General features: G+C 42.7%; 1 protein-coding gene and 1 pseudogene across 1 annotated transcript; one reads left to right on the top strand and one right to left on the bottom strand.

Moving 5' to 3' along the window:
• Positions 1-3,169: 3,169 nt before the first annotated feature.
• LOC138997314 (sal-like protein 4 pseudogene) lies at positions 3,170-8,039 on the top strand (annotated as a pseudogene).
• ZNF527 (zinc finger protein 527) lies at positions 7,518-48,716 on the bottom strand. The gene is made up of 5 exons (XM_070398430.1): positions 48,519-48,716; positions 45,138-45,206; positions 39,727-39,853; positions 39,052-39,147; positions 7,518-13,095 (listed from the first exon to the last, which is right to left on the bottom strand). Exons 2-5 carry the CDS (start codon positions 45,162-45,164, stop codon positions 11,606-11,608), a joined length of 1,740 nt encoding a protein of 579 aa, XP_070254531.1. The 5' UTR covers positions 45,165-45,206; positions 48,519-48,716; the 3' UTR covers positions 7,518-11,605.
• Between the last annotated feature and the right edge of the window lie 12,232 nt (positions 48,717-60,948).

The raw sequence follows: 60,948 nt of genomic DNA, 5'->3' as shown, positions 1-60,948 counted from the left end.
TTCATCAATTGATATGACTATGTGGTTTTTCCCTCTCAATTTGTTTATGTGATGTATCACGTTTATTGATTTGTGGATATTGTACCATCCTTGCATCCCTGGGATAAATCCTACTTGGTCATGGTGTATGATCTTTCTGATATAGTATTGGATCCTATTTGCTAAGGTTTTCGTGAGGATTTTGGCATCTATGTTCATGAAGAATACTGGCCTGTAATTCTCTTTCATTGTGTTGTCTTTATCTGATTTTGGTATTAGGGTGATGCTGGCTTCATAGAATGAGCTTGGAAGTGTTCCTTCCTCTTGAATTTTTTTGAAAAGTCTGAGGAGGATAGGTTTTAGGTCTTCCTTGAATGTTTGGTAAAACTCCCCTGTGAAGCCATCTGGCCCTGGGCTTTTGTTTGCTGGAAGCTTTTTGATGACTGCTTCAATTTCTTCCATAGTTATTGGCCTATTGAGATTTTTAGATTCTTCCTGATTGAGTTTTGGAAGGTTGTATTCTTCTAGGAATATGTCCATTTCCTCCAGGTAGTCTAGTTTGTTGGAGTAGAGTTGTTCATAGTATTTTTTAACAATCATTTGTATTTCTGTGGGGTCTGTTGTTATTTCGCCTCTATCATTTCTGATTTTGCTTATTTGGGTCCTCTCTCTTTGCTTCTTGGTGAGCCTGGCTAGAGGTTCATCAATCTTGTTTATCCTTTCAAAGAACCAGCTCTTGGTTTCATTGATATTATGTATTGTTTTTTGGGTTTTTTTGGTCTCTATGTCATTTATTTTTGCTCTGATCTTTATTATCTCCTTTCTTCTGCTCACTCTGGGCTTTTCTTGTTGCTCTCTTTCTAATTCTTTGAGTTGTAGAGTTAGATGATTTACTATCATTTTTTCTTATTTTTTGAGGTAGGCCTGTAGAGCCATAAACTTCCCTCTCAGGACTGCTTTCATTGTGTCCCATAGGTTTTGGATTGTTGTGCTTTCATTGTTATTAGTTTCCAGGATTTTTAAGATTTCTTCTTTGATCTCATTGGTAACCCAATCAATATTTAATAACATGCTCTTCAGCTTCCAAGTGAAGCTGAAGTGTTTGGGATTGTTTTTATTGTAGTTTATTTCTAATATTATGCCATTGTGGTCTGAGAAGATACTTCGTATGATTCAATCTTCTTGAATTTGGGGATACTTTGCTTGTGACCCAATATGTGGTCTATTTTTGAAAATGTCCCATGTGCACTTGAGAAGAACCTATATTCTGTGGCTTTGGGGTGAAATGTTGTGAAGATGTCAATTAGTCCATCTGATCTAGTGAGTCATTTAGGATTGCTGTTTCTTTGCTGATTTTGTCTAGAGGATTTATCCAGTGATGTCAGTGGTGCATTAAAGTCCTCTACTATGATTGTATTGTTGTCAATCTCTCCATTGATATCTTTCAGGAGTATTTTTCTATATTTGGGTGCAGATATGTTTATCAGGGTTATATTCTCTTGTTGTATTGATCCCTTTAGTATGATGAAGTGGCCTTCCCTATCTCTTGTTATGGCCTTCACTTTGAGTCTATTTTATCAGATATAAGTATTACTACCCCAGCTTTTTTTCATTTCCATTTGCCTGAAAGATATTTTTCCATCCCTTCACTTTCAATCTGTGTGAGTCCCTTATTCTGAGGTGGGTCTCTTGTAGACAGCAAAATATGGGTATTTTTTTTTATCCATTCAGTCACTCGTCCTTTGATTGGAGCATTTAGTCCATTTACGTTTAAAGTTATTATTGAGAGGTACTTGTTTGTAGCCATTTTTATTTTTTGTGCCTGTTTTCTTCCTTAGCTTTTTATTTCTTTTTTTTACACCAGTCTCTTTAGCACTTCTTGCATTGCTGGCTTGGTGGTGATAAACTCCCTTAGCCTTTTTTTTTTTGTCTGTGAGGCTTCTTATTTCCCCTTCAATTTTGAATGATAGCCTTGCTGGATAGAGTATTCTTGGATTCAGTCTCTTGCTTTGCATCACTTTGTAAATTTCCATCCATTCTTTTCTGGCCTGATGTGTTTCTGTTGAGAAATCATTTGATAATCTAATGGGAGATCCCTTGTATATAACTTTCCGATTCTCTCTTGCAGCCTTTAAGATTCTCTCTTTGTCTTGAACATTTGTCATGGTAATTATGATCTGTTTTGGCGTGGGTCTTTTTGGTTTCATCTTGTTTGGGACTCTCTGTGCTTGTGTGACTTTTTTTATCCCCACTGCAGGGAAGTTTTCTGACATTATTTCTTCAAATAGATTTTCTAGCCCTTGTTCCTCTTCCTGTTGTTCTGGCTCCTCTATTATTTGTATGTTGCTTTGTTTCATGTTATCTCATAGCTCCCTTATGTCTACTCCTGTCTTTTAATTTTTTTCTCCAATTGCCATTCAGTTTGGTTGTGTTTTGCTTCCCTGTCTTCTAATTCGCTAATTCGGTCCTCCACTTCTCCTAGTCTACTATTGAAACTTTCCATGGTGTTTTTTATTGTAGCTATGTCACTCTTCATTTCTTCTTCATTCTTACATAAGTTGTTGATTTTTTCCCTCCATCCAGTTTATGCACTCTAGGACCCTTATTCTGAATTCTTTTTCTAACATATTGCATGCCTCTGTTTCACTTAGCAGCTTTTCTGGCGCTTCTCTTTTTCTTTCCTTTGGGGGTTTCTTTGTCTACCCATGTTTGGTTTCACCGACTGTTCTAGATGTTGATTCGTGCAGGGGCTGCTCCTTGGGTGGCAGTGGTTCCTCAGGCTGCAGTTGCTCCTCAAGTGGTCGCAGTAGTGGCTGCTCCTCAGTTGGCAGCGGCTCCTCTGGTGGGTGCTGTTCACAGCAGTGGTGTCTCCTCTGGCTGGTAGGTGAGGCAGCTTGCACAGCTGCTGTTCCTTGGACAGGGGTGGGCTGTTCACATGGCTTCTGCTCCTCAGATGGGCGTGGGCTGCTCACATGGTTGCTGCTCCTTGGATCAGGGCTGGCTGCACGCTGCTGCTGTTCCTCAGATGGGATGGGCTGCTCGTGAGGCTGCCACTCTTTGGACAGGGGCAGGTTGCTTACATGGCTACTGCTTCTCATATGGTTGTGGGCTGTTTGTGCAGCTGCTGCTCCTCAGATGGGGGGCGGGATGTTTGTGTGGCTGCTGCTCCTCAGGCCAGAGTGAACTGCCCATGCGGCTGCTGTTCCTCAGATTTGGGCAGGATGCTCACCCAGCTGCTGCTTGTCAGACAGGTGCAGACTGCGTGTGGCTGCTGCTCCTTGGACCAGTGTGGGTGGTGCAGGGCTGCTGCTCCTCAGATATGGTACATCTGTCTGTTCATGTGGCTGCTACTCCTCGAACAGGGGCGAGCTGCTCAGGGGGCTTCTGCTCCTCAGGCTGAAGTGAGCTGCACGTGAGGCTGCTGCTCCTTGTACGGGGGCTGTCTGCTCACATGGCTGCTGCTCCTCAAATGGGGGATGGGCTGCTTGTGTGGCTGCTTCTCTTCAGGTGGGAACGAGCCACACGTGTGTCTGCTGCTCCTAGGATGGGGGCAGGCCACTTACCCAGCTGCTGCTTGTCAGACCGGTGCAGGCTGCGAGTGTCTGCTGCTCCTCGGACCAGTGTGAACTGCACAGGGCTGCCGTTCCTCAGACATAGATGCTCTGCTTGTGTGGCTGCTGCTCCTTGGACTGGGGGAGGCTGCTTGGGTGGCTACTGCTCCTTGAATGAGAGCGGGCTGCTTGTGGCGATGCTGTTCCTCATATGGGTATGGGCTGCTCACACCACTGCTGCTCCTCATATGGGGGCAGGCTGCTCATGCAGCTGCTGCTTCTTGGATGGGGGCAGGTTTCTCACACACCTACTGCTCCTCAGACAGGAGGAGGGTGTGGGCTGCGCAGATGCTGCTCCTCGGATGGGGGTGGGCTGCGTGGGGCTGCTGCTCCTCAGATGGGGCAGGCTGCTCACGTGGTTGCTGCTCCTTGGACAAGGGAGCAGGCCACTCACACAGCTGACAGCTGCTGCTCCTTGGACAGGGGAAGGCCACGTGATGCTTCTGCTTTTAGGCCTGGGGTAGGCTGCTCACAGGGCTGCTGCTCCTTGGACAGGAGAGGGCTGCTCACGTGTCTGCTGCTTGTGTGGTTGCAGTGCCCCAGGCTAAGGCATTGGTCCGGTCAGAGGGGAACACGCTTCAGAACTCACAGGAGCCTGCACCCAGGGTGGCTGGATACTTGTTGACCGTGGGACCACAGCCAAGGTAGCAGGTCCCTGACAGGGGTGTCTGTAGAGTCCCAGGTGTTATCTGAGGGCACCCTGGGTGGGGGTGAGGCCTGGCTCCCAGTTACAGCAGCTCTCCCCTTAAAAACGCTAGGCTTCTGAGGACAAGCCGACCTCCTGGAACTGCTTACATGATAGCAGAGGCTGCCTAGTTAGGCGAGCCCATTTAGCCTGACCCCGAAGGTCCTGCGGGATCTATATGTGCCTCACTTATATACACACACACACATCCCACATGACCACACACTCCTCTTTTGGTCCCTCACTGACTCATGCTCTCTCCCTCACTGCCGCCTTCTTCCTGCCTCTGTAGTTAGGTCTGGAGTGTTATTGACCCATTTGTGGATGGAGTTTCCTCTCCAGGTGTCTGGTTATGAGGCTCACTCTCTAGCACCTGGCCAGACAGGATAAAATTCACCTCGACAAGACACAACACAAAGGGACCAAAGCACGAATGTACTCACGACAATAATAACCCCACTATAAGTGACCACTTGAGAAAAAAGACTTAGGGGCGAGAAGAGAGTATAAATGATATTGAAGAGAGCAAAAAAGATAAGAGAGAGATAGAAAAAGGGAGAAAAGGAGATTATATATATAGGGCTGGAAACACCACAGAACCGATACATAAACAAATAAACAAAACAAACAAACAAACAATAATAAATAAATAAATAAATAAAAATAGAAATAAAATACAAACACCAAACCCCCAGCAAAGAGGTTGGGGGCAGAATCTGTAGATGCTGAGCTTATATATAGAAGATAAGGTTAAGAGTTGGATGAATATGGGAGGACCTCAGTTCAGTATAGAGGAAGTAGAAAGGGGATGGGTGGATAAGAGGAAAGAGAACGAGAAAAAAAATAATAAATATACAAAAAATTGATTTCAAAAATGGTATAAAATAGCAAATAAAAATAAAATAGAGTGATGGAAAAATAATGTGAAAAGAAATAGAAAATAAAGCAACAAGCAAAAACAGAAAAACAAAGAAAAAAGAAAAAAAAAGATAACAAAGTAATAAAAAAAATTTTCAAAAATAAAAATGAAAAAGTGAAGTGTTCCTTTGTCTGGCTTAAGATCCCAGTCTTCTGTACTGCAGTGTTTCTCAGGTTTCGATTGCTGGGACTCTATAAATTTCTTAAAGGAAGTTTACAACCCACTCATAAAAGACTTCATTTGCAATTCTGTCTTATTATACTCTATCACAAAATAGGTTTAAACCCACACTGAAAGCAGAATATCAAATAATTCCTATAAGATGAAGAGTCATTCATTAGAGGGGGGTAAATTTCCCCACGCCGGGAACTGGCGGTGGAGCGGGAGAGTCGCTGTGGCGCTGCCGGCGCCCCCATGCTCTCACCAAGTCGAGGCGCAAGCAGGCGAAGCCCCAGCACATCCACCCGGAGGACCATGGCGCACAGCCGCCGCCCCAGCCAGCCCCTGGGTTCGTGGCCGCAGCGGCGCCGGCGGTGGGGGAGCCGGGTGCTTCAGTGAACTACCCCGGGACTGGTGATGACATGAATGGGGACCTAGCAGCAGTAGAGGCCTCGTCAGGAGGAGACTCACATCTGTGAGAAATGCTCCGGAGAGTTCTTCAGCGTCTCTGAGTTCTTAGAACTTAAGAAAAATTGCACTAAACACCCACCTGTCCTCATCATGAACGACAGTGAGGGGCCGATGCCTTCCGAAGACGTCTCCGGGGTTGGGCTGAGCCACCAGCCATGCAGTCCAAGCATTAAGGACAGTCACAGGGAGAATGGCAGCAGCTCAGGGGACATGAAGGAGAAGCCAGGGGCGGAGTCTGTCCTGTACTTAAAGACAGAGCCCGCCCAGACACCCACAGCCCAGGACTTAAGCTATTTACCCAAAGGCAAAGTGGCCAACACTAACGTCACTCTTCAAGCACTATGGGGCACCAAGGTGGCAGTGAATCAGCAGAGCGCGGACGCGCTGCCCGCCCCCCTGCCCAGTGCTAACAGCATCCCGTGGGTCCTGGAGCAGATCTTGTGTCTGCAGCAGCAGCAGCTACAGCAGATCCAGCTCACCAAGCAGATCCGAGTCCAGGTGAACATGTGGACCGCCCATGCCCTCCACTCCAGTGCAGCGGGAGCTGACACCCTGAAGACCTTAGGCAGCCACATGTCCCAGCAGGTCTCTGCAGCTGTGGCTTTGCTCAGCCAGAAAGCTGAAAGCCAAGGTTTGTCCCTGGACACCTTGAAACAAGCCAAGCTACCTCACACAAGCATCCCTTCCACCACCAGCTCGGTGTCCCCCGGGGCTGCTGTCTTTCGCCCTGTGGCCGGATGGGACAAGGGTGCTCCCAAACCGCATCCCCGGTGCTTTGCTACCCCCGACCCCAAGCTCTGTGCTCTTCCAGAGCCCTTTCTCCACGGTGGCGTTAGACCCGTCTAAGAAAGGGAAAGGGAAGCCACCCAACGTGTCCCCGGTGGATGTCAAACCCAAAGACGAGGCCACCCTCTACAGGCACAAGTGTCGGAGCAGCATTTGTCCGAGCCCAGCCAACCTATGTCAAAGTGGAAGTTCCTGGTGCATTTGGACGCGCGACCATGTCCCCAGGCATGACACCTTTGCTGGCGGCCTAGCCAGGCCGCCAGGACAAGCAGCACACCTGCACGCGGTGCAGGAAGAACTTCTCGCAGCCAGCGCCCTCCAGATTCATGAGCGGACTCACACTGGGGAGAAGCCTTTCCTTGAAGTATGGTACCTATTTGCTTTGTTTAACAATGGACAGGTTATTTTGATTTTTTGAATTGTATAAATCATCCCATTCGATTGAATGCCTCATTGATTTTAATGTGACTATCCCATTGATTGTGATCTTACTGGTTTTAGAAAGCAAATTCCTCTGTACCTGGGAACCAGGACAGCACAATTATCCCAAGACCTGAGGGTTCCTGATAATGTTTCCCTGTCAACTCAGTGGCCCCAAGACCCGAGGGCTCTAGATAATGTGTTTCTGTCAACTCAGTGGTCCCAAGACCCGAGGGCTCTAAATAATGTGTTTCTATCAACTCAGTGGTCCAAAGACCCAAAACTATAAATATTCTTTGTAGATAACTAATCAGCTCAATCTCGCTTCTGTAACTGCTTTGTGCAAACCAGGGTCCTCATTCCAAACCCTGGGATGTAATCAATACCTTTGTGATTTTTGCCTATATAAGTCTGGTTTTGCCACCATCATATTACTATGATATTTGGGAATGACCCCTCATAGTCCTGGATTGCAATAAACGTGACTCTTTAATTTGACTTCTTGAGGCGTCCTTCTGTGATTCGTGGGGTACATTACAACATCGTGTGTAACATATGTGGGCGAGCTTTCACCACCAAAGGCAACTTGAAGGTTCACTATATGACGCATGGTGCCAATAACAGCTCCGGGCGCCGCGGGAGGAAGCTGGCCATGGAGAACACCATGGCTCTTCTAGGAACAGACACAAAGAGGGTCCCAGAGGTGTTTCCCAAGGAAATCATGGCCCCTTCAGTGAACATGGACCCTGTTGTGTGGAACCAGTACACCACCATGCTCAATGGTGGTCTGGCCATGAAGACCAACGAGATCTCGGTGATTCAGAGCGGAGGCACCCCAACTCTCCCGGTGTCCTTGGGTGCCAGCTCCGTTGTCAGCAATACCATCGTCTCCAAGATCGATGGCTCCCAGTCAGTTAGCAGCGACGTGGAAAAGCTGGGTGCTGCTGACAGCGTCCCCAAACACCAGTTCCCTCACTTCCTGGAGGAAAACAAGATTGCGGTCAGCTAAGCGATGGGAGAGCCCGTGTGAAGGAGAAATGCAAAGTGACCGCTTGAACTGGATCTTTTGTTTTTGTCGTTGTTGTTGTTTAAAAACCAATATCCTCCTGTTTGTTTTTTCACTGATGTGCAAATGTTTACAGTTGTGACCACAATCTCAGGCACGTCCAACAATCACAATGTTGCTATGCTGCTTTGCTAAAAAACAAAACCACACACATACTAAAACAAATACAGACTAGTATATATTTTTTTAATTTTGGAAGAAGCGGGTCTTGCAAAGTGGCTTTGTTACTTGAGACAAACTGTATATATGAAGACTTTGTACAAGCTAGAGGAACTATTTCCAAAGATTGTCCCCTGTTTCAAGTTGGAACTTACTAAACCATGATGGGAAAGAAACTGCTTAGCCTAACTGGGGAGGGGGAGGTGCATACTTCTGGGACTGTGTGCGGGTAAACGGACTGGGTCTGTCGTCCTTGCTGACCTGCTCTGTATGTCCCTCAACCCTGCACCCATCTTTTGTTTTGTTTCCTTTTTGAATGTACTTTCCTTTTTATTATTAACTAAGGTGTGGAATTACAAAATTCCTTCCACCTTGGGACCGTGAGTAGGATGCCCTCCAATGGATGATCTTAGTCCCTAGGGAGTCAATGTGTGTGTTGCTGCTTGTTGAAATACAGTTCAGTTGGAGCCCTAAGAATGCCAATGTCTTCCCTGCTTCCAGATGCCGCCTTCCTGAACACCAGGACAAGTGAGCACCTGAGCAGGGGACCTCAGGTGACTTGATTTAGTTCACCAGTGCCTACTCTAGCTAAGAAATGAGTCTTTCATTATTGAAGAAACTCATGGAGGGCATGTTTCTGATAAGAGGTTCACATACTAATTTTTATAAAAATTTTGATGTGACTCATGCCAAGTAATTGTGAAGATTCTTTTCTCCCATGAGTACTGCATGGAGGTTACAACGTTGGAACAGATGAGTCCTGGGTATGAAAGCTTTATCTACCGCATTTATTTCTTATTTTTGTAGCTTTAGTCTCTCTTTTCCTATTTTATGACCGCTGAAAGTGTTCCCAGTCCCTGTCTTAAACCTAAGAGTTGATGTATTGGTGGGAGCGGCTGGACCTTCAAGATGTTTTGTGATTTTTTTAATCCGTTTCTTGCATATGTAATAAGCAAATGCTGAAACTTTGCTCTGATGGTTTAATGAGGAAGAAGAAGGAAAGACCCTGGTTTCTGAGTCTTGCCCCTCAATGTGGAAATGTACATCAAAACATGTATCAAAAGATGGTCTCTGAGTTATTGCACCTGACTTCAGGATAAAAAATATATATATTATTTTGACAAGTTGTTCCTTTCCTTCTGAAATTGTAAATGAACACAATACTAGAACCTGTTTACACTGTGAAGTGGATATTGTTACAGAGGACATGCCAGAGGCTTTCTCACTGTTATGCCTTGTGAATGTATGATATACGGAGAAAACCTTGTAGTTTTACCTGCTGATGCTGACTGTTGGAAAACAAATTTTGGTATTTTTCCCCTCAAAAAAAAAAAAAGTCATTCATTAAACCAATGGATCCATTATTCTCTTAGCTAGTCATTCTTTCTTTGAAGGCCCATGGTGAGTCACTGTCACAAATGTTTTTAATTCCTTATACAAAAGCCTAATAAAGAGTGTCACTAGGTGAATTTTTTGCCTTTTCAATAATTTCCCCTAAATGAAACCATAGTGCAGGCAATCTTTGTATTTGACTTCTTTCATTTAGCATAATGAGATTTTCCATGTTGTTGTGTGTATTGACATTGTATTACTTTATTTAAAAAAAAATAGTTTCCTTGCATCAGCTTTGCCTTAAGAAAAGTAATTCTACAACATTATAAGTAAATTTAACTGAGAAGTATCCTGTTATAATCCTTTGCCTGTAAATATAAAAATAAACAAACTGCACTGGTAAAAAAAAAATTCATCCCTATTTTGAAACAGAATAATACAAAATTAATTTTTATCAACTAATAAAATGAAGTAATTCTCTCAGTTTTATGAATGCTGTGTATTCAACTTTGATATATTTGTTATATCAGAGTTTCTCCTTAGGATAAATAATTATGCAATATAAAAAAATCAAACCCAGCCAGTGTGACTCAGTGGTTGAGCACCAATCTATGAACCGGGAGCTCACAGTTTGATTCCCAGTCAGAGCACATGCCCAGGTTGCAGGCTTGATCCCCAGTAGGGGGCGTGCAGGAGGCAGCTGATCAATGATTCTCTCTCATCATTGATATTTCTATCTCTCTCTCCCCTTCTCCCTTTCTCTCTGAAATCAATAAAAAAATATATATTTTTTTTAAATCAAGGCTTTCTTACATAAGTAGCAAACATACAATATATAAGTCAGGACTCTAATACCAAAAAGCCAAAAATCCAATTCAAATTAAGTAAAGAAAAAAAAAAAGGAAAAAAATGTATTGGATCACAAAAATGAAAAAGTGAAAGATGGCGTAGACTTCAGACATGACTGGATCCAAGAGATCAAACAATGTCATCACATTGCTGTCTCTCCTCTCCACTTTCTCTGTGTTGTTTGTCTTGGAAAAGCTTTTCTCATGTAATGGCAAAGAAAACTGCTGATGAGTTTGTAACCTTACTAAATCCTTGAAACTTTGCAATTTCTTTTACTACCCATAATAATACTTACCCTCTGGCTCTATTGATCTAGACAGGGCTATTTGCCAATCCCTTAATTGCTAGGTTGAGGAAAATAATAACTGGTCAGCTTATGACCAATACACTGCTCTCACTGATTAATAATGGCACCAGAATCATATGCATTTATGGGGAGGAAAGTCTCAAGGCATAGTAATATATCACAAAATAACATATCTACTACTCAGGCTATTTCAAATAAAGGATGCTCTTGAGCTGAAACTTTTCCATATGTACTACATTCATAGAATTACCAACCAAATAACTTACTGATATTTGTTTAATAAGGACTTAGTGGTGACTAATGGTTCTCTTTCTTATCCTTTATAATAAAAGCCTAATATGCTACATGTCTGGCCGTGATCGGGCGTTCAACCAATCAAAGCATAATATGCTGATGATATGCTAAGGCCACTCTATCACTTGCTATGACATGCACTGACCACCAGGGGGCAGTCGACTGGTCGACCAATTGCGATGGCGTGCACTGACCACCAGGGGGCAGACACTCTGACACATAGGTTAGCCTGCTGCTGGGGTCCATCTGATCGGGACTGAATGAGACAGGCCAGACATGCCCTGGAGCCCTCCCGCGGTCCCTCCCTGGCTGGCCAACCTCCCGCATCTCTCCCTGGCCCTGATCGTGCATTGGTGGGGTCCCTTGGCTTGGCCTGAACCCTCTCGCAATCCGGGACCCCTCGACGGGTGTCGGAGAGCTGGTTTCAGCCCAGGCCAGGCTGAGGGACCCGCTGGTGCACAAATTCATGCACCACGCCTCTACTATTTGTTATAATCAGAGAGTTTAATTATGAATTTATTGATGCTGTCTAAGGGCTAAGGCACAGCTAAAATCATTCCCACATTCATTAACAGATATAGGGTTTTTCTCCAACATGAATCCTCTGGTGTAGCCTAAGGGACAAGATCTGATGGAAAGCTTTCCCACATTCATTGCATTCAAAAGGTTTCTCCCCAGTATGAACTCTCTGATGTTGATTAAGGTATGAGCCACAGCTGAAGGCCTTCCCACATTTGTTACATTTATAGGGTTTCTCTCCTGCATGACTTCTCTTATGATGAATTAGAACTAAAGCATCACTAAAGGCTTTCCCACATTTACTGCATTCAAAAGGTCTCTCTCCAGTATGAATTCTATGATGTCGATTAAGTTGTGAATCAGTTCGGAAAAACTTCCCACAGTTGATGCACTCATAGGGCTTCTCTCCAGTATGAATTCTATGATGTTGATTAAGGTGTGAGCGATAGCCAAAGGTCTTCCCACATTCATTACATTTAAAGGGTTTCTCTCCTGTATGAATTCTTTGATGCAGAGTAAGGGCTATGCGTCTGCTGAAGGCTTTTCCACACTGATTACATTCATAGGGTTTCTCTCCAGTGTGAATTCTCTGATGTTGATTAAGATGTGCACTCTGTCTGAAGGCTTTGTTACATTCCTTACATTCATATGGTTTCTCTCCTGTGTGAATTCTTTGATGTTCAACAAGGAAGGCAAAACGACTAAAGGCCTTTCCACATTCATTGCATGTAAAGGGTTTTTCTCCAGTGTGGATTCTCTGATGTTGAGCAAGATGTGCACTCTGTCTAAAGGCTTTGTTACATTCCTTACATTCATATGTTTTCTCTCCAATATCAGTTCTCTGATGTTCACTGAGAAAGAAGTCATGGTTAAAGGCTTTTCCACAGTCATTGCATGCATGAGGTTTCTCTGCACTGCGAATTATCTGAGGTTGAGTAAAGAATGAGTAACAGCTAAAGGCATCACCACATTCATTGGGTAATTTTCCAAAATGTGTTGTTTGACGTTGAGTAAATAATGAGTGGAAACTTAAGAGATTTGAAAAATCATTACTTTCATAATGTTTTTCCCCAGGAGGAATTCCTCTAGCTTTACTAAGGTATGAGCTCTGGTTAAATTTTTCATATTCATTACCTATTAAAGATTCCTTCTCAGCACGTCTTTTGTGCTCCATTGGGACTGAATTTTGGGGGAACATTTGATCATAAATATCAAATTGATGTACTGGCTGTACTGTGGGAACTCTTTGTTGCGTTAAAAGTACTGACTTCAAGATAACACTTCTTTCAGAATTATTATAGTCATTGTCTCTTTTCATAGCATAGATTTCCTTAAGACTTGCCACTTGCCTGAAATGCCTCTCCTGATTTCCATGCCGCTTCTCAAATTCACACTTATATTTCCAAGTTTTTCTGAAACCGGAGCATTCAATGTCATGACTTATAAGTCTCTCCATTACTATGCTCTGAGATATTTCCTCTTCATCATCAATGTACCATTTTGGAGATAATTCCTTAATCTCATACCAAGACTCCCAGTCTGAAAAATATAAAGAAAGCAAATTTATCTTTTATCCTTTGCAAGGAGAAAGTAAACTATTATAGAAGAAATTGAAGAATTAATTGGAGGAATAAGGAAAGAAAGCACATGGTTCTGACATCTCTCAAATTAGGTTATGCAATATAAACAAAATACAAAGAAAGAACAAAGAATGAAGAGAGCTGCTAGAGGAAGGTATATGTGCTGGTAATGAGGAGGAGGTGACTGGGGAAACAGGTTAAATACAGGACATCAAGAAGTAGACAAAATTAAATGCCAAAAAGATAAATATTTGGAGACAACTGTGTAGATCATAATCACAGTTTCCCTGCCTCTAGTCTTTAAAGTCTCCAGTCCATCCTGCACTATCCAGTCCTATTCATAAGATGAAAATATCCACAAGGATAGGGATTGCTTACTTCTTTTTCTCCTTACTGTTGCATCCGGTACCTAGGGCAATGGCAGCATTTTGTTTAATCTATGAATCCTGACAAAATGCTCAACAACTTCTAAAATTTTATCAGACCAGAGGGGGAAATTTTTTTCCCCCTCAGTGTCTAGAAGGAATCTAGAAGTCAGCATTTATCAATATTGAGAGAAAAATGATGCTTCAGAGTACATACTTGATATTTTCAGGAGAGGATACTGGTTGATATAAAAGAGAAAGAAAACTATTGTTTAAAAAATGATCTCAAAAAGAGTAAAATGAGAAAGTCCTTTTACTGACACACCACAATAATCAAATTATATATTCACCTATTTAGAATCTACTACTAGATCACCTAATAGAGGAGAAAAAAGTCTGAGACACAGGTCCTTCTTTTTAAAAACTCTATTGAGAAAGATAAAATTCTGTGCATAAAAATTCAATATGCCACATAAAGAATTAGTTAGAATGATACTGATTATGAGTAGTATAAATGTCAGAAAATCAGAGATCAAAACTCTCTATCTTAGTTAAGTATAGTCTGCAAACAGCTATCAAAGCTCATAATTCCCAGGGATTAAGAGCTTGATTTTCATATTCAAGCTCCATCAACAAAATGATTTTCAAGGCTTTGATAAAGTTTCCAAAATATAATAGTTATTTCCATGATGGAGTCATTTTCATGTTTTGAAGTACTTAGTGATCATTTTAGAACTACACATATTAATATTTTTGGGTTAATTAGATACAGTCTTTTCCATTAACTGTTTACCATCTGCTGAAAATAAAGCTGCCTCCATACTAGGTCAGTACAAAATTGGAACACAAGAACATATTGTTCATCTGTACCTTTATACTCTCTTCTTCAAACAAAGCCCCTACACCCACCAGTTAGTTCTTCCTAAGTACAGCCATGGATATTATCCTACTTGGACCCCTATCTCAACCCAGGCCTGAGAGGGCTTCGTTCACTGATCCTATGTTAGGTCCACACTGTTGATCTTTCTTTCTACAGAAGTACAACTATTTCTGTTTCCTCATCCATTCTCCTAAACCTCTTCTCCTGTATCTATCTCTCATGAACACTACAGTCCCTCTTACTAAGAATAAATCTCTACTCCAGGAAAATAGCAGTTTTATACAACACCTAATAGTCCCTGCTAGCTGCACCCAACCGGAACTTGTGGTGTACTTTTTACCAAAGATAACTAGTTGGAGATTTGGACAAACACTGAATTATGTGGCTCTGAAACAGGTGTCATTCCCTCACAATGCTGAGTAAAAGAAGCCTGATGGGAGGATACTACAGACATTTCTGGTATAGGAGATTCTGAGGATCCTGGAGCTCCAACCATCCTCTTAAAAAAAAGAATATTCTTGACTTAGGCAGCAAAATGCTATAGCAAAAATGTCAAGGTATGATCAAACTGGAATTCATTCAGAACTACATAGTAAGTAGGCTTATGTATACTGTTGGAAGAGGAAAAGGTCGTATTAGATGTGAATCTAGTTCAAAACCCAGGAGATTCTATTGGCATATAGATCAATGGAATAGAACAGAGCCTCCAGAAATCGACCCAATCCATTATGCTCAATTAATATTTGACAAAGGAGGCAAGAACATACAATGGAGTCAAGGCAGTCCCTTTAATAACTGGTGCTGGGAAAACTGGACAGATACATGCAAAAAAATAAAACTAGTTCATCAATTCACAACATACACAATAATAAACTCAAAATGGATAAAAGACTTAAATGTAAGGCATGAAACCATAAAAATCCTAGAATAAACCAAAGGCAGCAAAATCTCAGACATTTCTCGCAGCAATATGTTTACAGATGCATCTCCTAGAACAAAAGAAACTAAGGAGAAAATAAACAAATTAGACTACATTAAAATAAAAAGCTTCTGCACAGCAAAAGAAACCATCAACAAAATGAAAAGGGAGCCTACTATATGGGAGAACATATCTGTCAATGGAACATCTGATAAAGGTTTAATATCCAAAATCTATAAGGAATCCATACAACTTAACAAAAGGAAGACAAACAATCAATTACAAAATGTGCAAAGGACCTAAATAGACACTTCTCCAAAGCGGACATACAGATGGCCAAGAGACTATGAAAAAATACTCAATGTCACTGATCATCAGAGAGATACAAATTAAAATTATAATGAGGTATCTCACACTGTTAGAATGGCTACCATCAAAAAACAAATGACAAGCGCTGGCAAGGATGTGGAGAAAAGCCAAACATGGCTAGTGTGTTGGGAAACACACTTCCATCATCACAGAATCTTCTATTAGACAGCACTGGATAGAGAACCAGATTAATATAACAAAGATCTTACAGTTGAATGAAGAAAAGACAGGAAAATAGGACACTGTTGGTGGGAATGCAGACTGGTGCAACCATTATGGAAAAACAGCATGGAGTTTCCTGAAAAAAAAAAAAATGGAACTGCCATTTGACTCAGTGATCCCTCTTCTAGGAATTTACCCAAAGAGACCCAATTCATCAATGAGAAAGAATATATGCATCCCTATGTTCATAGCATCCCAATTTACAATAGCTAAGACCTGGAAACAGCCCAAGTACTCATCAGTAGATGAGTAAATAAAAAAGCTGTGATACAGCAGTAAAAAAGAAGAGTCTCTTACTCTTTGAGTCAGTCTGGAAGAACCTGGAGAGTATCATGCTAAGTCAGCCGTGGGCAAACTACGGCCCACGGGCCCCGTTTGAAATGAATAAAACTAAAAAAAAAAAAAAAAAAAAAAAAAAAAAGACCATACCCTTTTATGTAATGATGTTTACTTTGAATTTATATTAGTTCACACAAACACTCCATCCATGCTTTTGTTCCGGCCCTCCGGTCCAGTTTAAGAACCCATTGTACCCCACAGAAATACAAATGATTGTTAAACAATACTACGAGCAACTCTACTCCAACAAACTGGACAACCTGGAGGAAATGGACAAATTCCTAGAAAAATACAACATTCCAAAACTCAATCAGGAAGAATCTAAAAACCTCAATAGGCCAATAACTATGGAAGAAATTGAAGCAGTCATCAGAAAGCTTCCAGCAAACAAAAGCCCAGGGCCAGACGGCTTCACAGGGGAGTTCTACCAAACATTCAAGGAAGAACTAAAACCTACCCTCCTCAGACTACTACAAAAAATTCAAGAGGAAGGAACGCTTCCAAGCTCATTCTATGAAGCCAGCATCACCCTAATACCAAAACCAGGTAAAGACATCACAATGAAAGAGAATTACAGGCCAATATCCCTCATGAACATAGATGCCAAAATCCTCAACAAAATCTTAGCAAATCGGATCCAGCAGTACATCAGAAGGATCATACACCATGACCAAGTAGGATTCATCCCAGAGATGCAAGGATGGTACAACATCCGTAAATCAATAAATGTGATACATCACATAAACAAATTGAAAGAAAAAAACCACATGGTCATATCAATTGATGCAGAAAAAGCATTCGACAAAATCCAACACCCATTTTTGATAAAAACTCTCAGAAAGGTGGGAATAGAAGGATCATACCTCAACATAATAAAAGCCATATATGACAGGCCCACTGCCAACATCATACTCAATGGACAAAAACTAACACCATTTCCCCTAAGAACAGGAACAAGACAGGGATGCCCACTCTCACCACTCCTGTTCAACATAGTACTGGAAGTATTAGCCATTGCAATTAGGCAAGAAGAAGGAATAAAAGGCATCCAAATTGGAAAAGAGGAAGTAAAACTGTCCTTATTTGCAGATGACATGATATTATACATACAAAACCCTAGAGACTCCATCAAAAAGCTACTAGACTTAATACATGAATTTGGCAATGTAGCAGGATACAAAATTAACCCCAAGAAATCTGAGGCATTTCTATACACCAACAGTGAACTTTCAGAAAGGGAGATCAGAAAAACAATCCCATTTACCATCGCACCAAAAAAATTAAGATACCTAGGAATAAACTTAACTAAAGAGGTTAAAGACCTCTACTCAGAAAACTACAGGACGTTGAAAAAAGAGATAGAGGAAGACATAAACAGATGGAAGAACATACCATGTTCTTGGATTGGTAGAATCAACATCATTAAAATGTCCATACTACCCAAAGCAATCTATACATTCAACGCACTTCCCATTAAAATACCAATGGCCTTCTTCAAAGATCTAGAACGAACTCTCCAAAAATTCATCTGGAATAAAAAAAGACCCCGAATAGCTGCAACGATCCTGAGAAAGAACAAAGTAGGTGGGATCTCAATGCCAGATATCAAGCTGTATTACAAAGCCACTGTTCTCAAAACTGCCTGGTACTGGCACAAGAACAGACATATAGATCAGTGGAATAGAATAGAGAGTCCAGAAATTAGCCCGAACCAATATGCTCAATTAATTTTTGACAAAGGAGGCATGAACATACAATGGAGCCAAGATAGTCTCTTCAATAAATGGTGTTGGGAAAATTGGACAGACATATGCAAGAAAATGAAACTAGACCACCAACTTACACCATACACAAGAATAAACTCAAAATGGATAAAGGACTTAAATGTACGACAGGAAACCATAAAAATTCTAGAAGAATACAAAGGCAACAAAATCTCAGACATATGCCAAAACAATTTCTTCACTGATACAGCTCCTAGGGCAGTTGAAACTAAAGAGAAACTGAACAAATGGGACTACATCAAAATAAAAAGCTTCTGCACAGCAAAAGAAACCATCAACAAAACAACAAGAAAACCCACCTCTTGGGAAAACATATTTGCCAACGTCATATCGGATAAGGGCTTAATCTCCAAAATTTATAGGGAACTCATACAACTTAACAAAAAGAAGATAAACAATCCAATCAAAAAATGGGCAAAGGATCTAAATAGACACCTTTCAAAAGAGGACATTCAGAAAGCCAAGAGACATATGAAAACATGCTCAAAGTCACTAATCATCCGAGAGATGCAAATCAAAACAACAATGAGGTACCATCTCACACCTGTCAGAATGGCCATCATCAACAAATCAACAAACGACAAGTGCTGGAGAGGATGTGGAGAAAAAGGAACACTTGTGCACTGCTGGTGGGAATGCAGACTGGTGCAGCCACTATGGAAGGCAGTATGGAGGTTCCTCAAAAAATTGGAAATGGAACTCCCATTTGACCCTGTGATCCCACTACTAGGAATATATCCCAAGAAACCAGAAACACCTATCAGAAAGGATATATGCACCCAGATGTTCATAGCAGCACAATTCACCATAGCTAAGATCTGGAAACAGCCTAAGTGCCCATCAGTAGATGAATGGATTAGAAAACTGTGGTACATCTACACGATGGAATACTATGCTGCTGTTAAAAAGAAGGAACTCCTACCATTTGCAACATCATGGATGGAACTGGAGAGCATTATGCTAAGTGAAACAAGCCAGTCAATGAAGGAAAAATACCACATGATCTCACTCATTCATGGATAATAAAGACCATTACAAACTTTTGAACAATAATAGATACAGAGGCAGAGCTGCCTCAAACTGATTGTCAAACTGCAGTGGGAAGGCCAGAGAGAGTTGGGGGGCAGGAGGGAGGGGAGTAAGAGATCAACCGAAGGACTTGTATGCATGCATATAAGCATAACTAATGGACATAAGACACTGGGGGGTAAGGGAGGGTAGTGGTTTGTCAAGGGCGGGGGGGGGGAAAAAGGATACTTATGTAATACCCTTTGTAATACTTTAAGAGGAAAATAAAAAAAAAAAAAAAAAAAAAAAAAAAAAAAAAAAGAACCCATTGTGGCCCTCAAGTCAAAAAGTTTGCCCACCCCTGTGCTAAGTGAAATAAGCCAGTCAGAAAAAGACAAGTATCCACTCATATGTGGAATCTAATGAACAAAATAAAATATTGAACAAAATAGAGCCAGAGTCATAGAAGCATGGAACAGACCGTCGAATCTCAGAGGGAAGGTGGGAGTGGGAGGATGAAAGGAAAGAGATCAACCAAAGAACTTGTAGGCATATATGCACAACCCATGGACACAGACAATAGGGTGGAGGAAGCCTATGTTGGGGGACAGGGGCGGGCTATAAGGAGTCAAAGGGGGGAAAAAGAGGACATATGTAATACTTTCAACAATAAAGATTTTAATAAACAAACTCTGGAGACATGCACCTTATGGGGAAATCTTAAGAAGGAGGGAGTTTGCTGCTAATGTCCCAAATATGTTCCAGTGAATAAACTAATGGCACACAGACTTACAGATGGGATCTCCTTCTGTAAAAGACTAGATAAAGTTATGCTGTCCAATACGGTAGTCCCTAACACAGGGGTGGGCAAACTTTTTGACTCGAGGGCCACAATGGGTTCTTAAACTGGACCAGAGGGCCGGAACAAAAGCATGGATGGAGTGTTTGTGTGAACTAATATAAATTCAAAGTAAACATCATTACATAAAAGGGTACGGTCTTTTTTTTATTTCAATAGTTTTATTCATTTCAAACATTTTAACAAGAAGAATGTAAACACTAATTATTATAATTTGAAACTTCAAAAACATGGGTAACCAGAAGTTACCACTAGCACTTCCGTTACTGGCAAAAAACAGCCGCAGTGCACATAGTGTGAAAGAGCCCATTATCAATGTCAGATTGCATCCACTGGACTCTATAAAAACAACCAAATGCCACTTTTAAATGCCCATTGCAACAGTTTTTCTTATTAAAAGCTGGAAATGGCAGGATATCTACACTAATAAAAGAGAAACATGGTAATTGGCGTACGACCGCTACCCTTCCCATTGGCTAATCAGCATATCCTTATGCAAATTAACTGTCAGCCAAGATGGCGGCCGGCAGCCAGGCAGCTGGAAGCGAACATGAGGCTTGCTTGCTCCAGTGACTGCAGACTCCAATGTTCCCCGCCTGCCTTGCTGGCCTCTGAGCTGGCAGTTTGAAACATTCTAACAAATGTAGGCCAGGATCTCAGAGCTGAAGTTATACATTGTTTCGATTATAGAACCGAAACAAACCAGATACCTGCTCTCAGAACTAGAGCCAGAGCTAAAGCTGGCCCAGAATAAAATAAAAAAAAAGGAGCCGTTGGGAGCTTCAATCAACAACCGCCAGCCTGAAAGCAGCCCTCAGCCCCTCACCCAGACTCGCCAGGCACCCCAGTGGGGACCCCCACCCTGAAGGGTGTGTGACCAGCTGCAAACAGCCATCATCCCTTCATCCAGGCTGGCCAGGCACCCCAGGGGGGACCTCCACCCTGACCCAGGACACCCTTCAGGGCAAACCAGCCAGCCTCCAGGCCTCTATCCTATATAGTAAAAGGGTAATATGCCTCCCAGCACCGGGATCAGCGGAGCCGCGAGGCCTCCTGGCACCGGATCAGTGTGACAGGGGGCAGCGCCCAAACCCCCTGATCGGCCCTGCTCTGTGTGTGACAGGGTGTGGCGCCCCAACCCCCCCCCCACCACCACCACCACCACCACAGGCCCTGTTCTGCGTGTGACGGTAGAGCCATAACCTCCCCATCGGCCCTGCCCTGAGTGTGACAGTGGCTGCGCCCCAACCCCCTGATCGGCCCTGCTCTGTGTGTGACAGGGGCCGGTGCCCCAACTCCCCTATCGGCCCTACTCTGTGAGTGACAGAGGGGAGCTCCTCAACCCCCTGATGGTCCCTGCTCTGTGTGTGACAGGGGGGAGCTCCCCAACCCCCTGATGGGCCCTGCTCTGTGGGTGATAGGGTACGGAGCCCCAACCCCCCTGATGGGCCCTGCTCTGTGCATGACAGGGGGCAGCGCCCCAACCCTCTGATCCGCCCTGCTCTGTGTGTGACAGGTGGCGGTGCCCCAACTCCCCTATTGGCCCTACTCTGTGAGTGAGAGGGGGGAGCTCCTCAACCCCCTGTTGGGCCCTGCTCTGTGTGTGACAGGGGGCGGCGCCCCAACTCCCCAATTGGCCCTGCTCTGAGCCCGACCAGGGGCTGCACCCAGGGATTGGGCCTGCCCTCTGCCACCCGGGAGCAGGCCTAAGCCAGCAGGTCATTATCTCCCGAGGGGTCCCAGACTGGGAGAGGGCACAGGCCGGGCTGAGGGACCCCCCCTTCCCCCCCCCCCCCCCCCCGAGTGCACAAATTTTTGTGCACCGGGCCTCTAGTTTATATATATACCTCTACTGTGACAGTCTGGCAGAGCATTACAAAGGAGAAAACCCAGCATCTGGTGATGTCCATAAGTACAAGACTTCAGGCTGTCATTACCAGGAAAGGGTTTCATCCAAGTATTAGATACGAACATTTGATTTTCAGTTTTTCATTTGTCCAATTACTTCTGAGACTCTGAAATTAAGCGATTTTGTAATAAAATCTTTAGTTCATCACATTTCTATACAATCTTTTTGTTCAATCCACTGAATTAGGGTTTGTTCACACTAGCCGTGCTGCCATTGCAGTGTGAGTGGTGCATGTTAACACAAATGCCCTGTAGCACGCATTTTTACAGGTGCAAGGGGAGAAGCAAACGCAGCGCAAAATGCATTTGTTTTGCCGCTAACACATGTGGTTAGTGGCCACGGTAGCGTTACTGATACCGCATCCGTATCAGCAAAAAAATGCAGGTGCAGCATGGCTAGTGTGACATGTCCTCTGTGTGTCTTTTTCCCTGCTGCGCGCGTCCGCAGTGGGAAAAAAAACTGCATGGATACAAGCCCTAAAAGCTGAAAGTCTTTGTTGTTTTATTAACAAGTCATTGTGATGTACAGAATGTGGGAACAGGAAAAAATTGTGTTTGAGTAGAGCTCTTAATCTTACCTCAGAAAGGCTCTGATGCTGTGCTCTCCAGGGCCGTGTCTCCCTACATCACCACGATAACGTGTCTACGCATTCCCAGGGTGATGTTGGGAGACGCGTCCGCAGGCATTACAAGGAGCCTCTGGAAGATTGAGAGGTTGTTCCTTCTACTGAATGGGCAGATATAAATCCGCCCACTCAGAAGAAGGAGCTGCGGCCATGTTTCCTGACGTTGCTATGTTAACACTGCTGCTAGTGAAGGAGCGGAGGGGAGAGCAAGAGAACCTTCCGCTCTTTTGGCTCCACGGGCCGGACAGAATAGCCCACGGCTGTCCTAACCACATATGAACAATTTAAATTAATTAAAAAATATTTTAAATTCAGATTCTCAGTTATACCTAGCCATATTTTAAGTGTTCAATAGCCAAACATGGCTAGTGTGTTGGGAAACACACTTCCATCATCACAGAATGTTCTATTAGACAGCACTGGATAGAGAACCAGATTAATATAACAAAGATCTTACAGTTAAATGAAGAAAAGACAGGAAAATTAGGAACAGGAGCCACTTAAAGGAAAAGAGAAACCGAATACAGATTTGGACAGAGGATAAGAATCATGGGCAGAATTATTTTATATATTTCATTAAGCTGAGTAATATAAAAATGAAGAAAGGCACCTGGATTTAGCAAACTAAAGGGTTATAGAAGTCAGATTGCAAGTGGCAAGACAATGGAAGAAAATTTGAAGTGAAGCCAATGAATAAAGATTACAATTGGTATATAATTAATTGGAAGAGAGAGGGAATGTGGTATATAGAAATTCTTAAAAGCTCCTATAAAAATATTTTAAAGGAGATTTAAATAAAAATATAAGATATAACTGCACCAAATGAAAAAATATAAATATATGCTTGTTCACTCCAAGTTCATTTACATTAAGTCAATTTTAATTAGAAGTCTATGAAGATTTTATTTCTGAACTTATAAAATTACGTTGAAGGAATCATGGAAAAAAGATAAATAATATAAAAGAAGTTTCTAAGACCTTGCATAAAATGAACTAATAAAATGAACTAAGCCTTGCATTTTAGACTTTCCTTCCATTAAAATCCATGTGAAAAAACTGAACTACTGTGATTTGTAAATTCTCTATTACTTGAAGAATAAGAAAACTTATAGGATGCAGAGAAGAACACAGCAAAGAGAAGCATGAATCCCCCATCCAGACCATAGCTGGTTGAAGGGAATATACTGGGAAAAACACATAGAAGGATTTTTATATCAATTTGGATCTGTGTGGGAGCTACAGCTGAGCTCTATAACATTTTTCCTTTTCTCTTTTAAATAGGTATGGTATTTCTTATGAAATATCCAAGCAATTAAGAAGTGTATAAAGCAGGGGAATCCAGGATGACTGCAGTGTAGGTGGAAGCTATACTCATCTCTTCCCAGGGCCAAACCGAATTTGCAACTGAATTATAGATCAATCAACCTGAATAATCAACTGAAGGCTAGCTGAACAGAAGTGTTATAATCAAGGATTTACAGAAGAAGCTACACAGCGACTGGTAAGAAAGGCTGAAATGCTGAAAGGGCTGGCCCTGCACCCACATGTGGTGGTTGATTATCCCAAGGGATCTCTCAATAGCAGTTTCCCTCTGAGGAGTGTGGGGTCTCAACCCATGCCATGTTTCTCAGCCTGGAGCACCAGACCCAGGAAGAGGAGCCTATATAACATCAGACTGAAAACCAGTGGGGATTCTGCCCACCAGGGAGAGATAGGAGTCTGCTAAAATCCCAGGTGCTTTCTTAAAAGTCCAGTGCACAAAATCTCATTCTCAGCCACCCATCCAAAGCTCTGATTGGGGGAGGTGATTCAGAGCAAACTGGAGTCATACAGAGAACTGGGTTACATGGCCCCAAAGAGAGATCTGGAGTATCAGCCCCCAAGTGTGCTGAGTCCTTAACCCACACCACACTGAGATGCCATCTTCCCTGGGTCAAACACTCATATCCATATAGCACCAGCATGGGAGAATGCACTAACCCTGTCCTTCTGATTCCTGATAGTCCTACCCTGCAGAGCTCATGCCCATTGGTGCACTTTTGTCCTTGGGGAGGTCTTGTCAGAGATTCAGACAATGAGTTGTGTGGCTCCAAAGTGGGGGACATTTTCTGCCCTGTGTGCCACTGGTGCACATCCCAGTGGGGCCCACTAGTCCCGGATCCTTCCAACTACTGATTGCCCTGCTCTACCAAGCTCATGCCCTGCAGAGGCATCTGCTAGCTGCACACAGCCAGGACTTGTGTACTTTTTACTGAAGAGCTCTTGTTGGAGATTTGGACAGATGCTGAATTGTGTGGTTCTGAAACAGGTGCCATTCCCCCATCAAGTGCCTGATGAGTGCCATGCCCCAAACAGGAGACCCATTAGCCCCAACATTCCAACTCTCAGTGGCCCCACCCTGCCAAGCTCATGCCCTGCAGAAAAGTCTGCTGGCTGTACCCAGCCTGGACCTGTGCAGCACTCTTTCTTAGAGAGTTAAGGCTGCAGACTAGGACAGAGATTGAGTGGTATAGCTCTTGAGTAGGGGCCACTATTCCTACCCTTAAGTGCCTGACTGGTACCATCCCCAAAGAGGAGATCTACTAGCCCCATCCTCTGAATCTGCTGTTGCTCCACCCTGCTGAGCTTGCACATTGTGGAGTAGATTGTAGGCTGTGGCCAGCCTGGGCATACTCTACAGACTTTGATCAGAAGGCTCTGGAGGAAGTCCAGGCAGCCTCAGGTGGTAGCAGAGTAGTCAACAGGTGGAGGCGGATATCGGATGGCTTGGGCCTTTTGCTTAGGCTTTGGACCAGCCCCTAGGCTATGATCTGATGGAAGCTGAACTTGGTACACAGCTTGACCCTGCCAACCCAAAGCCAGGCCTAGCAGAAACAGTCACAAATTGCAGATCACCTGGTAACTCCAGACAGGTAGCCCAGGATTGGTTATAGGCAGCATCTGACATTGACCTGCACCAGAGTCCCTCTCAAGAGGCCCCAGAACCAACGCACCTGGTAGTGGACTTCACACCACATCAGAGTAGAACCCAATAAGTTCCACTAGTGACACATCCGAAGGGAAATCTTGGCATCACCAGACAGTGCTTGGGTGAATTGTGCTTTGGGTGTTTAGCACCCACACAGCAGCTCAGGGTCTATCCTCACAGTCAGCCAACCTGAGGGTTGAACCACTTCACAAAGGGGCCAAGACCAATAAGGACTCAACTATAACAGGAGGGATCACATTACCCACACAAAGGATATTCCTGGAGTACCTTGCTTGGCTGATAAGGGAAACTGCACTAATGAGCCCTACACAACACAAACTACATAAGGCTACCATACAAAGACTGGGAGACATAGAAGATCTATTTAATACACAAAAACAAATACAGAGAGGCAATCAAAATAAGGACACAAAGAAATATGCCCCTTGAAAGAAAAGGAGAAGTCACCAGAAAAAGAACTAAATGAAATAGAGGCAAGCAATCTACAAAATACAGAGTTCATAACAGTAGTTGTAAGGATGCTCAAAGAACTTAGGAGAATGGATGAGCTCAGTGAGAACTTAAACAAAGAAATAGAAAGCATAAAAGAGGACATAGAAATCATAAAAAAAAACCCCTACCCAGTTTGGCTCAGTGAACAGAGTGTTGGTCTGCGGACTGAAAGGTCCCGGGTTCGATTCTGGTCAAGGACACATGCCCGGATTGTGGATTCAATCCCAGTAGGGGGTATGCAGGAGGCAGCCAATCAATGATTCTCTCTCATCATTGATGTTTCTATCCCTCTCTCCTTCTCCCTTCATCTATGAAATCAATAAAAATATATTTTTTAAAAAAGAAACCATAAAAAACCCCAGTCAGTAATGAAGAATACAATATCTGAAATGAAGACTGCATTACAATGAATCAACAGTAGGTTAAATAAATCAGAAGACTGCATAGCAATTCACAGGACAAGGTAACAGAAAATACCCAAGCAGAGCAGTAAAAATAAAAATATAATTTAAAGAATTGAGGAAAGTCTAAGAGACCTCTAGAACATCAAGCATGACAACATCTGCATCATAGGGGTACTAGAAAGAGAAGAGAGAGAAAGCAAGGGATTTAGAACCTATTTGAAGAAATAATGGCTGAAAACTTCCCTAACCTGCTGAAGAAAAAAGACACACATGTCCAGGAAGCACAGAGAGCCCCAAACAAAATGAATCCCAAAAGGCCCACACCAAGACACAATATAATAGATAGGCAAAGAAAAAATATTAAAGGCAGCAAGAGAAAGAGAGTTACTACAAGGGAGCTCCATTATATTGTCAGCTTATTCTCATTGGAAACACTTCAGGCCAGAAGGAACTGGCACAAAATATTGAAAGTGATGAAAAGCAAAGGCCTACAACCAAAACTATTCTACAGAGCAAGGCTTTCATTTAAAATTGAAAGTGAAATGAAGAATTTACCAGACAAGAAGAAGCTAAATGAGTTTATCACCAATTAACCAGCATTACAAGAAATGTTAAAGGGTCTTCTTTAAGAAGAAAAAAAAAAGAAAAAGAGGAACAAAGTTATAAAGAATAAAATGACAATAAATATATACCTATCAATAATCACTTCAAATATAAATGGCTTAAATGCTCCAATCAAAACACACAAGGTCCAAAATATATGCTGTCTGCAGGAAACCCACCTCAGAAGGAAAGACACATAGACTTAAAATAAAGGGATGGAAAATGATAATTCATGCAAATGGAAATTTAAAAAGCCAGGGTAGTAATACTTATATCAGACAAAAGAGACTTTAAAACAAAGCTATAAGAGACAACGAAGGACACTACATAATGATAAAGGGGTCAATTCAACAAGAGGATATAAACCTTGTACCTTTTATGCACCCAACATAAGATCACCTAAATATATAAAGCAAATCTTTTTTGTGTGTGTGTGTGTTTTATTTTATTATTATTTTTTTTATTGCTAAAAGTATTACAAAGGGTATTACATATGTGTCCTTCCCCCCACCCCCCCCGCCCTTGACAATCCCCTGGCCTCCCTTACCTGCCAGTGTCTTATGTCCATTAGTTATGCTTATATCCATGCATACAAGTCCTTCGGTTGATCTCTTACCCCCCGCCCTTCTGCCCCCCAACCCTCCCTGGCCTTCCTGCTGAAGTTTGACAATCAGTTTGAGGCAGCTCTGCCTCTGTATCTATTATTGTTCAAAAGTTTATAATGGTCTTTTTTTTTAAATAATTAAATCTTTATTGTTCAGATTATTACATTGGTTCCTCTTTTTTCCCCCCATAACTCCCCTCCTCCCAGTTCCCACCCCACCCTCCGCCCTCACTCCCCAACCACTGTCCTCATCCATAGGTGCATGATTTTTGTCAAGTCTCTTCCCGCATCTCCCACATATCTTCCCCCCGCAAGCATAGTCAGTCCATTCCCTTTCTATGTCCCTGATTCATTATAGTCACCAGTTCATTCTGTTCATCAGATTATTTATTCACTTGATTCTTAGATTCACTTGTTGATAGATGCGTATTTGTTGTTCATAATTTGTATCTTTACCTTTTTCTTCTTCTTCCTCTTCTTAAAGGATACCTTTCAGCATTTCATATAATACTGGTTTGGTGGTGATGAACTCCTTTAGCTTTTGCTTATCTGTGAAGCTCTTTATCTGACCTTCAATTCTGAATGATAGCTTTGCTGGATAAAGTACTCTTGGTTGTAGGTTCTTGCTATTCATCACTTTGAATATTTCTTGCCACTCCCTTCTGGCCTGCAAAGTTTCTGTTGAGAAATCAGCTGACAGTCGTATGGGTATTCCCTTGTAGGTAACTGAGTTTCTTTCTCTTGCTGCTTTTAGGATTCTCTCTTTGTCTTTTGCTCTTGGCATTTTAATTATGATGTGTTTTGGTGTGGTCCTCTTTGGATTCCTTTTGTTTGGGGTTCTCTGTGCTTCCTGGACTTGTAAGTCTATTTCTTTCACCAGGTAGGGGAAGTTTTCTGTCATTATTTCTTCAAATAGGTTTTCAATATCTTGCTCTCTCTCTCATCTTCTGGCACCCCTATAATTCTGATGTTGGTATGCTTGTAGCTGTCCCAGAGGCTCCTTACACTATCTTCATATTTTCGGATTCTTTTTTCATTTTGCTTTTCCGGTTGGGTGTTTTTTGTTTCTTCGCATTTCAAATCTTTGACTTGATTCTTGCGCTCCTCTGGTCTGCTGTTGGAAGTCTGTATAATATTCTTTATTTCAGTCAGTGTATGCTTACTTTCTAGTTGGTCCTTTATCACACCATCGAGGGTCTCATTAGATTTCCTGTACATCTCATCAAGTTTATCGACAGACTCTAGAAGTCTCTTGAGAGACCTCAAAAGTGTGGTTTTGAATTCTATATCCAGTAGCCTGCTTTCCTCCGGTTCTGTTCTTGTGGCCTGTTTCTTTGACTTGGCATTTTTTTATGCTTTGCTGTGTCGATAGAGTGGCTTTCCGTGTTAAGTGTCCCAATTACCTGAGGTAGACACTCTTGGTGCATCCCCTTGTGGTCTTTGTGCGTAGTCTTGTTGTAGTTAAGCCTTGATTGTTGTAGGTAATTACTACTTGACCTCCAGGCCAACTGGCTGTGAGAATCAGCTGTGTCTGCAGTGGGAGAACTTCTGTCCTCTAGGGAGGTGCTAATCTAGCCTTTGCCTGAGGCTATCTGGCAAATGGCTCTGTGCAGGGCTTGGGCATGGCGGGTCCCACGCGATCAACAGGGCGGAGGAGGGAGCAGTTATGGCTGCTCTCAGTCTGTCCCCAGGGGCTCTGCCTCTCTGTCCCAGCAACTGCTGCAAACCTCGGAGGGACCGAAGCCAGACAGTCCCGCTTCTCCCGTTTGAGTCTAGGTCCCTAGAGACTCGCCCGGATCTGGAGCTCAGAGTCTGAGGCTCCCTCCGGATTGAAACAGACAACTGTGCCCTCAGCCACCAGCCCGTGCCGTGCGCACTCCGCACCTTAGTATTTTACTTCAGCACTGCACCTCCTCTGATTCTCGGTTCCTCCTAGTTGTAGAACTTCCACTCAGCCAGCCTTCCTATGGTTCTGGATGATGTCCGTTCCGTCTTTTAGCTGTATTTTTGAAGTGGTTGTTCGAGGCAGCAAACTCCAGCATTAACCTATGCCGCCATCTTGGCTTCCCCATTCTTTTTTTTCTGTAATGGTCTTTATTATCCATGAATGAGTGAGATCATGTGGTATTTTTCCTTCACTGACTGGCTTATAAAGCAAATCTTGATGGACACAAAGGGAGAGACAGACAGTAATATAGTCATAGTAGAAGATTTTAATGTCCAAATGAAATCAACGGATAGATCTTCCAGATAGATATTCAAGAAGGAAACAGCTGCCTTAAATTACACACAAGACCAGAGAGATTTAAATATTATTTTCAGAGCATTTCACCCCAAAGCAACAGAATAAACATTATTTTCATTTGCACATGAAACACTAATATAGACAACATGTCAGAACATAAAATAAGTCTCAATAAATTCAAGAAGACTGAAATCATATCAAGCAACTTCTATGACCAGAATGGTTTGAAACTAGAAATCAATTGCAAGAAAAAAAATCTGAAGAACATATGGAGGCTAAATAACATGTTATTAAAAAATGAACAGGATAACAATGAAATCAAGAAAGTAATCAATCGTTACCTTTCAACAAATGAAAATGAAAACATAATTACACAAAACCTATGGGACACAGCAAAAGCAGTCCTAAGAGAGAAACTCAAAAAAATACAGGCCTACCTCAAGAAGAAGAAAAATCTCAAATAAACACTCTATATTACACCTAAAGGAATTAGAAAAAGAACAACAAGCAAAGGCCAAAGTGAATAGAAGGAAGGAAACACTAAGATCAGAAAGAAATTACATGAAATAGAGTCTAAAAAAATGCACACACAAACAATATAAAAGACAATGAAACCAAGAGATAATTCTTTGAAAAGATAACAAGATTGGTAAACCTTTAGACTGATCAAGAAAAAAAGAGGAGCCAAATAAATAAAAGGAGAAATGGAAGGGAAGTAACAACTTACACCACAGAAATACAAAGAATAATAAGAAAATACTATGAACTATATGCCAACAAATTGAACAACCTGGTAGAAATGCATAAATTTCTTGAAACATACAATCTTCCAATATAAATGGAATCAAGAAGAAAAGAAGGAAATATGAACAGACCAATTACAACTAATGAAATTGAAGCAATAATTTAAAAAAACTACACACACCCTTCCATCAAACTAAAGTCCTGGCCTGGATGTCTTAACAAGTGAATTGTACTTAATATTAAAAAATAAAAAAGAACCAACATCTATCCTTAAATTATTCCAAAAAACTCTAGGACGGAAAACTCCTGGGTGATTTCATGAGGCCAACATTATTCTAATTCCAAAACCAGATAAAGATATAATAACAATAAAATTATAGGTCAATATCCCTGATGAACATAGATGCTAAACTCCTCAACAAAATATTGAAAAACTGGATCGAGCAATAGATTAAAAATATCATACACCATGATAAAGTGGGATTTCTTCCTGGGATGCAAGATTGGTACAATATCCACAAATCATTTAACATATTACACTCCATAAAAAAATGAAGAATAGAGGAAAAACCAAAATGGTGGCATAGGTAAACACCGGAAATTGCTGCCTCTCACAACCACTTCAAAAATACAACTAAAAGACAAAACGGACATCATCCAGAACCACAGGAAGGTTGGCTGAGTGGAAATTCTACAACTAGAAGGAAAGAGAAAAGCACTGAGACTCAGAGGAGGTGCGGAAGTAAAGTACAGAGGTACGGAAGCACACGCTGAAAGGGCTGGCAACTGAGGACGCAGCGCACATGGAAAGGGCTGGCGGCTGGGCTGGTGGCTGGTGACACGGCACATGTGGAGAGGGCTGGTGGCTGAGGACACGGTTGTCTTTTTCAATCAGGAGGGAGTCTCAAGCTCCCGACTGCTCTGAACTCCAGTTCCGGGTGAATCTCTGGGGACTCAGACTCATACAGGGAGAAACTGGACTGTCTGGCATCGGGCACAACTCGAGGGCGGCTTTCTCTAAGAGGTGCTGGCAGCGATTACTGGAAACTGAGGCCCGGGGCCTCTTAGGGTAGGACTGGGGAGCAGCCATAGCTGCTTGCTCCATCCTGTTGATCCCCTGAGACCCCACCCCACCCAAGCTGTGCACAGAGGCTTTTGCATATGAATGCCCTGGCCCTTTGCAATCTGAAAATTACCTAACAAACTGCAGCTGAATCAGAGAGACCCAGAACTTCCAAAAGAAGGTCCAAGGCCCCACAGCAGCTTGCATTGCTTCACAGCTGGGCCTCATCTGGGCACCTCCAAACCCCAAACAAAGAAGAGGAATCTCTCCATAGCTCCTGCTGGGTAGCCTCAGGCAGAGGCTAAATTAGCACCTCCTTAGAGATCCAAGAGCCAGTGTACCCAGTGGTCAGAGTGGGACCATCCAGATTACAACTCCTCAGATCCATAAGAGACACACTCAGGGGGCAGACTCAGTGAGCACCAAAGCCCCACCGAAGCAAGTCTTGCCCCAGAAGAGTGTCTCCAGCTCAGAAGTTCTCCCACTGCAGACACAACTGATTCTCACAGCCAATTGGCCTGGAGGTCAATTCCTCTCAGTGATACCTACAATAATCAAGACTTAACTACAACAAGACTGTGCACAAAGCCCACAAGAGGTGCACCAAGAATGTCCACCTCAGGTAATTGGGGAGGCTGAGCCACTGGGCCCTATAGGACACCTAACACAGAAAGCCACTCTATCAACACAGGGAAGCATAAAAAATGCGGAGACAAAGAAACAAGTCACAAATGACAGAAATGGAGAAAAGCAAACTACTGGATATAGAGTTCAAAACCACAATTTTAATGTTTTTCAAGAATTTTCTAGAAACCACCGATAAATTTAGTGAGACCCTCCATAAATCTAGTGAGACCCTTGAAGTTATGAAAAATGACCAACTAGCAATTAAGCATACACTGACTGAAATAAAGGATATTATGCAGAGTTCCAACAGCAGATGAGAGGATCCCAAGAATCAAGTCAAATATTTGAAATACGAAGAAGCAAAAATCACCCAACTGGAAAAACAAAAAGAATCCAAAAATATGAAGATAGTGTAAGAAGCCTCTGGGACAACTTCAAGCGTAACAACATCCGAATTATGGGGGTGCCAGAAGAAGAGAGAGAGAAAGATATTGAAAACCTGTTTAAAGAAATAATAACAGAAAACTTCCCCTACCCAGTGAAAGAAATAGACTTACAAGTCCAGGAAGCGCAGAGAACCCCAAACAAAAGGAATCCAAAGAGGACCACACCAAGACACATTATAATTAAAATGCCAAGAGCAAAAGACAAAGAGAGAATCTTAAAAGCAGCCAGAGAAAAACAATCAGTTACCTACAAGGGAGTACCCATACGACTGTCAGCTGATTTCTCAACAGAAACTTTGCAGGCCAGAAGAGAGTGGCAAGAAATATTCAAAGTGATGAATAGCAAGAACCTACAACCTAGATTACTTTACCCAGCAAAGCTATCATTCAGAATTGAAGGTCAGATAAAGAGCTTCACAGATAAGCAAAAGCTAAAGGAGTTCATCACCACCAAACCAGTATTATATGAAATGCTGAAAGGTATCCTTTAAGAAGAGGAAGAAGAAGAAAAAGGTAAAGATAAAAATTATGAACAACAAATACACATCTATCAACAAGTAAATCTAAAAATCAATTGAATAAATAATCTGGTGAACAGAATAAACCGGTGAATATAATAGAATCAGGGGAATAGAAAGGGAGTGGACTGGCTATTCTCAGGGGGGGAAGGGTGTGGGGGGTGTGGGAAGAGACTGGACAAAAATTGTACACCTATGGAGCTATGGGGGGAAAAAGAGGAACAACTGTAATAATCTGAACAATAAAGATTTAATTTTAAAAAAATATTAAAAAAATGAAGGATTGCCGAAACCAGTTTGGCTCAGTGGATAGAGCGTCGGCCTGCGGACTGAAGGGTCTCAGGTTCGATTCCGGTCAAGGGCATGTGCCTGGGTTGTGGGCACATCCCCAGTGGGAGATGTGCAGGAGGCAGCTGATCGATGTTTCTCTCTCATTGATGTTTCTAACTCTCTATCTCTCTCCCTTCCTCTCTGTAAAAATATCAATAAAATATATTAAAAAAAAATGAAGGGTAGAAATCATATGATCTAATCTAATAAAAAAGAAACATGCAAATTGACCATACCTCTGCTATGCCCCAAGCCACGCCCACCAGCCAATCAGAGCGACTATATGCAAATTAACCCAACCAAGATGGCGTCCTGGTACCCCCCAACAGCCCTCCTCTGCCAGCCTGGTCGCCCCTAACTGCCATCCCCTACAGGACTGGTCACCCTAACTGCCCTCTCCTGCTGACCTGGTCACCCCTAACTGCCCTCGCCTACAGGCCTGGTCAGTCTAACTGCCCTCCCCTGCTGACCTGGTTGCCCCTAACTGCCCTCCCCTGCAGGCCTGGTCCCCCCCAGCTGCCCTCCCCTGTTTGCCCAGTTGCCCCCAACTGCCCTCCCCTGCTGGCCTGGTTGCCCCAACTGCCCTCTCCTGCCGGCCTGGTTGCCCCTAACTGCCCTTCTCTGCTGGCCTGGTCACCCCCAACTGCCCTCCCCTGCCAGCCTAGTCATCCCCAACTGCCCTCTCCTGCTGGCCTGGTTGCTCCAACTGTCCTCCCCTGCCAGCCTGGTCACCCCCAACTGCCTTCCCCTGCTGGCCTGGTTGCCCCCAACTGTACTCCCGTGCTGGCCTGGTCACCCCTAACTGCCCTCCCCTGCAGGCCTGGTCCCCCCCCAACTACCCTCCCCTGCTGGCCCAGTTGCCCCCAACTGCCCTCCCCTGCTGGCCTGATTGCCCACAACTGCCCTCCCCTGCCGACCATCTTTTGGCAGCCATCTTGTGCCCACATGGTGGTGGCCATCTTGTGTGTGGGCATGACAGTCAATTTGCATATTACCTTTTTATTATATAGGATAGTACTGGAAGTCCTAGCCACAGCAGTAAGACCAGAAGAAATAAAAGGCATCCAAATTGGAAAGGAAGAAGTAAAATTGTCATTATTTGCAGATGACATGATACTGTACATAGAGAACCCAAAAAATACCACCAAAAACTACTGAAACTAAGAAATTAATTCAGTACATTAGCAGGATACAAAATAAATATTAAAAAAACAGTTGCAATTTTATATACCAGTAATAAACTATCAGAAAAAGAAACTAAAAAAACAATTCCACTTACAATTGCATCAAGAAAAAATAATGTACTTTAGAATAAGTTTAACCAAAGAGGTAAAAAACCTGAACTTGGAAAATTATAGATACTTAAAAAAGAAATTGAAGCTACTGGATTGGAAGAATTACCATGATTAAAAATCCATACCACCCAAACCAATCTACAGATTCAATGCAATTCTTATCAAAATGCCAAGTGCTTACTTCACAGAATTAGAACAAATATTCACAAAATTTACATGGAACCACAAAAGAACCTGAATAATCTTGAGAAAGAAGAACAGATTTGGAAGTATCATGCTACCCGATATCTACAAGGCCAGAGCAATCAAAACAGCATGGTACTGGCATAAAAATAGACATATAGAAAGCTCAGAAATAAACCCATGCCATTATGTTCAATTAATATCTGACAAAGAAGGCAAGAACATACAATGGGATAGAGAAAGTCTGGCTTTCAGTCAAGAGAGCGACATAGGTAAATGCAGTACTTGCTGCCTCCCACAATCACATCAAAATTTACAACTAAAAATATAAAACAACCATCATAAAGAACCACCTGAAATCTATCTGAATGGAAGTCCTATAACTATGGAATTAAAGAAGCACATGAAGACTGGTAGGAGGGGCAGAGATGTGGGGTGGAATTGAGGAACCGGTTGGTACCATACCCACGTGTGGTGGTTTAAAATTGGGAGGAATATTTTTGCTGTGAAGGTTTCCCCCGAGGAGTGAGGGGTCTTGCCTCACAACAGCCGCCCAGCCCAGGGTTCTAGTGCCAGGAAGAGAAGTCTCCACAACTTCTAGCTGTAAAACCAGTGGGGATTGTGACTGAATAACACAGAAGTTGTGGGAGTCCAAGGCAGAGATCTTTTTTAAAAAAATATATTTTTATTGATTTCAGAGAGGAAGGGAGAGAGAGAGAGATAGAAACATCAATAATGAGAGAGAATCATCAATTGGCTGCCTCCTGCATGCCCCCTACTGGGGATCGAGCCCATAATCCAGGCATGTACCCTGACCGGGAATTGAACCATGACCTCCTGGTTCATAGGTCGACCCTCAACCACTGAGCCATGCCAGCAGAGTGCAAGCAGAGCTCTTAAAGGGCCCATGCACCGGACTTAAGACTCCCTCCCTCTGAGCTCCAGCATTGAGGTAGCAGCTTGAAAGGAACCTGGGACATTCGGGGAGGAACTAACTTGTCTGGAATGAGGACAAGAGCTGGAGGAGAAGCTTTCTCCCAAACAGGAGTGCTGGTAGAGAGGCCAGTGTTCCTTTGCTGAGCCCTCCCTGTGACAGAGCTGACAGGCTGAACCATATCTGAATCTCCATCACCCTGGCTCACACTTTTTGCCCTGCCCTGGTGATTCCTTGAGACCCCATCCCTCCCTACTTGCAGGCCTATACAAGCCGTTTTCAGTGGCTTTTTCATACAACTGGCCTCTCTTGCCTCATGCTTCAGACATTCCTAAAATCTCTCAAAAAAGCAGCATCTGGCCTCAACATGCTCCATACAGCTCACTAAGTGGCCCCAGATCCAGCATTAGTGGCAGCTGGTGTTGGTTCAGAGCTTGGTTTCTCCTGGACACCTCCAAGCCCAGCACAAGTAGCAGCCATCTGAAGATAGCTTTGTAGCTCAAAACACAGGCAGCAGGTGACCTCAGACTGCACCTCCTGGGGAGCCCAAGCCAGTACACCCAGTGGACAGGTTTAGACCACAATGAAGCACCATGTAATCTCTTCCACAAGAGACACACTCAAGGGGAGGACTTAATAGGCACAACAGTCCCACTGACATGAGTCCTGCTCCATGTACACTCCATGGTAGTCAAAGCCAGTCCTTGTAGCCAATTGGCCTACAGATAAATCCCTCCCATTCATATGCCAAAAGCAATCAAGGCTCAACTACAACATGAAGGAATACACAGTGGGGAGGGGAAGTACCTGGAATGCCCACCTCGGGTGAATGGAAAGGCTGTGCCACTGGACCCTACAGGACACCTACTACACTAGGCCACTCTACCAAGCCTGGGAGATATAGCATCTCTACCTATACTAAATAGAAACAAAGAAAGGCTGCCAAATGAGGAGATAAAGAAACATGTTTTCTGAAGAACAAAACTCCAGAAAAAGAACTAAACAAAATAGAGACAAGCAATCCACCAGATGCAGAGTTTAAAACACTGGCTATAAGAATGCTGAAGGAATTTAAAATAAAATAGGACATGGAAACTATTAAAAAAAAAACAGTCAGAAATAAAGGATACACTAACTGAAATTAAGAATAATTTATAGGGAATTAATTGTAGAGTAGATGAACCCAGGAATCAAATGATTGATTTGAAATATAAGGAAGCAAAAAGCACCCAATCAGAAAAGCAAAAAGAATCCAAAAAAATGAGGATAGTGTAAGGAGCCTCTGGAATAACTTCAAGTATACCAACATTCGCATCATAGGGGCCCCGGAAGGAGAGAGAGCAAGAAATTGAAAACCTATTTGAAAAAATGACAGAAAACTTCCCTAACCTGATAAAATAAATAGACATACAAGTAAGTCCAGGATGTGCAAAGTCTAAAACAAGATGAATCCAAAGAGGCCCTCACCAAGATCCATTCAATTAAAATGCAAAAACTTAAAGACAAAAAGGATCATAAAAGCAAGACAAAAGCAGTTGGTTACCTATAAAGGAGCTCCCATAAGACTGTCAGCTGATTGCTCAAAAGAAACTTTGCAGGCTAGAAGAGACTGGCAAGAAATATTCAATGTGATGAAAAGCAAGGACCTACAACCAAGATTACCCAGCAGAACTATCATTTATAATCAAGGACAGATAAAGAGCTTTCTAAACAAGAAAAAGCTAGAGTTCATCACCATCAAATCAGTATTATATGAAATGTTAGAACATCTTTTTGAAGGAGTAGGAGAAGAAGAAAAAGAAGAGATTAAAAATATTAACAATAAAATGGCAATAAATACATTTCTATCAATAATTGAATCTAAAAAAACAAGCAGAACAAAAACAGACTCATAGATACAGAGAACATATTGACCTTTTCCAGATGAAAGGGGGTTTGGGAAATGGGTGAAAAAGGTGAAGGGATTAAGAAGTACAAATTGGTAGTTACAGAATAGTCGTGGGGTTGTAAAGTATAGCATAGGAAATATAATCAATAATATATTAATAACTATGTATGCTGTCAGATGGTATGAAACTTAATGGGATGAACACGTAGTAAGTTGTATAATGTCTAATCACTGGAATGTACACCTGAAACTAATATATTATTGCTTGTCAACTGTCATGCAAAAAACTAGTAAAAAATGATTTTTAAGATGTTTACAAAAAAAAGTAATCTTTATATGCACAGCACTGCTGTGACAAGAATTTAAAATTCATAATAATGTAAACACTGATTTCAATCAAAATTATGATTTTGGTGAGAGTGAGATTGGGGCATAGGAGATATGTGTGTGTGTTTGCATGTGCATATGTGTTGGATTTGGGATAAAAAAGTACTAAATTATTATTTTCTTGGTGAGAAAATATTGATAAGGATTAAACTTTAAAAAACAATTACAAAATAGCAACATAAATATATTTGTTAGAGTCATGAAGGAAACACCAAAAGAAACTGCAAAATAAAATAAAGTAGATCCCTCTAGGGAGAGGGAAACTGGGAAGCAGGGCAAGAGACTGTCTTTTTTAAAGAAATAAGTCTTATAAAACCACTTGACTCTTTACTTTGAACACTGTGCATATATAACTTTGATAGTAACTTTCATTAAAATAAATCTATAAATGCATACAATTCTGACTATAAATAGGAAAGAAGAGCTGGGAAAGACTGGAATTCAGGGTATAGGTAGAAGTATTAGAGAGAATATAATTTAAAAGATATAGGAAGGCCCTAGCCAGCTTGGCTCAGTGGATAGAGCGTCAGCCTGAGGGCTGAGGGGTCCCGGGTTCAATTCCAGCCAAGGGCACATGCCTGGGTTGTGGCTCGATCCCCAGTGGGGCGGGGGGGGTGCAGGAGGCAGCCAATCAATGATTCTCTCTCTTCATTGATGTTTCTAACTCTCTCTCCTTCTCCCTTCCTCTCTGAAATCAATAAAGAAATATATTTTAAAAAATAAAAAATAAAAGATATAGGAAAGAACCCATGGTGTAGGTGAGGTTTCAGGGAAGTTCATGCTAAAGAGATTTCAGTTCTCTTCTGGAACCAGGGAAGCCTGCTCATGACCACTTGTACTGAAACCTTACAACAGCCTGCCCTACCCAGCTCCCCACCACTCACCTGTATATTGACCATCTGACATCTCTCTCTCCACTATCCAAGGTTCCTTCCCTTGCTCCAATAAGGAGATCATGTTGGGCTTGGAAATGGAGAGTCCTGTTTACAGAAAAAAATGAAAGTGAGAGAGGCAGATAGAATATTCTATAGCTGTTCCAGGACTCACATCTCTTGGCCATTAGGCAAGAAAGGACATTAGATGAAGGGCTAGAGAATGGAGGATGAAGAATATGAAACTTCTTCCATAGCAGTGGCTCTCAAAGTGCTAGAGCAAAAGAACCATCACCTGGTAACATCAGAAATACATATTCCCAGTCCCTAACCCAAACTTATTGAATCAGAAAACATAACAGTTCTCAAACTTTCATGGGCATTGGAATCATTTGGAGGGCTCATAAAAACCCAGACAACTGGGCTATTCCCAAAGTTTCTGATTCCATAGTCTAGAATGAGACCCCATAATTTGCAATTTAACATATTCCCATGGCACACTGATACTGCTATTCCAAACCATTATTCTACAGCAAAGGGTATTATCATTTCTAACTCTAAAAAATACTTCAAATCATTCCCTGAGAATAGAAGTAGAAATTTAGCTAACCACTAAATATTTCCAATGGAGGAAGCAAAAACACCCCAGAGGGAAGGTTTTGAGTTATGGGGAAGAGACATCCTTACCAAGCCATACCAAATTCCCGTAGTTCTCCAACATGACATCTCTGTATAAAGCCTTCTGAGATGGGCTCAGCCATTCCCACTCTTCTTGGGAAAAACCTAGAGCCACATCCCTAAAGGTTACCAACCCCTGAAATTAAAAAAAAATCTTGTTTGTCAAGTGCTCCCATACAGTCATAGCCAAAAGGAGGAGGAGGAGGAGAAGGAGGAGGAGGAGGAGGAGGAGGAGAAGAAGGAGGAGGAGGAGGAGGAGGAGGAGGAGGAGGAGGAGGAGAGAAGAGTTCTGCTAGAGTTCAAAGGTCTAATTGGTCCAAGGAAAATTATTATTGGGGAACAAATACATGCCCAGGTTTTTCAAATATTTTAAGAAAAAGAGGGACATATCAAAAACAGACTCACCCCTTGAAAATTATACATGTTTGTGAAAGAGAAAGGAAATATACACAGAAAAAATTAGCTTATAGCATGAAACATGAATTTATGACATGAAAGTATATGAATAAAGGCAAAGTTTTATGTTTTATGTTACCTATATAAGTATCAAGACATTCTTACAGGGAGAATTCTTTTATATTCCCCAAACTGAGATATCACCTGGCTCAAAGTAGTGAAAGAAGGTCTAGAATTTGGTTTTTAACAAAAGGGTATGGTCTGAAATTTAGAATCTATATGTGAGGAGAAACTTCCATGAGTGTATCTTGAAGAAATAATGAAGCATATGTGAAGAGATTTAGATCGGAAGGTTATATTTAAAAATTTGGAAAAAACTTACATGTCCAAAAATTAGAGTTTAAGTTATACCACTGATATAACAAGCTGTATGAGTGGAAGGATACATGTTTTATAAGCTCATGTATATCCAGTGTCTATTATAAAACCTGTCACATTGTAAATACTCAAGAAATATTTGCTTCTTAGTGAAGATCTTTATGTACATCCATATGAAGGAAAAGTACTCAATACTTCAAAATGACAGTTCCATTTTGCATTGAATGGTCTTATTTTTTTTTTTAAATATATTTTATTGATTTTTTACAGAGAAGAAGGGAGAGGGATAGAGAGTTAGAAACATCGATGATAGAGAAACATCGATCAGCTGCCTCCTGCACGCCCCCCACTGGGGATGTGCCCGCAACCAAGATACATGCCCTTGACCGGAATCGAACCTGGGACCCTTGAGTCCGCAGGCCGATGCTCTATTCATTGAGCCAAACCGGTTCGGCTTATTTTTTATTAAAAATAATGAAATATCAAATATGGTTATTCTACACAGTAAAATATAAATAAATGTGGCTAGAGAAAAGAAAACATAGAACTACATAGTGTTACATAACTTTCATGTACACCTCTACACTTCTGCGTTGCAGAAGGCTAACCTATATTGATGACATCAAGAGACTCCTTTTTCCTACCCCATTTTCAGTTGGGTTAAAATCACATGCAAGATATGGGAGGGAGGTGATCAGGGCTCAACATTTTTTCTCCTGGCTCCCTCCTTATAACACCATCCTGTGTGATCTCTGTCCTTCAATCAAAGGCCACAGTGGCTGTCAAGGGACCTCCCCAACTCAGATATCTCTTTCTTTGGGTTCAGGCCTAAACTCAGTAAACCCCAAGGTATAGCACTATCCTTTGTAGTTTTTCTATATACTTGTAAATAGTCCCCTTTTGAGTTTCTTACCAAAACCCTGACTGATTAACATGTTGATCCAATGTACTTCTAGGATGTGACCAGAGATTCAACAAAAACACCACTAGGCAAGTCTACTATACTTCCTTAATAAATTCACTCTCCCACTCCCCGACGACTATTTCATACTGTCTGTCTCTCTAACCACCACCAAGTCCTCTCATGTTCTCACACTGAAATTCTTCATCCTCTAGCCCAGCGGTCGCCAACCTTTCGGACCTCGCAGACCACTTGGTCTGCGGACCACCGGCTGGTGACCGCTGGCCCACCGTATGTGTTTACTGACCTGTATCTGTACTCATATATTCTGCCTTCCCTCTGTTACTACAGATAAAACTCTGGGTTTCCTATCAAAGACCAATCTCTCCACTTATACAAACAAGGACATTGTCTCCTTTCTCCCTTGTAAACATCATGGAGATATCAGAACCTCCCTTGTATTACCAGTATTTTCTCACTTTACTGAATTATTCCTATCAGTATACAAACTGATGCAATATTTTCCATCTACAAATAGATAGATAAACAGATTTCTTTCCATGATCTCACTCTGGCTATTGTCCCATTTCTCTATTCTTTTTAATAACAAAAGTCTTAACTGTGGTAATATACACAATGGAATACTATGCTGTGGTAAAAAAGAAGGAATTCTTACCATTTGCAACAGCATGGATGGAACTGGAGAGCATTATGCTAAGTGAAATAAGCCAGTCAGAGAAAAATAAATATCACATGATCTCACTCATTTGTGGAATATAATGAACAACATAAACTGATGAACAAAAACAGACCCAGATGCCGAAACCAGTTTGGCTCAGTGGATAGAGCGTCGGCCTGCGGACTGAAAGGTCCCAGGTTCGATTCCGGCCAAGGGCATGTACCTGGGTTGCAGGCACATCCCCAGTAGGAGATGTGCAGGAGGCAGCTGATCGATGTTTCTCTCTCATTGATGTTTCTAACTCTCTATCTCTCTCCCTTCCTCTCTGTAAAAAAAATCAATAAAATATATTAAAAAAAAACACAAAAAAACATACCCAGAGACAGAGAAGCATCGATTAGACCATCAAACCTCAGAGGGAAGGGAAGGGAGGGTGGGGGTAAGGGGGAGAGATCAACCAAAGGACTTGTATGCATGCATATAAGCCTAACCAATGAACACAGACACCAGGGGGGTGAGGGCATGAGTGGGAGGGGGTGGGGGGCAATGGGGGGATAAGGACACATATGTAATACCTTAATCAATAAAAAATAAATAAATAAAATTTAAAAAATAACAAAAGTCTTCCAAAGACTTGTTTGGATCAGTGATGTCCAACAGAATATAACATGAACCACAAATGTAATTTAAACTTTTTTAGTAGCTACATTAAAAAGGTATATGCAATAAGTAATTTAGTAATATTTTTATTTAACCCAATATATCTAAAATGTTATTTCAACCTGTAATAAATATGAAAATATTAATGCTTTACATTCCTTTTTTACTCAATATTCAAAATCCAGTATGTATTTTATACTTATATGGCACATCTCAATTTGGAGTAGTCACATGTAGCTAATGGGTACATTATTAGACATGCCTGTCCAGAGCTCATAAACATGCTCTGGGTATTTGAGTTTCCAGAATTTCCCACTCAAATGGCTTCAAGGCTACTTCCAGAGCCTGCCTGTACCTCCTATGTGTCCAAAATTCTTTTGATCTGTCTCTATTCTCACTTTTTTAGCCCTCTATTCTCTTTTAAATCTATTGCAATGATGCTTTCATTCAAATCACTCCATAAAGTAGCTCTTTTAAGGCTATCAGTAGCTTCCATGTTACTAAATCCAGCAGTCAGTTCTCAGTCTTCATCTTCCTCAATCTCTCTCAGAATAATGTAACTCAGTTGATCATCACCTTGAAAATTTTCTACTCTTGACTTCCTGGACCCATACTCTTCTGGTTCTCCTTCTACATCAATCCTGCTCTCTTTTGCTGGTTCTTCCTTTTCTTGTCAGCCTCTAAATGATGAATGCCCTAAATTCAGTCCTTGACCTCTTTCCTAACTACATTTACCACAGTCCTACCCTCAAGGTAATCTCATCCTGTCCTGTGTATGGCTTTAAATACACTAATGGCTCTCAAGCTCACATCTCCAGTTCTGAACTCCAGATATATAATCAACATTCCTCTTGGATATCCAATAGGTCTCTCAAACTTAATATATACAACTCAATTCTTTTTTTTTTTTTTTTTTTTTACGGAATGGGTACCTTAAAAAAAGAAATTACCATTATTGGTGCATAATTTATATCCAGTAAGATGCACACGTTTCAAGTGTATAAATCTGAGTTTTAACAACTGTATACATATGTGACTACAGACATTTCTGTCACTCCAAAAGGGTTGCCCCTTCACCGTCAACTCCAACCCCCACTTCAAGGCAACTACCAATCTGCTTTCTGTCACTATAAATTCCATTTTCTTTTCTAGAATTTCACATAAATGGAATCAGATGGTGTGCCAGTTATCGATTTACGGCCTCACAGTTGCAAGTTGCTAAACTGCAGTTTGGCCCTTTTAATCTTTTTCCTTTGCGGACTGACGTAATGTTAACTTTTTCCAGTAGAGGGAGCCAGAGAGATGTTGCAAGAGGAAAGTGCTTTGTTTCTAACTTCCAGACATGGTTCCCCAGTGCAGGCAGCTTCTCCAGCCCAATCCCACAGTGTGCCTGCTTCTCCAGTGGCTGGCAGCCAGCACCTTCCTCAGGCACCCACCTCAGGCAGTTTCCTAGCCGAGTGCCTCTGGTGAGACACTTCTTTGTAAACTGTTTTTTCTAGTGCCCTGGAGAACTGACTTCTGGTAAGTTCCAGAGGGTGGATTCCAGCAGGTTCCACAAGTGCAGCACCATAGAGACTCCTTTGCCCTTTAGTGAGTCAAGGCCAAGGGTTTTCCCATGAGATCAGGGTCCCTGGGATGTCATCGAGTTCTCTATCTTAGATCTTAGGGTTAGCGACTGCTCCTCCTATCTGCTGTTTATATATTCTTTAGCAGTCTCTTTATTTCTTAGTAGCCAATCCCTCTTACTCCAATCCCCTGCTATAATGCATAATGTGTATTTAGCCTTCTCTCTTCAAACTACTGTGTGGGTTTCAGGCTCCTGATTGGACCTGACAAATATAGTATATGCCTCCTGTCTTCGTTCCTTCACCGTGATGTCTGCATGATTCATCCACATTGTTGCATGTATCAGTCAGTAGTCACTCCTTTTTATTGCTGAGTCGTATTCCAACGAACAGATAAACCAGTCTGTTTATCCACTCACCATGATGGACATCTGGGTTGTTTCCAGTTTGGGCAAATATGAATAAAACTGCTATAAGCATTCATGTACAGGTTTCATCACATGCTTGAGCATAACACTGAGTAAAAGAGATACCAACTGTCTCATGGAAGGATTATATGAACAAACTAGAGACCCGATGCAGGAAATTCATGCAAGGCCTTCCTTCCTTCAGCTGCCGGCACCAGCTTCCCTCTGGCACCCGGGACCCAGGCTTCCCCCGCAGCCCCGGCTTCATCCAGAAGGACATCTGGTCTAATTAGCATATTACGCTTGTATTATTATAGAAGATGGAGAAAAAGAAGTGGAGAGAGGACTCACTGGGCTATCTGTGACTCTCTCTGTACTCCAAAGTCAAAAAATGAGGTAGCATTTCTGGAAACAAAGTGAAAACCTCAACTTACCTGGGATTCACACAGTCCAACAGCCATTCTTCCTTCCTTCTTCAATTTTCTCTTTTGGAGAACAAAATCCTGAGAAGGGACAGTTAAGAAAGAAAAAATGGCAGACCATCCCTATGTTGCTGATCTTAGACTTACAAAGATAGAGCTATTGCCCATGTTGTGATCCCCACAGCCTCAGCCCTACTCACTTCCAAGATCTGAGAAAAAGGCCAAAACTGATATTAATCCCTGAAGTTATGACTAATAAAAAGAACACATAGCCCGAATTCACCAAAATCTAAAATCCATCCTATGGCTAACAAGGAAGTATGATCTGGTCATGGTTGGCCCTTAGACCTCATTTCCCCCCTTGCTCACTCCACTCTAGGCACACAGGTTTCCTTACAGTTCCTCATACACTGTGTGCAGTCGTTCTTCAAGGCTGCTGTTGCTTTTGCTTTTCCTATCGCTTGGACATGCCTCACTCCCTCTCTTCACTCCTATCTGTGCTCAGTTGTCACCATATCAGAGGGACTTCCAGTCACTTTTTCCTTATTTTGATTTATTTTTCTTCTTAGAATTTAACACACTCTAACATAGTACTTATTTTTTCCCTACTTACAGTTGTCTTTCCAATCAATGGTGTAGACCTAAGAGAGCGAGGATTTGTTGGGTCCACTGGTATATCTCTAGTGCTACGATAATGCAAAAATCATTATTAAGTTCTCAAAAAATATTTGGTAAGTGAATAAATCTTAGTGTGACTCCTGTAATATGTAATATGTTGTATTTATCATTAACTTATTTAATCTTCACAAAACTGCAAAGGTAGTTGTTATTATCCCCATTTAACCAATAAGTGAAATTGAGGTTCAAAAAAGCTTAAAAAACTAACTTGAAGTCATAACAGTCAGACTATAGTGTGACTCAAGCACTGGTTCTCTTTTAAGAGACCACAGTGCTTGAATGGAAAATATTCAATATAAACTGAGACATCAATGCCATATATTTCTTAGAGAAGCATCTTTCGGGATGGTATATGTTACCTCTATTATTCTACAGAAATGAAGCCTGAGGCAACCATTGCCAAATTTTAACATTAAACCAATAACAAACTCCACAGCCTCAAATATGTTCCTTGTACTCTCAGAGCCATCATTTCTCCATTCTGAAAACAAGAATAGTTGTGCTTGACCTAAAATTTAGGATACATGACACCCTAATTCTGGGCTACTCTGCACTAGCCAACTCAGTCTCTAACAAAGTTACTTCCTTAGTGCAATGCAGCTTGAAATTATCCATAAAAGCCTTTGTAATCTGAGAGGAAAATCAAAGTCTTCTCAGCATCTGAGAGCCCTAAGTAGTATCTGCATAAAAGAAATGTATTTTAAATTTTTATTTGCAAAAAAGCTGTGTATCCTTTGGGTAATATTTTCCAAGTTTGAGATGAGCCATCTAAAAAAAAAAGCTGTATTAAAGACTTGAGCATTATATAGTTCACAACCTGCTCCCAGACTCTCTACTCCTTCACTCATTGTCTATATGACCTTGGACAATTTAATCCACTTCTCAGAAACTTTTTTTCCTTACTGTCAAGATTGCATGAGCCCAACTCTTGGCATACAGAAGTGATCCTTGTTTCCACTTAGATTCTCATACACATTTAGAAAGGAAACAAGAATATTTTTCTTTATTAACTGAGAAAGTCAGAACCAAAAATTTAGCTCACTTAGTACATCAGAAAAAGAGCTGTGGATCAACCTCTCTCAGTGCCAAACATGAAAGAGTATGATGAGGAAAATGTTAAAATCTCCAATTCCATGGCCGAAGGAGAGGAAGACTGAGCTTTCAGGTTTCAATTTCCCATTGCACAGGCAGCCAATTTGAGGATGGTCTCACTACAATGTCCTCAGACTGGGTTCTGTGATTCACAAAGGGACTGAAGGAAGAGAACTAGATTTAGTTCTTATGTTCCAGAGGTTCCTAGTCCAAGACCACCGACAATACTCTCCAATACCCTTAGAACCCAGGGGCCTCTATTTTTTACTTTAGTGATTAAAAGCAAGGACTCTAGAGCAGGGATGGGCAACCCCTGGCATGCGTTCCAAACATGGCACGCCAGTAACTTTTGCTGGCATACGAAACCCTCTCTTATAATCTTCCATTTACAATTGTGAATCTTTGTTCTCAGTGATGAATTTTGTTAAGTCTCGTAGTAGGAGTAGCCTGACAGATGAAAGTAGTAGCTCTGAAGGTCACAAAATATAAACCTGATGTAAAATCTCTGTCATTAGTGATGCAGCAGCAGAAGTCCCACTGATAATATCAAACGGAGTCATAAAGTTATCTGTCGGACTATCAGTGTACATGTATACATTAAAAAATAAATGTATTTTTCATCATCATATACTGTGTTTTTGTCGCTCGAATGAATTTTATTATTTCTTCAAGGTTCTTCACATACGTACACCTTAAGAGATATCAAGTAGGCATAACATGTTCTCAAAAAATTAGGGTTTGCATGCAGAAGAATTTTGAGTCAGAGATTTTGCTGGTTTTGGCATGCACTCACAAAAAGGTTGCCCACCCTTGCTCTAGAGCTAATCCCAGTTTTGTCACTTATTAACTGTGTGAACCTGGGCAAGTGATTTTAATCTTCCTGTAACTCACAATCACAAGCTGAATCACACACACACACGAATTCTCACACAGTCACACCCATAATGTCATACACAAACAGTCACATTAACACAAAGTTAGAGATGGTGATAACACAATTACTCTCTCTCTCTCTCTCTCTCTCACACACACACACACACACACACACACACACACACACACGGTGACATACAAAATCACATTCTAGCCCTGACCGGTTTGGCTCAGTGGATAGAGCATCAGCCTGTGGACTCAAGGGTCCCGGGTTTGATTACGGTCAAGGGCATGTACCTTGGTTGCAGGCACATCCCCAGTGGGGAGTGTGCAGGAGGCGGCTGATAGATGTTTCTCTCTCATTGATGTTTCTAACTCTCTATCCCTCTCCCTTCCTCTCTGTAAAAAATAAATAAAATCTATATATATTTTTATATTTTTTATATATTTTATTTATTTTTTACAGAGAGGAAGGGAGAGGGATAGAGAGTTAGAAACATCGATCAGCCGCCTCCTGCACACTCCTCACTGGAGATGTGCCCGCAACCAAGGTATATGCCCTTGACCAGAATCGAACCTGGGACCCTTGAGTCCGCAGGCCGATGCTCTATCCACTGAGCCAAACCGGTGAGGGCAATAAAATATATATATTTTTTAATCACATTCTATCACACCTGTAGCCTGTCACACAGTCACCCAACGACACCCAGCTGGTCGTCGTCCCGTCCCAGGCGGTCCACCCCAGCTCACCTCTTGCTCCCGCGCAAAGCCAGGCCCAGCTCACCTCCCAGCACCGCGGGTTCTGGAAACCTGACGAGCCACCCGAGACCCGCGACGTCGTCTCCTAGAATCCCCAGCGGCGGGGAGAAGGGCCGGACGCTGAGGCGCGCTGGACCCCAGAAATCGGCTGGGGAAACATGCAGCTGCACGGGCTTAGACTGTCTCAGCTTTTCCTTGGCACTCAGCGAACCACCAGCCCCAGAAGGCTTTGCGCAGCAACGTTCTTTGCTAAACTACATTTCCCAGAGGGCCCAAGGCCCGCCTCTACTTTGCGCCGGCGTTACAGGCGGCCTTAGGTGCGGTACCGGAGAGCTGAGTGCCTCTCTGGGCGACACTGGACACTCAAGTGACCCTGAGCGACTGCGTGTGAGGAAACGGTGATGCTGCGAGTGTCTGTGATTGTAAGCTTAGGTGTGGCCGTTGTTTTATGTGTCTGTCGCTGCACACTTTGTGCTTGCGCACAAGGGGCGACGGGTTCTGTTGGTGTTGAGAGCTTCTGAATTTTAAATCACGTCCTGTGATTGGGAGTCGTTGTGTGACAGACTGCGGGTCTGTCGCGCGGAGAATGTAAGTGATTGTGGTTGTGTGAGAGTACTGTGGCTGACTTTGGGTTGACCGGTTTTGTAACTGTGTTGTTATTCTAGAGGTCGCAGTTTACCCGCGACAGGGGGTGGAACTTTGTTTCTAGTCTTGCCTTTAAGGTTGAGTCCCAAGAAGAAGTCCTTATGTGTCTCAGTGTGTAACTGTTTACAGATCTACCTAACTGTTCTTCCATCCCCATCCCTCACCCCCAGCCATAGGCGGGGTCACTGTTATCTGCATTTTTATGTCCCTTTTCTACTTGCACCTGATGTGATGTGGGCACAGAGGGTAGGTAGATTCCATTTGTAGGAAGATGCTCATTTGCACCAAAGCCATTTATGTTGTAGCCAGTAGCTCTGGAGTTTCTCCTGTTACTGGTTCCACCTTTTCATTTTACAACTTTAGTGTCCAACTTTAAGAAACTGCCCCCCCCCCCCCACTTCACGCACACGCAAAAGAAGAAAGTGCCCCCAGTCAGGAGGACAAACGCGAGCCCCTGAAGTGATGTTAAAAACAGAGTTGAACAGTAGTTGAAGTTGGGGGGGGGGGGGGGAGAGAAAAAAAATTCAGGAACTATTTCAATAGAGGAATAGAGTCCAGTATAAAACTGAGCTCAGTTTTACATACAGCAAGAACAAGTGGGGATTTATAGGCAAGGAGCAAGTTGGGGAAGGGGGCAGGGTCAGTGTATGGAAAATTACGAAGAGAAGACTTAGGATAGGGAGGAATTCTTGCTAGAATGACCAAAAAGATTCTTGCTGAGAGGAAGCCAGGGTGATCAATTATCACCTGGGTGGATAAGGAACTTAATTAGATATTGTGATCACATATCAAGAACTCTGGCTAAACCAACTTGACAGAATTCTTGCTAAAACTGAGTGGTGCAAAGGCAAACTGAAGTGAAAAGATTGAAGTCAGGGTAAGAAGAGTGTTCAGCCCTAACTGGTTTAGCTCAGTGGATAGAGTGTCGGCCTGTGGACTGGAGGGTCCTGGGTTCAATTCCAGTCAAGGGCACATGCACGGGTTGCATCCCCCATGGGGGCCATGCAGGAGGCAGCCAATCAATGATTCTCTCTCATCATTGATGTTTCTATCTCTCCCTCTCCCTTCCTCTCTGAGAGCAATAAAAACATATTTTTTAAAAAAAGAGAAGAAGAGTGTTCAGAGGAGCCTAATCAAGGAGAGAGTCTTTGTCAGTGAAAGTTAAAAAAAAAAAAAGCCACATTCTGCCCTATCACTAGACCCTGGAAGATCTGGAAGATGCACCTAAGTCAAGATCCTGATAAGTAGAGATATGTGAAAGCAAGGGTAAATTCTTGAGAACCCATCCTTCAAGAATAATCTCTCTAATCCCCTCCCCTCAAGGATCCCTCTGGCTAAGGCCAGAGTCATGGAAAAAGGGAGTCTGACTGCTAGGGCTGTAGTGATTTGCTGTTTATGAAATTGGGCATTGTTACTTTCAGAAAAAAAAGCAAGCAATTGTTCTTTTTAAAGGCTCTATAAACATTTAAGAGTTTGATTGCTTTAATGAGGAAATTTACTAATTAAGTATTCTTTGGATAATTGTGATTTGATACTAGCAAGTACATCAAATAGCCCTTCCCTGGACTTGATTACCATGCAGGTTAGAGATCATCTTGGACATTTCATACTAAAGTGCTAGAAATTTAAGATACTCCATTCTTGACTGGAAAGGTATACCTTCAGAGAAACTTTGTGTATGTATGACCATCTCTTCATATGTCAGTAATTGATCATAGGAAAACTTTTTGTCCTTTATTTTCTTACTGCAAACCTCCAAGTCCAATACTGGCTGGTCCCATTCATCTCCAATAGAGTAGGGCAGTGGTCACACTGTTTACAAAAATAGTCATAGGACCCTGTCCATCAGAGTGTAGTCACAAAAGCAAAACTGCACTGGGAATTTCAAACAAGAGATTAATTACAAAAAGTTAATTACACAAGGTTGAAGGACTGAAAGAGACAAGAGGGGGTAGAATTTTAACTTCAAGATGCAACTAATGCCCTAGAGTTTGGGTACCAAAGGGGGAAGAGATGAATTTACCAGAACCTAAGGTCTTTGAAGAGGGGTCTCAGCCTGGTTGTTAACTGAGTTTGGTAGTCTAGTGCTACGAAAGCAGAAAGAATCTACAGGCCAGGTATAGCCCTCCTTTGCTGCTAGAGAGATACTGAGAAACTGGAATATAGGAAGTGAGTTCCTCTTCCCTTTCTGCTTTCCAATTTCCCTTTAATGTCTCCATGGGCATCCTAAAACAGGAAGCCAATTAGCAAGAGAGACTGGGAAAATCTTTATCAGAGTCCCAGCTCCAGCATCACAGAATAGAGAAAGGCGTGCTTGGAGCTGAAACAATGACAGAGAAGTAATCAGCACACAATCCTTTTTAAATTACCTGGAAAGTAAATTAATTCATCTACTTTTCCAAGTTTTTTCTTCCCCAAATCTTTTCTTAATAATGTTACTTATTCTTATAATCCTATTAGATCAGTGGTTCTCAACCTGTGGGTCGCGACCCCTTTGGGGGGTCGAACGAACCTTTCATGGGGGTCGCCTAAGACCATCAGAAAACACATATATAATTACATATTGTTTTTGTGATTAATCACTATGCTTTAATTATGTTCAATTTGTAACAATGAAATTGGGGGTCTCCACAACATGAGGAACTGTATTAAAGGGTCGCAGCATTAGGAAGGTTGAGAACCACTGTGTTAGATTTTTTAAAAATGGTGCATATTTAGTAACTAGAGTCCCGGTGCACTAAATTCATGCATGGGTAAGGTTTCTAGGCCTGGCCATCTATCAGGGCCAATCTGCAGGATGACCAGTGGCGACTGGGGCCCCCGCTGGCACCCGCCTTGGCTGGCCTGGGGTCTGTGCGCTGGGGGCAGCTCCTGTGTTGAGCGTCTGCCCCCTGGTGGTCAGTGCACATCATAGTGACCGATCATATCTCCTGTCATTCTGCAGTTCTATCAATTCGCATATTAGGCTTTTATTATATAGGATGGTATCACATTGCGTACCGCATAGAAATCTCTAAGATATACAGCAGGGACTGCACGTTTTTGGGCAAACTGCACGTTATTTAAATCATCATAACTACAGATCATAATGCACTTTAGGTGTTGTTTTTCAATAATTATAGCATTTTTATTTACAAAAACAATTAAACAATTAAAGTTCCTAGTACCTTTTTAACGTATGGTACTGCATAAAACATTTTCCTCTATGAAGAGGGACCAAACAAAATTTACATAAGTATCTAGATTCGCTCCTTTTTCCATGGGCAGCACAAACTCTGCAGGCTCTCGTAGGAAATTTTTTCTTTCCACTCGCTGGAATACACGTAGGTTCATGCTGTTTCATATCACCTGACAACCTTTTGGGCGGATCTTTACGAGGTGCTCTCCTTGCACCCCCAGGGGAAGGGCTGGACAGATTTGTCTCTGGTTCCGGAGAGCCTTCATTATTGTCATCTGTTATCCAGTCTCTTGCCACCAATAGCAGAAACTGTTTATACTTCATTTTTGCTTGTGGCTTGAGGACCTCGTACACTCTAAATGAATTGTAAAGTCCACAGTTTATAAGGTACAGCACTACTTTTTTTGTCCATTTCATCGTTTTCCTTAGAATGGAACAACATGAAAGGAATTGATCCGCACGGTCAACGCCTTTCATGTGGGCATTGTATTCCTTGATGCAGGTAGGTTTTACAATATTCTCTCCTGTTTTTCTATTTTTTTTTCCTGTTGTCGAGACAGAAGTGTCATGGATCGTTGATATCATTCGGACAACCCGCTTGTCTTTCCATGCTAGGAGAAGAATATTGCCTTTTCTGGAAAATATTATGTCACCTTTCTTCATTCTTGATGTTTTCATTTTCAAATTTGGCAGTAAACCTCTACTCTCCCTAATAGTCCCACAGACTCTAGTTTTGTTTTGTAGCAGCAATTCAGCAGTAGATGTAGCATTGTAATAATTATCCTGGTAAATATGGTGCCATATGCCAAGATAGGGTCCAAGGACTGAAAGAACAGTTTCTTGCAATTTCCTTCCTTCAGCAGTGTATATCTCCATATTGCAGATATAGCTGGTGTCACTCGCGCACACCATCTGAACATATAAACCGTATTTTGTTATTTTTCACTGGGTTGTACGTGCGAAATTTTAAACGTCCTCTCTATGGAATCATTCCCTCGCCCAAAGACAACTGTTGCTTTGGTTTGTATATTGTTCGAAATTTATGCAGGAAATAATCCAGCACAGGTTGGATTTTGAAAAGTCTCCCCGAGCGACTGTTCATTTTGGCGTTATCATTGAAATGCCAGAATGTCCATATTAGCTCAAATCTATGGCGACTCATTGTCTGTGGAAATATAGGGGTACATATCAAAGGATCTGTTGACCAATAGTCTTTCAAGCTATCTTTTCTTGTTTGACCCATCAGAATAATTAGGCCAAGGAATTTCTTAATGTCCTTCTGTGTGACCGGAGACCACTTTAGTGTTCTAGATAGTGTTTTGCGTTTCATTGCGGTTTGATCATGATAGTTGGACAGCTCTTTGCACAACATCTCAAACAATTCATCACCAAAAAAGAGATTGGTCACAGAGGGTACAGAGTCACACTGAGACGGAAATGTAGTGACCCCAGCATGACCTTCAAACATTTGTAAGCGTGGTGGTGTGTCAATTTCAGACCAACAATTATCAGTAGCTTCGTCAGTGTCGGAATCACTTGAAAGCACCGCCACCTTGCGCTTCCTTACAGGTCTAATAATTTCACTGTCAGTAGAATCAGTAGAATCGTCTCTGGAATCGTCAAAACAGTCATTCGCATCTCCGATCTCACTAGGAATATCTGATAAATTATTGTTAAATACTTCCGGAAGTGTATCAGTTTCGTTGGTTTCCTTCCTTTTTCTGAGAGAGGGCATTTCTAAAAGCACCAGGAACTTGAAGACGAAGACTATTCGAATGACCGAAATACAATGTAACTGCAATGCTTTATGGGTTCGTGCAATTATATAGTTTTTTGTAGATTGACCTGCACTGTTTCCACCAATGAGATCGCTTCATTCAATGTGGACTGTGCCGCGCCAGCACGGCCAAGGGTGTCTCTGAGTGAGGGGGGTGAAAGGATTAAGGAAAGACAGACAAGAGAATAATAGCTGGGTCTCGGTGGGACGCTGCTCCATGAAGAGGAGACAACGCCAGCGCCCACAAGCTGTGTCTTTATTTTATAGCAGATGCCACTAGGCAAAGTAGGGGCGTGATCACGTTGTTTACAGCATTCTCGTGAGTCTCAACCCTACTCAACTACATGCACCTAAACTCTATCACAAGGCACGTGGGGCTACGTGTTCGGACCATAGGTTCAAGCTTACAACCACAGCCGTTGGCTATGATTGTGCTGGAAGGGCCCTGCCCTCCAGCTGGGACTTGCACGTGGCAGTGAGAGGACCATGTCCTTTCAATAGTCCGAGGCTTGAACCTGGCCAAAACACTGTAACTGTGCCCCACAGTGGACAAGACAGTGTGTTGACATCTAAGGTCCATAACAGATGGCGCTTGAAACATGAGAAAACTTGTGAGCAGTATGCAATGTGGTATCATAACAAAGCAATACAAATTCTGAAATAGCTTATGTCTAGTTTAATATAGTTATTTGGATGAAGCCATTACCTATCTACACTAATAAAAGAGAAACATGGTAATTAGCATACGACCGCTACCCTTTTCATTGGCTAATCAGTGAGTATATGCAAATTAACTGTCAGCCAAGATGGCGGCCAGCAGCCAGGCAGCTGGAAGCGAACATGAGGCTTGCTTGCTGCAGTGAAGGAGGACTCCAACGTTCCCCGCCTGCGCTGCAGGCCTCTGAGCTGCAACTCTAAGAAACTTTGTAACAAATATAGAAGCTAAACAAAACCCCGGGATCTCAGAGCTGGAGTTATACATTGTTTTGATTATAGAACGCAAACAAACCAGCGGAAGCCTCAGAGCTAGAGCCAGAGCTAAAGCTGGCCCAGAATAAAATTTTAAAAAGAGAAAAAAAAAGGAGCGGTTGGGAGCTTCAGTCAACAACCACCAGCCTGAAAACAGCCCTCAGCCCCTCACCCAGACTGGCCAGGCACCCCAGTGGGGACCCCCACCCTGAAGGGTGTGTGACCAGCTGCAAACAGCCATCATCCCCTCACCCAGGCTGGCCAGGCACCCCAGTGGGGACCCCCACCCTGATCCAGGACACCCTTCAGGGCAAACCAGCCAGCCCCCAGGCCTCTATCCTATATAGTAAAAGGGTAATATGCCTCCCAGCACCGGGATCAGCAGAGCCTCGAGGTCTCCAGGCACCGGATCAGTGTGACAGGGGGCAGCGCCCAAACCCCCTGATTGCCCTGCGACTCTGTGTGTGACAGGGTGTGGCGTCCCAAACCCCTGATCGGCCCTGCTCTGTGACAGGGTGTGGCGCCCCAACCCCCCTCCCCCCACAGGCCCTGCTCTGTGTGTGACAGGGTAGAGCCATAACCTCCCCATCGGCCCTTCCCTGAGTGTGACAGTGGCGGCGCCCCAACCCCCTGATCGGCCCTGCTCTGTGGGTGATAGAGGGCAGTGCCCCAACCACCGCCCCCACAGGCCCTGCTCTGTGTGTGATGGGGTAGAGCCATAACCTCCCCATTGGCCCTGCCCTGAGTGTGACAGTGGCGGCGCCCCAACCCCCTGATCAGCCCTGCTCTGTGGGTGATAGAGGGCGGCGCCCCAACCCCCTGATCCGCCCTGCTCTGTGTGTGACAGGGGGCGGTGCCCTAACTCCCCTATCGGCCCTACTCTGTGAGTGACAGGGGGGAACTCCCCAACCCCCTGATGGGCCCTGCTCTGTGCATGACGGGGGCAGCACCCAACCCCCTGATGGGCCCTGCTCTGTGCATGATGGGGTGGCGCCGCAACCTCCCCATCGACCCTGCCTTGAGTGTGACAGGGGGCGGTGCCCCAACCCCCCAATCGGCCCTACCCTGGGCGTGACTGAGGGTGGCATCGCAACCTCCCAATCTGCCCTGCTCTGTGCATGACGGGGCAGCGCCCCAACTCCCCAATCGGCCCTGCTCTGAGCCCGACCAGGGGCTGCACCTAGGGATTGGGCCTGCCCTCTGCCACCCAGGAGCAGGCCTAAACCAGCAAGTCGTTATCTCCCAAGGGGTCCCAGACTGCGAGAGGGCACAGGCCAGGCTGAGGGACCCTCCCTTCCCCCCCGAGTGCACAAATTTTTATACACCGGGCCTCTAGTTTTGTTATAATCCTATATAATAAAAGCCTAATATGCAAATTGTTTGACCGGGAGTTTGACCAGAAGTTGGACTGCTCGCTATGATGTATGCTGACCACCAGGGGGCAGCGCAGAACATAGCGGGCATTGGTGATGCAGTACTGGCAGCAGGCAGCAGTGGAGGCACTGCCAGCCCTGATGGGCCCTGACAAGAGCAGGACTGCAGTGAGATGGTGGAGCAGATGAGCGGGCGGTGCCAGGCTAAGATGGGTGTAAGCGGGGACCCAACTGCCCCGCCGATCATCCCGCAGATGGCGACCAGCGGTGGCAGCGGGGGGGTGGGGCCACTGCCTGGCTTCCAGACAATGAGGGAGCCGGGCTGGTGGCCTGGCCCTGATAGATCGCCCCACAGGTGAGATGGTGAAGCATGTGACGGGGCGGCACCAGGCCATGGCAGGGTGCCAGGTGGGGCTACGAGCCTGGGGGCGCGAGCTGGCGCCTGATCTCCACAGGCCACCCTGAGGAACCCCACTCATGCACAAATTCATGCACCGGGCCACTAGTCTATATATATAAAAGCCTAAGCGGCTGGCCAACTGGCTGACCGGCCAGTAGCTATGACACGCACTGACCTGGGGGCAGACACTCAATACAGGAGCAGAAACCACAGGCATGGACACCTGGAACAGACTCAGAGGGAAGGGGGGAGGGCAGAAAGAGATTAATTTGGATTTTATATGCATACTAGAGGCGTGGTGCACCGATTCGTGCATTGATGGGGTCCCTCGGCCTGGCCTGCACCCTCTCACAATCTGGGACCCCTCGAGGGATGTCAGAGAGCCAGTTTTGGCCCAATCCCTGCAGGCCAGGCCAAGGGATCCCACTGGTGCATGCACCAGGCCTCTAATCTATATAAAATGGGGGAGAGGAAACTTACTGTAACTATATATATATAGTTAAGTGACCAGCCAACCGGGTGACCGGCCAGTAGGTATGACCACCAGGGGGAAGACACCCACGCAGGAGCTGCCAAGTGACAGCAACTTTGCAGAGTACCCTCTCGCACTCTGGGACTCCTCGGGGGATGTTGGACTGCTGATTTTGGCCTAATCCCTGCATGCCAAGCCGAGGGACCCCACCTGCTGGAGGGACCCCACTCACTCCGCAGACACCCTTTGAGCCCTGGTGCCGCCCCAGGTGTGGCCAGCCAGGAAGGGACCACGGGAGGTTGGTTCCAGGGCATGTCCAGCCTGTCTCACCCAGTCCCGCCCCGCCGGCCACCTTCTAATTAATTTCCTTGCAATGTGCATGAATCTGTGCACTGGGCCTCTACTTTATTTAATAAATATACATTTCCCCAACTTTGTTATTGAAAGGTTCAGAGTGGGCCAGGGTCACGCACCTATGACATGATGCCATAATGTATCCAAGAAACTTTTATTCCAGGCATCTGGGTGCAGATGGGCTGAAACCAAAAAAGGAGTCAGCCTTGACTGAAGGAGGGGAAGGCTTTTATCAGCTATTGCTGTCTGCAAGCGGTTTCTGCTGATGTAAGGGTCCAGTCCTTCGTTCCTCCCGTTGCCAGGTATCCTCTGGTTATCTAAGCTATGTGGTGCTCAAGGCTGCAAGCTTTCTGCAAGATATCTGCTAAATACAGTAAGTTTCCTCTCCCCCATTTTATTGTCTTTAACCCTTTCAGTTATCATCTAATATAAATATTTCATGGTGAACCACTAATTTGCCCTATGACTTCATAGTGTGAAAGTCATTATATGTGAGTTTTTAGTTACAATTTTTTTTGTTATGAGAACTCTTTAACAACTTCCAGATGTGCAGTTCAGTATTAACTATGTCACCATGCTGGACATCCCCATGACTTACTTATTTTATAACTAGAAGTGTGTACCCCTTGACTCCCTTTACCTATTTTGCCCACATCCCATGCCCCACCCTCTGGCAACCGTCAATCTGTTCTCTGTATCTATGAGCTCAATTTCAAAAGTTATTTCATATTTGAATGCAGTAGTTCTTGTCTGAATTGAGAATAAAATAAAACTGGGAGTGAAGAAACCAAGAATGATTTCTTAACTTAGTTATTTTAATTCGCCACCCATATCCTTTGCACTAGAATGTTAATTCCTATAACCCTACCTAGGGAAGGATAAAAGCACAAATTTAATTTAATTACAGGGCTTATTTGGCACTACTTATTGAGGCATTTGGAAAGTATCCATACCCTAATATAATACTAGTAAAGAACCTACCCTTACCACAGTTTGTGAATTTCAAATACAAATAAATAGAATACACATGGCAAATTTCATTTGTTCATCACAATACTACATATAAATATTCTCATCTAGTTTTACAGTTGGGGTAATTGGGATTCAGAGGTGTGACAACTTAAGAAAATTCAGATAGCTGGTATGGGAAGCCTGTAACAGTAGAACTTGATACATCATTTACTAAGTTTCATCTTCCTTAATCAGAGCAATGGTCTTTCAGATGTTTGGCTACATTCCTCTTGAAACAATTTCAAAATATAATGTACCCCCTTTTACATTTTTAAGTTGACTTTTACAATATTTTCTTCTTAAGTTTGTATAACAGATATTTCTAGCATGTTTTCAATACCACCATTCATTAAATGTACCTGAGCAAGCTTTCTCTTTAACATTTAGAAATTTTGTACTGTACCTTATTTTGGACTCGTTTCTATTCCATTTTTACCACTGAATTTAATCTTACTGTAACAATTTCATATCCTTAAAATTTTTAAATTAATTATCTTGTTTTAGTTCTCTGCAACAAAAATGAAATTTAAATTATTTTCCTGTGGCCCTAACCGGTTTGGCTCAGTGGATAGAGCGGCAGACTGAAAGGTCCCAGGTTCAGTTCCAGTCAAGGTCATGTACCTTGGTTTCGGGCACATCCCCAGTAGAAGGTGTGCAGGAGGCAGCTGATCGATGTTTCTAACTCTCTATCTCTCTCCCTTCTTCTCTGTAAAAAATCAATAACATAGCCCTGACCAGTTTGGCTCAGTGGATAGAGCGTCAGCCTGCAGACTGAAGGGTCCTGGGTTCAATTCCGGTCAAGGGCATGTACCTTGGTTGCGGGCACATCTCCAGTAGGAGGTGTGCAGGAGGCAGCTGATCGATGTTTTTCTCTCATTGATGTTTCTAACTCTCTATCTCTCTCCCTTCCTCTCTGTAAAAAAATCAATAAAATGTATATATATATATATATATATATATATATATATATAATCAATAAAATATATTTAAAAAAATTATTTTCCTGTAACCAAAAGGCTCTAAGTGTCAAAAATTTTTCTTAAAGATTCAGTTATTTCTATTAATACCCAATTGATCAAAATAAAATATATTTAATATTTTAATAATTATTGAACATTCAAAGGGCCATCATTTGGTCTTCCTTTGGCCAAGTCCTTTTTTTCCTGGTGAGAAGTCCATATGCAAAGAGACACACCTGTCAAGAACTCATAAACATGCTCTGGGTATTTCAGTTTCCAGAATTCCCACTCACATGGCTTCAAGCCTACTTCCAGAGCCTGCCTGTACCTCTTATGTGTCCAAAATTCTTTTGATCTGTCCTCTGAAAAGTGAATGCACTGCTTATGTGCTCAAAGTATACAAACGGCAACTATTTGGCAAGACTAGACAGAGGTTAGACATGCAAACCTCATATATAAGCATGAGGCCTCTTTACAGTGTGGAAAAAGGATGGGGGTGAGAAAATAAGGGGAATGTCTAGGGACCTCCACTTGTACTGTTGACCCAGTTCTCTACATGTCAGTGGCAGATTTGCTTGTATACAATCTATTTTGGAGACTACTGGTCTTGGTAAGATATGATGGTAGTTTGAATTAGGTCATACTAGTAAATAGTAGAGGCAATGATGAATGTCAAATTAGTGTAGAAATAACAGGAGTGGTTGATGCCTGGATATGAATATGAAGAAGAGATATTAAATATAGTGCCTAATTATTGTCTTGAACATCTGGATGAATTGTAGTGTCATTTACCAAGAGATAAAATATTGAGTATGCAGAAGGTATATTGGATGGAGGTATGAGAGTCATGTTAAGTTTGAGATGCTTGCTGGATATCAAAGAGGTGATATCAAGTAGGCATTTGGCTATATACAGTGGGGCCTTGACTTACCAGTGTCCCGACTAACGAGTTTTTTGAGATACCAGCTGTCTCTCCACCCGATTTTTTGCATTGAGTTGATAGAGTAATTTGAGTTAACGAGCTCCTTAACAAGCTCAGTCTCGGAATGAATTAAACTTGTAAGTCAAGGCCCCACTGTATGTGTGGATCTCAGTGGAATGGTTGATACTAGAGTAAGAATTTGTGGGAATTTCAATTAAGATGCTATTGGCCGGATGTTAACTGCCCAACTGGAAGTAGCTTTTTTAATAAAGGTATTTATTTCTCCACTTGGCAAGAAGTTTAGTTAGTTTAGCAGCTGAACCATTGTATCAAATGCATGTTATATAGGGTGTCCCAAAAT

Source organism: Myotis yumanensis, unplaced genomic scaffold (assembly GCF_028538775.1).
Source record: "Myotis yumanensis isolate MYYU_CA2020_CCGP unplaced genomic scaffold, mMyoYum1.0.hap1 SCAF_18, whole genome shotgun sequence".
NCBI classification, from domain to species: Eukaryota; Metazoa; Chordata; class Mammalia; order Chiroptera; family Vespertilionidae; genus Myotis; species Myotis yumanensis.
The sequence above is the reverse complement of the archived record's forward strand: the minus strand, read 5'-3'. Positions and strand labels throughout refer to the sequence as shown.

Bases quoted from the DNA above. Each gene is read 5' to 3' on its own strand.
- ZNF527 (XM_070398430.1), bottom strand. From the start codon at position 45,164: ATGGCTGTTGGACTGTGTGAATCCCAG. The intron at 39,854-45,137 runs GTAAGTTGAGGT...TTTTAATTTCAG, and splicing joins TTGGACTGTGTGAATCCCAG to GGGTTGGTAACCTTTAGGGA. The intron at 13,096-39,051 runs GTGAGTGGTGGG...TATATTTTTCAG, and splicing joins GTCAGATGGTCAATATACAG to ACTGGGAGTCTTGGTATGAG.